This window comes from Vipera berus (genome assembly GCF_964194415.1).
Source record: "Vipera berus genome assembly, chromosome: 3".
Classification (NCBI taxonomy): domain Eukaryota; kingdom Metazoa; phylum Chordata; class Lepidosauria; order Squamata; family Viperidae; genus Vipera; species Vipera berus.
Window position 1 is genome coordinate 3,318,340 of NC_138204.1, and position 71,744 is coordinate 3,390,083.

Consider the following 71,744-nt stretch of genomic DNA (forward strand, 5'->3'; position numbering starts at 1 on the left):
CACTTCTGACTGAATGGTGGAGGGTGGAAGGGTTTACCTTTCTTGCAGTCCTCTGGTCGTTAGCACTCTCTCCGAGGGTCGTTGAGGCAACTTGGAGGTTTATCTGTGTCCTCAGGGTCACCTGAGTGGTGCAAATCAGTATGGAGCCTTCTTGGAACTGCGGAAAGGACCGTGTTGTAAACGGGAGATAAGTGGGTGTCGTAACTAAACCTCCAAGTGGCCTCAATGACTCTCAGAAAGAGTACAAACGACCAGATGATTGCTAGGAGTATAAACCCTTCCGTCCTCCACCATTCAGTCAGAACTGAAGAGGCTTCTTGGATGAGAAGTGAAAAGTCGTCAAGGGAAAAAAAACAACAACAAAGTCCAGTTCCCTTTTGAAAAAAAGCACCTTTGGGGCAATCATCGCCGGGATGACAAGGAATCTTCACAGACACACACACACACAAAGCGCTTCAGTTCAAGATCCTTTGGTGGAATTTGTAAATGTTCCTTTTGGGTATTTCGTTTCAGAGCTGATTTTCTTATGTGGAGTCGAGCGAAAGTAGATCTTGCAATCTTGGGTCATTCCAAATCAGATAGGAAAACTTGGCCAGTGTTATCTGCTTTTGAGACAGATCCTTTTGATCTTTCCAATGCGTCAGCTGTTCCAACAGTAGAACAGATTGTCTTAGGACACAGGTCTGCAACCCGCGGCTCCGGAGCCGCATGCGGCTCTTTCAGCCGTCTCATGCGGCTCCCAGTCCTCTGCCATGTGCAGTCAAAAAAAAAAAGTGGGACTAAAAAGTTCAACCAATCAATTCAAATATGCAGGGTAGGTGCATATCTCGCCTTGGCTCCACTCTTCAGTCAAACCCTGTTCTGTGTATGCTTGCATGTATGTGCATGCGCATATATTTTTTGCGGCTCCCAGTTTTTCATTTTGTGAGGGAACCGGTTCCGAGTGGCTCTTTCACTGTTTCAGGTTGCTGACCCCTGTCTTAGGATGTTGCAACTTCCTCTGGAGTTTTCTAAGCAGAGAGGCTGGACAGAATTTGGCATGGATTCAGCAGTTGAAAGTTGTCCTGCAGTTTCTTATAATGACCACATTAACCCCTTTAAAAAAAAAAGACTGTGCTTCTCTGTGGTGTTTAAGAAATTTAATAAATTAAAAAAAAAAGGCCACATTACAGACCAAAGCTTTCAAGAACAAAATAACAGTTAAAATCCATAGTTTAAACGAGCATGGATATAAATACCGTAATTAGACACAGCTTAAACACCTTCCCGCATTGCTTTCTCCTGGGTAATCTGGGCTTCAGTTATTTTATTTATTATTTCATTTTTCTTAAGACAAGAAGAAAAGAGATTCAGACAAAATAAAAGGAAGAGCTGGCATCCCACTTGTATTACTTTTGGCTTCAAAAAGTGGCACTTTGGAGACAGTGTTCCTTGCTCCCTATCTACCACTTCCACTGAATGCCTGAAAGCAGGCAGTTTGGTAAATAAGTGTGAAGAGCCAAAAATAAGCAAACTTAACGTGAAGAAACGAGTAGTCCATGTAACTTTTTAATATGGGTTAAAAAAACCACGCTTTTCTCAACTTTCAGCATGTGGCTTGAATGCTAGACATTACAGCTTAGTTGCTCGTAGTCGCCTCTACTTGACTCAGAGAAGGGATGCTCCCTTTTGCTTAAAGGGAGCGTTCGGTTTCCAGTCTGAGCAAGCCGTCTTTCGAGGTGTGTGTGTGTGTGTGTCGTCTTCAGAGCGTACGAAACTTGGGTCCTGCCGTCACTATAATGTCAGCGTAAGGAGCCGACTGGGCCACCTCAATCGCTCGTTGTTTCTGTAAAACCAGCAAGCTGTAGAAGTTCTCGGCCACTTCTTTCTTGTTCTGGTTCATGCAGAGGGAGAGAAAGCTGAACGACTTTGCTCCTTCCTCTTCGAAGTGCTGCGGGGGAGAACAAAAGAAAGAGGTAACCTAAGACAGACGCGTTAGGAGCGGAGGCTAATTCTGTATCTGAAGCGGACGACAAGCAGCTTTATGAGAGAAGCGGTGTCCTTTTTTTTGCAGCTCATACAGATCAAGAACTGTTGATAGGAAAATGAATAGAGTCTAAGATGGTAGAACGAATCTGCAGAATTGGAAACAAGGTCCTGTGTTGTCAAGCACGTAGCCACGAGGGACAATCCTCTCGCAGCTAAATCCGCTCGTATCCTCTTGTCCTTCCGGAAGAGCCTAAAGACCTGGCTCTGCCTATTGATTTTGAGGCCAAGGGGGGGGGGGCGCGTTCCAGTCTGGAGGGGGCTAGTAGATCAGATGATCCATCTTCATCCTGTTTATGCGTTGGTCCACTCCGCTATCCATTTGAATGTTCTAATTTGTAATGCTTCATGTTTTAATATTTTTGTCCTAATTGCATTAAGTATTGTATTAGGATGCTTCTTATAGACCAGGGCTTTTCAACCAGTGGTACGGGTACCACCTGTGGTACATTGGCACCTGGCAGGTGGTACGCGACCATCCTAGAAAAGTAGTAGCGGGGGAGGGGAATGAGCTGAACTGGTGGCAGCACCGCACAAGCCGGAGCGAGAGACGGCTGGAGCTGCAGGGCTGTCACGGCTGAGCGGAAGCGCCAGGATCCAGCTGGAGCTCGGCGCTGATCCCGGCGCTTCTGCAGATCCCAGAAGAAGCGCCGATCAGCTGGAATGTTGCAGCATCTCCAGGGTCTTGAGATTTACATTCAGATGCTTGGCAACTGGTTCATATTTATGACGGTCACAGTGTCCCAGGGTCATGTGAAGTGACCAAAACCTGCTGCAACCACCCAGCAGACGGGGGGGGGGGGATAAAAAACAAACAACCCCCACCGCCGCTGCCAATCCTCAACAGAAATGCTCACAATGAAAACCTCAGACAGGAGGAAGAGCGCCGCTGGGGCAGGCAGGTGTCTTGCTTGGCTGTGGCTTGGGGGGGGCACTTTTTTCAGTGCCACTGTAACTTCAAAGTCACTAAGCGAACTGTTGTAAGTCGAGGACTACCTGTACTTCATCACTTTTCCCCCTTTTTGGGGGGTCATCTAGGTTTTAACACCTTGCTAGGCGACTGGTGGTACTCGGATGTTGCCATATCCTAAAAGTGCTACAATGGGTGGAAAGGTTGAAAAGCCCTGTGATATACAGGCCGTGCTCAACTTATGACCACAACTGAGCCCAAAATTTCTGTTGCTAAGCAAGACGGATGTTAAGTGACTTTTGTCCCATCTTATGACTTTTCTTGCCACACTTGTTAAGTGAATCACTGCAGTAGTTACGTTGGTAACATGGTTAGGTTGACTTTGCTCGTCACAAGGTTGCAAAACGTGACCCCAGGACACTGCAACTATATTACAATCGCCCTTAGACTTATATACCGCTTCACAGTACTTTACGGGCCTCTCTAAATAGTTCGAGTCAGCATATTGCTCCCAACAATCTGGGCCTTCATTTTACTGACCTTGGAAGGATGACTGGGTGAGTCAAGCCTGAGCCGGTCAAGGATCGAACTCTTGGCAGTGGGCAGAGTTAAGAGTTCTAACCCAGAGGTTACCAACCCTTCCTGGTTGGCGGACCGGAGGAAAAGGGAAGGGGAAGCATTATACGCACATGTGCATGCACATGGGGCCATGAGCATGCACGTGACGTGAACGAGGCTAGTGCTTGCGTGATACTCGCTAGCCCTGCCCCGTTCTTATGCAGTGCTCTTTCTGCGCCCTGAAGCACAGTCCGCCTGTTTTCATGCACTGAGGTGGGGCGGCATCCCATTTTTGCACCCTGTGGCATTGCAGTGACGTTTTTGCGCCCTGAGGTGCGGCATTGCCCTGTTTTTGTGTCTCATGGCATGGTGGCAGCCCATTTTTGCACCGTGCGCTGTCCTGCTTTCATGCTTCGTGGTGCTAGCACAAGTGTGTGTGCGCGCGTGCACACTGGCCAGCCTGTCCCATGGCCTGGTGGCCAGCAGCCTACAGCCCACTACTGGCCCACGGCCCACAGGTTGGGGACCCCTGTTCTAATCATTGTGCCAGCACAGCTCTGTCATAACTATCATGAATACAAGCAGTTGCCAAGTGTCTAAATTCAGATTGCATGACCATGTAGATGCTGCAACGGTCATTAAGTGTGAAAAACGGTCACAACTCACTTTTTTGGTGCCGTTGTAACTTTGAACGGTCCCTAAATGAACTGTTGTTAAGAACTATCTGTACTTTCTGCTGTCTAATTGGCAGGAGTGGATCGCAAGTCAGATGGAACCTGCTTTGCGAGGAGGCAGAAGTGGAAAGAATTGGGGGTGACAAAATGGCTTTATCCAATCTGAAGCAAACAAGACCCACAGATTATGTAAATGTGGTGTTTATTATAACGAACTCTAGGCAAAAAGCTATGTGCCACTAGGGATGTTAATGAAGTAGAGCCTAATTCCACTTATCCCCGGCTCAAACCAACCACAACAGATGTGCTGTTTCACATCCTCCGCTAAGAAAAGTTAAGTTGTCCATACTTGTACCATCTTTTTCCCTCTTATTCTGACACTGGGAACAAATGCAAGAGAGTATGATAGGGGACATCAAAGCTCAGGCTGGTATACAGGTTGTCCTCAACTTGCAATCATTCCTTTAGTGACCAAAGTTACAACGGCACCAAGAAAAGTGTCGTATAACCATTTTCCACACTTATGACTCCTGCAGCATCCTTAGGGTCACTTGATCACAATTCGGGCAACTGACTCCTATTTCTGACGGCTGCAGTGTCCCGAATTCACGTGATCCCCTTTTGCGACCTTTTGACAAAGTCAATGGGGAAGCCAGATTCTCTTAACAACCGCATTGCTACCTTAACAACTGCAGTGGATTCACTGAACAACGGTGGGCAACAAAGTTCGTAAAATGGGGGGAAAACTGACTTAACCACCGTTCCTGCTTAGCAACAGAAATTTTGGACTCCGTTGTTGAGGGTTAAATGTAGTTTTTCTACCAATCTGAGGATCATTTCAGCTGAATATTGAGGAAAGGATAGTGCAAGTCAGCTGGCATCAGCATAAACGGTTCCTTTTGCAGTCTCGATTTTCCGTTCAGAAAAAGTAGGATAAGGGTAAGTCAGCAGCAGTTTAGGAATAAAGAGCAGGCTAGAATTACGGCCTGGTAAAAACGATAAAGACCTTAACATGATGTTGGATTATATTTCTAAAACATGCTATCTGCCACTTCATGAGGAGCTTTGGTTTGAGCCTGGGGCACAGCAAAGAGGATAATTTTACAGAAATAGAATGACAAATATCCTCTTGATTATTTCAAGGAACAAATTCTGGATGTGCATCTGTTTTTGAAAAGTCTTTGCGGCTTAAAATATGAAGATGAAGCAATGTGTTTTTATTAGATGGTTCTAGATTTAATCATATGCTTAGATTTGAATTTATTTTTTATTAATATGTTCATGGATTTTATATGGGTCTCTCTCTCACTGTTTCTGCCTTTCCCCCAATTCACATTTGTTTTAATCACTATAGTATATTTACAGTTTTTCCATTGTTTTACGCGTGTGTGTATTCCTTCTATTTATGTTGTTTTCTATATTTTATTATTAACAATAATGATTAAAACTAGACAGAAAGGTTTATTATACTCTATTATATCTTACCCGGAAAGTATTTAATAGTTTTAGCGTTCTCTTAGTTCTTCTTTGTTCTTCGTTATCCAAATTACTTGTCTGAGGTCCCTATACCACAGATTAAAACAATCACTTAGTTATAAAATTCATCTGAACGATAATAAAAGGAAGCATAAAAAAATAAAATAAAAGCATAGACAGATGTCATTACAAACCTTGTGACTGTCTTCTAGTCAGCATTCTCTCTAGGAAATTTCACTATGAACTTTTGTTCTACATAGCTGATTTGGCAAACAGGGCTACATAATTAAATTCCCCATACTTTTAATAAAATTGATTAACTGTATCAGTATAAATGTCCACACAACATAAAAGTATCAGAGACGTTATTTAATTTTTTGAAACTACATCTGGTTATCCTTAAAGGGCTTTTTTTTAAAAAAATGAAATAGCTTACAACACAATGAGCAAAGGATAATGCAAATCACATTCAAATCAAAAACACAAATTAAATTTTATTATTCTATTGATATTACCAGCTGAGCAAAAAAAAAACAACAACACACAACCCAAAAAATCCTAACAAAGCATCCCTCTGTTGCCACTCTGCTCTTGCACCATTTGCAACCTGCATGGTGCCTCTCGGCCACCCTCCCTATGCATACTTCTCCCTGACCCACACGAATAGAATTGAACTGGAAGGGACCTTGGAGGTCTTCTAGTCCAGCCCCTTGCTCAAGCAGGAGAACATACACCGTCTCAGACAAGTGACTGTCCAGTCTCTTAAAAACTTCCAGTGATGGAGCACCCACGATTTCTGGTGGCAAGCTGTTCCACTGGCTAATTGTCCTCACTGTTAGGAAGTTTCTATTTAATTCCAGGTTGTTTGTCTCTTTGATTAGTTTCCAACCATTGTTTCTCGTCCTTCCCTCTGGTGCTCTGGTGAACAACCTGACCCCCTCCTCTTCTTTGGGGCAGCCCCTCAGATACTGGAGCACTGCTATCGTGTCTCCCCTATTTCTTCTTTTCTTCAGACTAGCCAAACCCAAGTCCCGCAGCCGTTCTTCTTATGTTTTAGTCTCCAGGCCTTGGATCATCTTAGTTGCTCTTCTCTGAACTTTTTCCAGTCTCTCAACATCTTTTTTGTAGTATGGTGACCAAAATTGGCTGCAGTATCCCAGGTGTGGTCTTACTAGGTGTCTCTTATGCACCAGTATGCACCCTCCTCCACCTGCACCCGTCACCTTACCCTGGTCTATGCAGTACCTTTCACACACACACTGGCACTTTTGCACAAATCTCCTGCACCGCTCTTGTGCACTCCCACACACCCTCCCCATCCTCCCCCCTTCCTCCCCCATCTAGCAGCAGTCACCTGCCTGTGGGGCCAGGGTCTTGTAATTTCCTGCCAGCTTCCCCGCTGACTTTGGTTGTGCGAAGCGATCGCTGCCTAATGACAGTTGTTGTTGTTAGTTGCGAAGTCGTGTCCGACCCATCGTGACCCTATGGACAATGTTCCTCCAGGCCTTCCTGTCCTCTACCATCTTCTGGAGTCCATTTAAGCTCACGCCTACTGCTTCAGTGACTCCATCCAGCCACCTCATTCTCTGTCGTCCCCTTCTTCTTCTCTTGCCCTCCATCTTTCCCAGCATGAGGCTCTTCTCCAGTGAGTCCTTCCTTCTCATTAGGTGGCCAAAGTATTTGAGTTTCCACTTCAGGATCTGGCCTTCTAAAGAGCAGTCAGGGTTGATCTCTTCTAGGACTGACCGGTTTGATCACCTTGCAGTCCAAGGGACTTGCAGGAGTCTTCTCCAGCACCACAGTTCAAAGGCCTCAATTCTTTGGCGCTCAGCCTTTCTTATGGTCCAACTTTCACTGCCATACATTGCAACTGGGAAGACCATAGCCTTGACTATACGCACTTTTGCTGGCAGGGTGACATCTCTGCTTTTTAATGTGCTGTCTAGATTTGCCATGGCTTTCCTCCCCAGGAGCAAGCGTCTTTTAATTTCTTGGCTGCAGTCCCCGTCTGCGGTGATCTTGGGAGTCCAGGAAAATAAAATCTGTCACTATCTCCATTTCTTCCCCATCTATTTGCCAGGAATTGAGAGGGCCGGATGCCATGATCTTGGTTTTCTTAATGTTCAGTTTCAAGCCAACTTTTGCACTCTCCTTCTTCACCCACAACAAAAGGCTCTAATGACAGTGGGATTCAGTTAATGATGGTCACTGGGATTGCAAGTACTGCCATTGCTAAAGTAAGTGATGGAAAGAGGGGATAGGGAGAGGTAGGTGGGCGGGGGGAAGACTTAGCCCAGTGATTGGAGATCTTCCCCGCTGCTGTCTCCTTTCGAGTTTCTGGGGAAGCCGGCAGGGAAAGTTGCAAATGGTGATCTTGTGATCCTAGGGGCGCTTGGCAATTTGGTTGTGAAAATGGGTTGCCAAACGCACAGACCATGGTCATGTGACTGCGGGGATGCTGGGATAGCCAGAGATTCAAGGAGCGTTCTTAACCATTCATTTAGTGGTATCTTTTAACTTCCAATGGCCACTGAATGAACGGTTGTAAATCGAGGACTAGCTGGAAGTGAAATATTTTTCCCCCCCACATTCGGATAAGAGTAGTATAAGTAGGTTACCCTTCCCCCTGGGCCCATTGTCCAGATTCAGATTGTCCCACAAGGGTTACACAGTCACTATTCTCCAGGGAAGAGTTAGATCAGACATGTCCCCGCGAAGCCATCCTGGCAACAGTGAGGGAACGGCCCCCACTGCCTTGGCCCTGGCCCAGAGACCCTCTTCCTGCCAGAGACCCTCAGATCTGTCCCACTCCTGCCCGGGCCCCCATAGGCACCTTTGATGCGAATGATGTAGAGCTGGCCACGCCCACCCAGTAGGCCACACCCACCCTAGCCACGCCCACCCTGGCCATACCCACCGGGTCACTTGAGGGCAACCTCAATGCTGATGCGGCCCTCAATGAAATTGAGTTTGACACCCCTGGGTTAGATGATTGTAAACATTACATTTTCCAAGGCGGCTTGCTCCTTCTCGGATTCTTGTCCTACTGAAGATGGCAAAAGGTCATCGGACAAAGCGAATACTTCATTAACCGATTCCTGGAATTAAAAGAAGAGGGGGGGGGGGGGGAAAGTGGATCTGTGCCAGCTCTGTTCTGCTCCTGTGTTTATTATTCTGCAGAAAATGAATTGTTAAGATGGAGTCTGTATTTCTCTGCTGAATGTTATACTTCACAAAAAAAAGATGAGAAAATAATGGAAGGGGCAAGTGGAAAACACGACATCCTACTGCAAACAACTCTGTGTTTTGGGCAGTTCTTAATTAGTTTAGTTTAGTTTAGTTTATTAATATTTCTGTACCGCCCTTCTCCCGAAGGACTCAGGGCGGTGTACAGGGCAAGAGTAAAACATAAAGTTACAAAAATTAAAAAGTTATTAAATACATGCCCATAAAAAACAATAAATACATTAATAAAACTCCCAATAAAATGATAATAAAAACCCCAGCAATCCCACCCTCAGGCCAGGCCGGCTTGTTCGAACAGGTATTAGAAACACAAAATATTACAACTCCTTTTTTTCTCCAAGACCCTTCACACCCCTAAAAATCCTCCTTCAGTATACCGAGTGTGGAACTGAAGTTATGAAATCCCCATTCAACTGGATAGCTTATCACCTCACTGGATAAGCTGAGATCAAATTTTATCTTTTACTCCAACCCCAGGACTAACATCGTGGGGGGAAAAACAAACACGGGGCTAGAAGAGCCATGTAATCATTCCTGCAGGCAAATCAGATATAAATCCTATTTATTTGGGGCATTTGTGAATGAAATTATATAGTCCATAATATTTATGAACTGCCTCTTTACCAAATTTACATTTTAACTGCGGCTCATCGTTTGCTGTAAATGTTAAGGTTGCAAGTCATCGTGAATTATGCTTTGATATGGGAAAAGCTATAAATGGATACTTTAATAAGTAAATATAAGTAAGTGATCGTTTAAGTGACAGCACCCAGATGAGCTTGTGATCTCTAAAAGTTAAGCAGGGAAGGATTTGGCTAATGTTTGTAAAAAATACTAATCAAATAGGAACATCAGGACTTGGAAAGTTTGAAAGTCAAAAATATATCTGTCTTACTCCTGTTCAAGAGCGTGATGGAATTTTAGACATCTGGGATGTTAAATATTAACATTTTAGAAGGTTTAGGAGGAGGAAGCTGTAATTTGTCAACTTTGTAAGAAGCCCAATTTACCCATTTTGATGAAAATACACCTATTGCCTGAACATTAAAACTTAATTTGTTCTGAAAGTACTTACCATAGTTTTAAAAACTGTATTATCATCCCTTTTGTTTCTGCCGCTTCGTAACACAGATTCTGTTTGGGGATAATTTGTGTCCTGCGGTATATTTAAACTTTCTGCTATTGATACTTCTATATTGATAATAAAAGAAAGAAGTTAAATTCTTCCCCAATGTACTTACCAATCCATTGCCATTAGTGATAATCATTTGCATATAATCTCAGCTTATACTATTTAAGTTCTGAAATTTCCAATGTGTCCAAATTGCAGTTCACCATATTCTAGTCAAACATTTAAGATTTTTTTTTCCACGAAGCAATGAGGTACCACTTATGAAGTCTTAATTCCCATCCATCATCTTTACTAGATAGAGAAAAGGAGGTAAAACAAATGCACTAAAAATGTAAAGAAAAATGTGAATGATTTAAATTTTACAAGTAATGCAATGTTACCCATAGGCTAGCGACCCCCCCCCTTAATCCTGGTACCACTTCAAGTTACTTTTTGTAAAAAAAAATTCTTCAGTCTTTTATTTCAAAATTATCCTCAGTTGTAATCTTCTTTAGGTAAACATGCCCCCCCTAGCTACTTTGGGATATTTTATTCACATTGGCTTTGCAGATTTGATTATATGTCTGTATTCCTTTAGATGCTCTGAAAACTGATCTAAATTGAAGAAAAGGCTGATAGATCCTATTTTTTAAAATATAAGCTTTATTTGGTCTTAAAAAGGGACATAATTCTTTGAATTAAAATAACGATGTAACCCTTGCTACAGGTAGTCCTTTGATTTAAGACAGATCGCTTAGTGACTGTTTGAAGTTACGATCTACATGAAAAATAGAACATGACCCAAAATCTGAAATTCTGATGTTTGGCTCCCCCTCCTCAAAGTCATGTGACCGCACTTTGGGAGCTTGGCAACACAGCCGCATTTATGACTGCTTGCAATATCCTGTGCTCACTTGACAGCATTTCATGAGTTTTGTGGAAAACTTCCAGGGACGCGGTGGCTCAGTGGGTTAGGACGCTGAGCTTGTCGATCAGAAGGTCGGCAGTTTGGCGGGTCGAATCCCGAGTGCCGCGTAGCAGAGTGAGCGCCTGTTACTCGTCCCAGCTTCTGCCAACCTAGCAGTTCGAAAGCACGTAAAAATGCAAGTAGAAAAATAGGGACCACTCCGGTGGGAAGGTAACGGCGTTCCGTGCGCCTTTGGCGTCTAGTCATGCCGGCCACATGACCACGGAGACGTCCTCGGACAAGCGCTGGCTCTTCGGCTATGAAACGGAGATGAGCACCGGCCCCTAGAGTTGGAAACGACTAGCATGCATGTGCGGGGGAACCTTTACCTTTACCTTTATAGCGCTTACTTCCAGTTTTTGGCAAAACCGAGTCCATACCAAACAATGGGCTTGCACTTATGACTGCCATGCTTGCGTAACAACGGCAAAAATGGTCATGTAACCAGCCCATTTATCTAGCATTATAGCAACAGCACTTAGCAATAGCACAAGACTTATGTACTGATTCATAGTGCTTTACAGCCCACTCTAAGCAGTTTACAGAGTCAGCCTCTTGCCCCCAACAATCAGGCTCCTCATTTTACCGACCTCGGAAGGACGGAAGGCTGAGTTAACCTTCAGTCAGCCAGGATTGAACTCCAGGCTGTGGGCAATTAGTCTGCAATACTGCAGGTAGATAGATGATAGATAGATAGATAGATAGATAGATAGACAGACAGACAGATAGACAGACAGAGACGTAGATAAAAGGTAAAGGTTCCCCCGCACATGCGTGCTAGTCGTTTCCGACTCTAGGGGCCGGTGCTCATCTCCGTCTCAAAGCCGAGGACGTCTCCGTGGTCATGTGGCCGGCATGACTAGACGCCAAAGGCGCACGGAACGCTGTTACCTTCCCACCGGAGTGGTCCCTATTTTTCTACTTGCATTTTTACGTGCTTTCGAACTGCTAGGTTGGCAGAAGCTGGGACGAGTAACAGGCGCTCACTCTGCTACACGGCACTCAGGATTCGACCCGCCAAACTGCCGACCTTCTGATCGACAAGCTCAGCGTCCTAACCCACTGAGCCACCGCGTCCCACTGAGACATATATAGCACTTATCAATAGCATTTAGACTTATATACCGCTTCACAGTGCTTTATAGCCCTCTCTGAGCAGTTTTACAGAGTCAGCCTCCTGCCCCCAATAATCTGGGTCCTCATTTTACCAACCTCAGAAGGACGGAAGGCCGAGTCAACCTTCAGTCAGCCTAGGATCGAACTCCAGGCTATGGGCAATTAGTCTGCAATACTGCAGATAGATAGATAGTTAGATAGATAGATGGAGATAGATAGATAAGATAGGTAGAGGTAGATAGATAGACAGACACAGACAGATAGCACTTAGCACTTAGACTTATCTACCGCTTCACACTGCTTTACAACCCTCTCTAAGCGGTTTACAAAGTCGGCCTCTTTCCCCCAACAATCTGGGTCCTCATTTTACCGACCTCGGAAGGACGGAAAGCTGAGTCCACCTTGAGCCTTGTCAGAACCAAACATAAATCGTAATTATGATTTATGACCATAATGGGCAGGCTTCATTACAGTCATAACTCGAGAACTACCATGGATATATTTGAGGACTTTCTGCTCTAGAGATTTACCTTTTGGCTTTGGGAAATTGCAGTTCATAGAAGTGTGAGGAGAGCAGAGGTGAGAATGCAGATGGAAGCCTTATATTCTAGAGGCTGTATCTGGAGTGGGGAGATTTCGGTTCAAGTCTTGCTACAGTGATCGAGGTCACTGGATGATTTGGGGCAAGTGTTTCTCCCTCAGCCCAATCAATCACAGAGTTTGTTGCGAGTATAAAATTGAAAGGAACACTGGTAAACTACCTTAAGACCACAAAGAAAAGGTAAGCAATTACAGGCAGTCCTCGAATTACAACCATTCATTTGTTTTCCACACGACTGTTGCAGCATCCCCCATGGCCACATAATCAAAATTCAAACGCTTGGCAACTGTCTCACATTTATGACAATTTCAGTGCCCTGGGGTCACCTTTTGAGACCTCCTGATAAGTACAATCAATGGGGAAGCCAGATTCACTTAACAACCATGTTACTAACTTAACAACTGCTTAGCAACGGAAATTTGGGGTTCAGTTGTGGTCATAAGTCGAGGACTACCTGTAATGATATTAAAGGGTTACAGGGGAAAAAAAAATCTAAAGTCCTGCCTTGGGCAGTTGGTTGTTTGCTTCTTTCTTCAGTCTCTTGTTGCCATTTTTTTCTTCCATTCTTGAGACATTTAGCAAACAGCTGCGAAAAACCAGAAACTAACATGAGGTAATTTGATAAGTCTTAACATTGCTTGAGCTATTTGTTCCTACAGAAAGCTTTCTACGGCTACTCAGCAGCGTTTAATTCATAATTAAATATATTGTCTAGGTATATGGCTGCCAAGTTATTTCAAATGTGAGCCTTCACGTGAACTGTAATGTATTTTTAGCATGGCCAAGAAGCGCTTTATTGCTCTACAAAGGGATCCCTCTATCAGCCGGATCAATTTAGAAACAGTTTGCTCCAGGAATCTATCAATTAGGTTGCTGCTAGCAAACAGAGGCTCCCAACCTTTTGGGCACCAGGGACCGGTTCCGCAGAGAGAGGTTTTTCCGCGGACCGGAGGGTGTGTGTTTTTTGTGCTGCCTGCATCTCGTGGATGGGGCTTTGCTTGTTCGTGCTGATCGGTTGCTGGTATGCCATGGCCCGGTACCGGTTCATGGACCGAGATTGGGGACCCCTGTGCTAGACTATAACCATTGACTGTGCTGGAAAAAGCATGTGAAGTGCCAAGACTGTACTAAAACAGGAAGGAAAAAAAAATATCCAATCACCTCCTGGCACGTGAACATGATATAATTTGGAAAAAGGACTATACAGGTTGCCTTTGACAGTTCATTCAGTGATCAGTTGAAGTTACATCGGCGTTGAAAAAAAATGACCATTTCCCAAACATATGGCCTTTGCGGCATCCCCATGGTCAGGTGATAAAAGTTCAGAACTTGGCAACTGACTCATATTTATGACGGTTACAGTGTCCCGGGGTCACATTTTGCGACCTTCTGACAAGCAAAGTCAATGGGGAGTTCAGATTCACTTAGCAGCGGTGTTACTAACTTAACAACGGTGGCAAGAAAGGTCGTAAAATGGGGTAAAAAAAATCACAAGAACTGCCTCGCCTAGCAGCAGAAATTTTGGACTCAATTTTGGTTGTAAGTTGAGGACTACCTATATTTTAATTGCACAGAGTACCCTATACTGCCTTGAACCCCTGAAGGCAGGATATATATATATATAACAGACATATTTGATATATATGAAGTTAAACCAGGAAGAAAGTCTGAAACATAGACCACCTACCTCAAGGGTCTTCAAACTTGGCCCTTCTATGACTTGTGGACTTCAACTTCCAGAATTCCTCAGCCAGGCATTCTGGGAGTTGAAGTCCACAAGTCATAAAAGGGCCAAGTTTGAAGACCCCTGACCTACCTGAATTACGATGGAGGGGTCAGATGGTTGGATATTTCATGTTTACATTTACTGATGTATTCACATGTTGTGAGGCTTTAACTGCTCTCCCAGCAAAGGACAATCACCAGTCCTGATCATTAAACACTAACTGCCACTGTTAGTATTCATCAATTACATCGGGGTCTCCCAACGTGCAGATTTCAACTGGTTGGGGAATTCTGGGACTTGAAGTCCACAAGTCTTAAAATTGCCATGTTTGGAGGCCTCTGAATTAGACATCCATTTCTTAGCAGAGGCCCAATATTTGGCAGTACTTCAAGGACATTAAAATGGCGGCGTAAAAGATTAAAGGCCTGCGTCATTTTTCCACAGTATCTAATTAAATGCCCAGGAAATCCTGTAAGTAGCCCTTAAGAATTCACTTTTAATGTTGACGCCCTGTAACTGAAGAGTTTGATGTAGCAGTTAAGGGAGGGGTGTCAAACTGCCGGCCCGCGGGCCAGATGCATCACGCAAAACCGTGCCCAACCCATTGCTGGCAATGGGAAAAAAGTCACGATACGTCGCAACACATCACGTGACGTCGCAATTTTGACAACCGTGACTTAAGGCATCAGGCTAAAAACTGGGTGACCGAGTTCTAGTCCTGCCTTAGACATAAAGCCAGCTGGGTGATCTTGCTCCAGTCCCTTTCTCTCCGCCCTAGGAAGGAGGCAATGGCAAACTATTTTTAAAAAACTTTTCCAAAAAAACCCTGCAGGAACTAGTCCAAGCATCCACCAGGAGTCAAAAACTGTGTTGAAGGCACAAAAGAACTCCCCGCTCACCCAAAGTAGCAAACACAGCCACCATTATGAGAAACTCTTCACTTGGTCTTCACCTGCCCTTCACCCAACATTTAAATCTATGAAACCATCTAGGATGGGGAAGGCTCACACTGTTGTGATTCAGGGTCAGCCTGTGGGTTCGGCAGTTGGGTCGGATGATTCAGAGGAGGAGGAGGAGGAGGGGTTTGGAGAGCCTGCAGAGGACAGTTCTGAGGCTGCGCAGAGCCCTCAGCCAGGCCCCTCCCATCTGGTTACTACGCAGACCCAGCTGTGTGAGCCTGACAGGGTGGATGAAGATGACCCACAGCTGGCCCTGTTCAAGGATGCCCGATGCAGGAGGCAGTCAATCAGGAGTAAACAGAGGAAGGCAATGGGGCACCTCGGAAGGAGGCAGAGAGAAGCCACGCCTTGAACTGTTTATCCCAGTGGAGCCCAGTGGTCCCTTGAAAGATTTATGTTTCCCGTGACACCAGTTGTGACTCTGGTTGGTGCCATTGGATTTGTGGACCTAAAAGAATTAGATAACTTGGAAGACCCCAATGACTGCAGAATTGGCCATGATAAACTTTTTCGAAGGACAGAGCAGCGGAGGATTTGGCCACCTAGTAGTTCAGACTTTGATGATGTACTATATTATTTTATCCCTGCCTTGGACTGTTCTCTATTGCCATTCACATATCGGCCCCAAAGGATTCAGAGTTCCCTGGGTACTGGCCACAGTGAGAGGGTGGCCTGAACTTACATCTGCTGCCCCTAGAGGTGAGAGCTCTAGGGGACATGCTGTACCCAGGATGGATATTTCGGACTATTCCCCCCTGGTATAGGCTTTCCAACTGTCGTGAGAGGGCGGTGGTTGGCCTATCTTGGGGGACACCCAGCTGAGTGGCAGTGGCTGGGTGGAGGCTCGGGACATCTACTTGCTCTCTGTTTGGTTCCTCCTTAAATCAATTGATTATGGACTGCCTATATCTGGACTGCTTTATGCCTTGTTTGAGGTACTCCTCTACAGACTTGCTCGCCCTCAGGGGTGCTCCCCCCTCCTGGAGGCGGCCCGCCTTTCCGGCCGAGTATAATCTCGAGGAAGGTCCCATTTATTGGGATCCTGAGAGATGGCCGGGCACGGTTACGGACCTCCGACGTAGACCCAACAGGAGGTCTTTGATTTGTTTTTTGTCAAAATTTTTTTGGGGGTTAGGGAGGAGGGAGGGTTCTTTTCTTGGTTGTTTGGACGAGGGGGGCAGTCCATCTACCGTTGTTCAGGCTAGTGCTGAGGCTGATCGCGATGGGGAGGAGCGGGGGTTGGCTGCTTCTGGGGCTCCAGGGCCAGTCGTGGGATTGCCTATTCCCACGACGATAGGGAATGGCAGCAGGTGTAGGAACAGAGGGCCGTATCGGTCTCAGGGAAGGCCTCTCCGCTGCTTACAAGCGGTGAGGCACTCCGACCCTCTGGTTCCGCCCCGAGGTCCCGGGAGTGAGGATGTGCAGCCTCCTGAGCTCCGGCTGGTGTATTTGAATGCCAGGTCGGTCGTTAATAAGGCTCCTCTCGTTCGAGACTTGGTCGAGGGTGAGCAGGCTGACCTGGCTTGCATCTCGGAGACCTGGTTGGGCCCAGAGGGCGGTGTTCCTCTGGTTGATCTTTGCCCACCAGGTTTCCGGGTGCTGCACCGGCCTCGGGCTCAGGGTAGGGGTGGGGGAGTGGCTGTTGTTGTGAGGGAGACCTTGTGTCCGCGGGAGGCCACCGTTCCCCAGACAGTCGGGTGTGAGTCTCTCTTTTTGAGATGCGGCCCTGGTGCGCAGTTGGGCTTGCTGCTGGTGTACCTTTCGCCTAGTCACGCAGCAGCAGCCCTGCCTGAGCTGCTTGATGTCCTCTCGGGGCTGGTGGTTGAGTTCCCGAAACTTATAGTTTTGGGGGACTTCAACCTACCATCGCTGGGAGGATCATCTGAGTTAGCTCGGGAGTTCATGGCTTCCATGGCGGCCATGGACCTGACGCAAGTAATTACGGGACCGACTCATGAAGGAGGCCACACCCTTGACCTTGTTTTCTTGTCTGGACGGTGGTTAGATGATCTTGGTGGGGGCTCTCCAATTATTATGCCCCTGTCATGGACCGATCATCATCTCCTGCGGCTGGTCTTCCGTTTTGCCACCCCCCGCCGTGGGTGTTTGGAACCACTCAAATGGTACCGCCCCAGACGCTTAATGGATCCCCAAAGGTTCCAGGCGGCGCTGGGGTCCCCACCTGCCTCCCTCACTCACAGCTCGGCCGAGACCCTAGTGGAGGCCTGGGAAAGGACGGCCACTGAGGCCCTTGACCGAGTTGTACCCTTGCGGCCCCTGACCCGGTGCAGATCCCGTCGGGCTCCATGGTTTTCTGCGGAGCTCCGGGAGATGAAGCGTCGGAGACGGGGCCTAGAGAGCGGTTGGAGGTCCACCCGATCTGAACCCGACCGATTGCGACTAAGAGCCTATATTAGGTCTTATCTCGCTGCAATTAGGGAGGCGAGGTCTAACCACTTCGCCACCCTTATTGCGTCCGCAGATAATCGCCCGGCCGCCCTGTTTAGGGTGACTCGCTCCCTCCTAAATCAGGAGGTGAGGGAGGATCCCTTGCAGGGACGTGCCGAGGAGTTTAACCAACATCTGTCGGACAAAATCGCTCGGATTCGGACCGGTTTGGACTCTGACTGGGCAGAGTCTGACGATCAGGACACGGGTGGTCTTGTCGATACCATCTGGGAGGAGTTTGATTCTGTAACTCCGGAGGAAGTGGACAGGATCATGGGGAGGCTGAGCGCCACCACATGTTTACTGGACCCGTGCCCTTCCTGGCTGGTTTATGCAGCCCGGGAGAGGACACGCAGCTGGTTCCAGGCAGTTATATCGGCCTCTTTGAGTGAGGGTATCTTCCCCGCCGTCTTGAAGGAGGCGGTGGTGAGGCCTCTCCTCAAGAAGCCTGTCCTGGACCCGGCTGTATTGAACAACTTTCGTCCTGTCTCCAACCTCCGCTTTCTTGCGAAGGTTGTTGAGAGTGTGGTGGCGCATCAGCTCCCTTTGGTCCTGGATGAAGCGGATTATCTAGACCCGTACCAATCGGGTTTCAGGCCCGGGTACAGCACGGAGACGGCATTGGTCGCGCTGGTGAATGATCTCTGGAGGGCTCGGGACAGGGGGCATTCCTCTGTCCTAGTCCTATTAGACCTCTCGGCGGCTTTCGATACCATCGACCATGGTATCTTGCTGCGGCGTCTCAGGGGATTGGGAGTGGGAGGCACAGTTTTACAGTGGTTCTCCTCCTATCTCTTGGGACGTTCGCAGTCGGTGTTGGCAGGGGGGCAGAGGTCGACCGCGAGGTCTCTCATTTGTGGAGTTCCTCAGGGGTCGGTCCTCTCGCCTCTCCTGTTCAACATCTACATGAAGCCGCTGGGTGAGATCATTCGTGGCTTTGGAGTTGGGTATCATCAGTACGCTGATGATACCCAACTTTTCTTTTCGACCCCAAACCACCCCAGTGATGCCCTCAACGTGATGTCCCGTTGCCTGGAGGCGGTTCGGGTCTGGATGGGGAGGAACAGACTCCAACTCAACCCCGACAAGACTGAGTGGCTTTGCATACCTTCGTCCCGGGTTTATTCGGACATTCCACCTCTAGTTATGGGGGGTGAACTATTACCCCCCGTAGATAGGGCTCGCAACTTGGGGGTCCTCCTAGATTCACGGCTCACTTTGGAAGACCATATAGGAGCCGTGACTAGGGGGGCCTTCGCACAGGTTCGCCTGGTGCGTCAGTTGCGGCCCTATCTTAGCCGGGACGATTTATGCACGGTCACTCATGCGCTCGTGTCCTCTCGTCTGGACTACTGCAACGCTCTCTACATGGGGCTGCCCTTGAGGACTACTCGGAAGCTCCAACTGGTACAGAATGCAGCCGCGAGAGTGGTGTTGGGAGCCTCCCGATACTCCCACGTTACGCCTCTGCTCCGTGAGCTGCATTGGTTGCCAGTTGTCTTCCGGGTGAGATTCAAGGTACTGGTAACGGTATTTAAAGCACTCCATGGCATGGGGCCGGAGTACCTCAGGGAACATCTGCTGCCGGCATCAAGCTCCCTGCGCCCTGTGCGTTCCCACAGAGAGGGCCTCCTCAGGGTGCCACCGATCAGAGAATGCCGATTGGTGGCCCCCAGGGGGAGATCCTTCTCTGTGGGCGCTCCGGAGCTGTGGAATCAGCTACCGGTTGAGCTCCGGATGGCGCCCGATCTTCGCTCCTTTCGTCGCGATCTCAAGACATTTCTGTTTGTACAAGCCGGCCTAGCCTGAGGGGGAGTGTTGGGGTTATTTTATTTTTCGTTTTTTAACTTTTCTGGGGGTTTTTAGTGTTGTATTTATATTGTTTTTAACTAGGGCAATTTGTTTAATCTTATTTTAATGTTTGTATTCGCTATTTTATTCTGCCCTGTGAACCGCCCTGAGTCCTCAGGGAGAAGGGCGGTATATAAATGTTATTAAAAAAAAAAAAAAAAAAAAAAAAAAAAAAAAAAAAAAAAGGGGAATGTGTGGGAGGGCTGGTTTGCTGAAGGCAACCGTTTGAATAGCTCCTGTTTCATGGTTCGTGTTTTGGTTTTGCTCTGTTTTGTGTCAATAAATTTGGCAGGCTTAGTTCCAGCCTCTTGCCTTTTTGTAAAGGGGTTGTCCCTGCCTTTTCTGCAGGGCCGGTAGTAGGCTGGTACAGAACATACACGTGCTTAGTTTGTGTTATATAGCAATATATGAAAATAGCATTATGAAGCCGTAAATTGTTACCCTCTGGAGATCTTCACTAAAGAAAGGTTGGGTGGGTCTGGTCAGGAGTTTGTCTACACTACCCAACTCTTGTAAAATCATCAGCTTCCTTGTCGGAGGTGCAATATGCAAGGCCGTTAGCGTATCCTTGTAATTTGTAAGCTGCTTTTGCATGGTAGCTTTGCTGAGCTGCTTCACTGCGTCAACAAGTAACTTCCTTTTCCTTTTACTTCTTTGTTTCTTTAGGAGAGCTAGATGCAAGACACATTCACAAGTGACATGTTACACACCAACCAGGGAGTGCTAAGCAGGTAATAATCACGTCAGCGGTGGGATTCCAATAGGTAAACCACCGGTTCTCTGTGTGGATGCCGCTTCCGGAAGTCTGTTCTGGGCCTGGGCAACAAAAAATTAGCTCCCGGTTCTGCCGAACTGGTGCAAACCGGCTGAATCCCACCACTGAATCACATCCTAATAATCCATAGTTATGTTTGCAGGGCTAATAAAATATCAGTATTGCAAAGAACTTTCCTCTTTGGTTTTTATATACATATACATACATACATATATTTTTTGTTCAGGACAAGGTTAAAATACAAAACTAAAAAAAACACACTAAAACCCCCCACAAACAAACAACCCAAAAGACAAAGAACCCCCCCCCACACACACACACACAAAACAACAACAAAAAACATTACTACATTAGTTCCCATCCCTTGCGGAACAGGTCCTCCCAAAATTTTTTAAACTACTAGCAAATCTATTAGCAAATTATTAACCGGTCTTTTATATGTCTTCTATTAGCGACGAAGTAGCGAACAGGAAGAATAGAGAATTCTCCACGTTAATGCAGCATTGATTATAATACGATAAATATAAATTGATCAGGTGAGAGTCTTGTGGTTATGTTATCCAAGTGGCTTTTAAGGTGGTGGATCCTGAGGAAGTGAACACAATCCCCTGCTACTTATAGATTAAAGCAGCCAGGAAGGGGATGAGGAACTGGATCCAAACTGTGCTCAAGCTAGACCAGGGGTGTCAAACTGCGGGCCGGATGCACCATAGCGAAACCGCACCCACCCCATTGCTGGCAAAGGCAAAAAAGTTGCGACATGACACGTCACGTGACGTTGCGAGTTTGACACACCTTGACCTAGAGAAAAGGTGTTGACTTACCCCTCAGAATCCAACAAAACTGGATAACTACAGGTAGTCCTTGACGTATGACCGCCAGTGAGACTGAAATTTGTTTCTAAGTGAGATAGTTAAGTGAGTTTTGCCCCCATCTTGCCACAGCTGTTAAGTGAATCACTGCAGTTCAGATGGTACCATTGAAATCAGTGTAGAGGAGTATGTACTTACAATGATTCGTTTAGTGACCATTCAAAGTGACAACGGCAGTGAAAAGAGCGATATATGACCGTTTTTGAGACGACTATTGCGGCATCCCCACGGTCATGTGATCAACATTCACCTGCTTGGCAACTGGCTCATATTTATGACGGTTGCATCGGGCGATCCCCTTTTGCAACCTTCTGCCCAGCCAAGTCAATGGGGAAACCAGATTCACTGAACAGCCGCTTAACAACTGCAGCGATTCATGCAACATTCGTGGCAAGAAAGGTCATAAAATAAGGCAAAACTCACTTAACAATTGCCTTGCGTAGCAAGGAAAAGTTTGGGCTAAATTGTGGTCATAAGTTGAGGAGTAACTGTAGATGAATTCCTGTAGGAGGAATTCAACAGCCATTACATAAACACCAACTTAGCTCTTAAAGAGAAGAGCGAGTAGGAAAGAAACTCAAGATTGCTCGGCTTTATTTCTCTTTGGTATAAGGGGTTACGGTTAGGGTTGGTGAAGGAGGGACAATCTCTGTTAGAACAGAACAGAATAGAATAACAGAGTTGGAAGGGACCTTGGAGGCCTTCTAGTCCAACCCCCTGCTCAGGCAGCAACCCCTATACCATTTCAGGTTTTCACGGTTCTGATATGCGTATTTCCAGTAAGTCTCGTGTTCTTCAGCTGGCTTCCTTTAAGAGCTGAAAACTGGAGAATTAGAATTTAGATTTATTATTGTAATTCATTATATTTTATTTTGACCTGTGTTTTGTATGTAAGTTCTGTAAGCTGCATAGAATTTGGTTTTAGGCAGCAGGCAAATGCTGTGAATAAATAAACGAATGAATGAATGTAATGTAAGGACAATCCTTTTTAGAAAATGAGGAAGACTAAGAGGTGACCACTTCTACAGTGAAATGCTTTTCTGGATTTGTCATCACTTCTATATTGCATTTTTCTTCAAGACAGAAAGAAATAATTCTAACCTGAATCAACAATAGGATAAAGAACAAAGCCATCTTCCTCATTGCACAACAATGTTGTTTCATTAAGTTGGTGATTTCGTGTTTCATGTTTCGATGCAGCCTGGTCCAGATCAAAAGTAGGTCCTGCTGATTCAGACAAGCACAGAGTTAGGAGTATGATTCAGGTCACTGAGTCCAATTTCTGTTCAGCAAGAAAATTCAATGGAGCTCACTTTCAGGTTTAGCTTGTTCGGGACGTAATAACCTAAATGTCTTGCAGAGATATTTTCTTGATTTAAGACTAAAAGAATGGAATCAATTATACCTATCATTTTTTTTCTTGTCTCTCTCTATCTTCTTCTTCATCATCATCTATATCTATCACCTACTGATTTTTTTGTTTTGTCAATCATTTTGCCTATCTACCTACCTACCTATCTATCTAATCTATGAATTCATATCTATCTATCTATCTATCTATCTATCTATCTATCTATCTATCTATCTATCTATCTATCACTAGCTATCATCTAGCTATCAACATCAATCTATGAATTAATTTTTATCTATCTATCTATCTATCTATCTATCTATCTATCTATCTATCTATCTATCTATCTATCTATCATCAATGAATTCATTTCTATCTGTCTGTCTGTCTATTATCTTTTTTTGTTCTGTCTGTCAATCATGTTTTCTGTCTGTCTATCTCATTTTCTCTCTCCCATCTCTATCATTTTTTTCCTCTCCTCTGTCTCTCTTTTTCTCTCTCTTCTCTCACAAGAAATGATTCTGGGCCATGCACAATAATTTTCTTATGGCCGTGTGGCTAAGAGCGTGTCCTTTTTCACAGCAGTGGCCATGCTGTGGAGATCCCTGTGGAAATTTGTGTCACTTCACATACAAATGTTGAGTCTTCAAACCTGAGTGATTTAAGTTGGCTTCAGTATTATTAAAATATTGCTGCCTTATGTTTTTCAGACATCCTGTTGCTCTGTGTTTTGATTCTGGATTTCATCTGTTTTATTGCAAATCAATTTTAAAGCCTTAGGATGGAAAAGAGGCTTACAGTAGAAGCAAATCTTTTGCTAATAAATTCGACAATTTTGTACTAGTTTTTTTCACTGAAGAAACTCAAAGGAACTTTTAAGAAAAAAACAACAACAACCTTGCATGCATCTGTTGAATTAGAGCCAATCAAGAAATATCACTGCATCTATTCAGGGCTGAATTAAAGTCTTTAACTTTATTTATGGTTTTATGATGGTCGTGCTTTACTTAATTATTGTTGATACGAATAGCTAATTTTCTTATTGCTAAGAAAAAAAATGTTATACAGAAATTGCCAGAGAAAGTTAGGCTTTTTTTTTTTGCTTTTCACTTATTCTAATCTTATTTACTATCAAGTTTATTTTTTCCTCATAGTAATTTATAAGTAAAAATAACAACTTACACATACAAACAAGCTGATTCTATGAGAGCTAATGCCATAATAAACACACTTAACATTAAAATACAATAAACTACAGCGCTGCATTTGCAGATACAAACTAATTCAGTTATCTGCCTAGAAGTTTAATTTCTAGAAGCATTATTCACACTAGTAAAACAGTTTAAAGTAAAACAGCTACAAAACTTACCTTTTCTGTTATCAGCTGGATCTTTATTGGGTAAAGGAAGTTCCTCTTCCATGTCAAATATTGCAAGGAGGCCACTCTGGTCAGTTCCAAGAACATCATCTTCAGAAAATAATTATAGTACATAAAATAAAAACTATTTTTATGTACATAATTACGTATTTTATACAGGTAGTCCTAGACTTACAACCATCATGGGATTAACATTTAAGACTTTCCCAGCCGGATTCTGACAAGCAAAGTCAATGGGGGAAGCCAGATTTGCTTAATGACCACATGATTCAGTTAACAACTGCAGTGATTTGCTTAACAACCATGGCGCAAAAGGACGTAAAATGGAGTTCGACTCACTTAGCAACTGCCTTGCTTAGCAACAGAAATGTTGGGCTCAATTGTGGTCGTAAGTCGAGGACTATGTAGAAAAATGCAAAAGCTTTACTAGAACATAACAAACTTACTAAACTTTTGGGGTAGCTTATGCACATCTGAGAAAATCTATTGGTCAGCGAGTTAGACTGGATTTTGTTCATACTTACCAATCATATCTCTTCCAGCTCCTTCATCTCCAAATCCATCATACTCTAGTGCAGTTTTGTCTCCAGTTAAATTCAAAGAACTGTGATCAGCCAGGTGACTATTGGAACTATTTATTAAACTGTCACTGAAAAAGCTACCGTGCCTTGGAATTTCAATTTCATCATCTGTGAGAAATACATATGAATGACTCAGCTATGTTTATATATCTCAGACATGCAATACGTTGCATAGAGTTAAAATCAGTTGCTTATAAAAACTGAACCCAGAACGCAACTTTTGAAAATGAAATCACACACCCTTTGTATTTTGATTTATGAGGAAAGAAAACTTGCAGCCTCACTCACCAAAATTGCCACCACTGAGAACATTCTGCCCATAAAATTCTCTCAATGTGATGTCCTCAGTTTTGCTCTGGTGCAGTGTAAAATGTTGGGCAACCTCAATGGCCCTATTAGAAAAGGGAAAAAAAATGAACCGAAAAAAGGATTTTAGGAAATGCTACATAACTGGACCATAACTTCCTAATTCAGAAAACGTATCCATACAATAATATATCCTAATTAAATTGCATTCCCACTGCCCTTCACTTATTACTCCATAATAGGATTAAGAAATGTTTAGTAGCACAGATTTAATAACAAGGGCTGCTTCAGTTACTACATTCATCTTTCTTTATCCCAAAAATATAGTTCGAGAATTGAAAGCTAGCAATATACAGGTAGTCCTCAACTTATGACCATAATTAATAATAATAATGATAAAGTTGGAAGGGATCTTGTAGGTTATCTAATCCAACACCCTGCTCAGGCAGGAAACCCTATACCATTTCAGACAAATGGCTCTTCTTAAAAACTTCCAGTGTTGGAGCATTCACCGCTTCTGGAGGCAGGTTGTTCCACTGGTTAGTTGTTCTGTCAGAAAATTTCTCCTTAGTTCTGTGTTGCTTCTCTCCTTGATTAGTTTCCATCTGTTGCTTCTTGTCCTGCCTTCAGATGCTTTGGAGAACAGCTTGACTCCCTCTTCTTTGGGGCAGCCCCTGAGATACTGGAACACTGCTATCATGTCCCCCCTCATCCTTCTCTTCATTAAACTAGAGAAACCCAATTCCAGCAACCGATCCTTGTATGTTTTAGTCTCCAGTCCCCTGATCATCTTTGTTGCTCTTCTCTGCACTCTTTCCAGAGTCTCAACATCTTTTCTACATGGTGGTGACCAAAACTGGATGCCATATTCCAAGTGTGGCCTTACCAAGGCCTTGTAAAGTGGTATTAACACTTCACGCGATCTTGATTCTGTCCGTCTGTTGATGCAGCTTAGCACTGTGCTGGCTTTTTTGGCGTCTGCCAAAACTGGGCCCAACATATCTGTTGCTAAGTGAGACATTTGTTAAATGAGTTTTGCCCCATTTAACCATCTTTTCTGCCATAGTTGTTAAGAGAATCACTGTAGCTGTTAAGTTAGTAACACAGTTGTTAAATAAATATGGCTTCCCCATTGATCTTGTTTGTCAGAAGGTTGCAAAAAATGATCAAACGACTCTGGGGCAGGGCAACCTTCATAAGTACATGCCACTTGCCAAGTGCCTGAATTTTGATCACTTAAGGGGATGCTTCAATAGCCATAAGTGTTAAAAACGGTCATAAGTCACTTTTTTCCAGTGCTGTTGTAACTTCACACGATCACTAAATGAACTGTTGTAAGTCGAAGACTATCTGTCTATCGTTATTGTAAAAAACATTACTCTGGACTATGAAAAAGTTTAAGAAAACCCAATTAATCCCCATGAAGGAAATCTAGTGCTCTGTGCTGTTCTGACCTATAGTAAATCTAGCCTGAGTAAGTGGATTGAAAACAGAGAAGTGATCCCTTGCAATCAAGTCATAACTATATAGAAAATAGAGTTGTTTGATATTCAAGATGCTGAGAGGGAGGGAAATGGGAGCAGAATGGAAAATGGCAGTGAGAAAAGCTGTATTAAAGTGACAGATGAACTATAACTAGACAGAACTGTGGATTTGCCAGGCAAGGAGAGACAGTATGAATGAACCTTTATTGTCAAAGTACAACCATGTGTACATTGAGATTGGCTGAGCCTCCCTTTGTGCCCCCACCCCCAACTTACAGTGACAACAAACCCTCCATCTTATTACATCATGTGAGCTAATGGCACAACGCACTGGCCTCGCAAGTCAATTACGCACAAAGTTTATAAAAATTATTTCCCGTTCAAAAGCCTAACAGCCCACGGATAGAAGCTGTTTTTCAGCCTGTTGGTGTGGCTGGCTACACTCCTGTGTCTCCTACCCGACGGTAGGAGAGTAAAGAGATACCGTCCAGGGTGTGAGTCGTCCCTGAGGATTTTCCTCACTCTTCCAAGGCAGCGGGGCCTGGTGAGGTCATCCAGTGGTGTCAGGGAACAGCCCACCATGTCTTGTGCTGTGCTCACCACCCTCTGTAATACTTTCCTATCCGCGGCTGTCAGACCAGCATACCAAACCACAATACAGTACAAGAGGACGCTCCCTATAATAGACTGGTAAAAGAGGGTCATTAGCTGTTGTTCTACCCTGTTCTTCCGCAAGACCCTAAGAAAGCCGAATCTCTGTTGGGCCTTTCTGGCCACCTGGGTTGTGTTGACTTTCCAGGTAAGATCTTCACAGAGGTAGAAATTTAAAGGAGGAAATTCTCTCCACACAGTCCTCCCCGATGTAAAGTGGGACAGTAGTTCAAATTCATCGTCATAAAAAAATAAAATAAAATGTATAATGGGAAATGAACTATAGAGCAGTACAGGTTGCCCTTGACATACGATCACATTCAAGCCCCAAATGTTTGTTGCTGAGACAGTGAAGTGAATTTTGCCCTATTTGACACACTTTCTTGCCACAGTTGTTAAGTGAATCACTGCAGTAGTTAAGTAACAATGTTGTTAAGTGAATCTGGCTTCACAAGATGACCAAAAGGTGATCACATAGCTCCAGGATACTGCAACGGTCATAACTATGAGTCAGTTGCCAAATATCTGAATTTTGATCACAGGGCAATGGGAATGCTGCCATGATCGTAAGTGTGAAAAACAAGTCATAAGTGACTTTTTTCAATGCTGTTGTAACTTTGAATGGACACGAAATGACTAACTGTAAGTCAAGGACTACCTGTAGCAGAGAAAGAGGCCTGTGATTTTGTTCCTCCACATGTACAGGTAATCCTTGACTTATAACAGATCATTCAGTGACCATTCAAAGTTACAATGGCACTGTGAAAAGGGACTTATGACCATTTTTCACACAACAGTTGTAGCATCCCCATGGTCACATGATCAAAATTCAGAAGCTTAGCAACTGGTTCATAATCATAATAGTAAAGTTGGAAGGGACCTTGGAGGTCTTCTAGTCCAACCCCCTGCTCAGGCAGGAAACCCTATACCATTTCAGACAAATGGCAGTCCAGTCTCTTCTTTAAAAACTTCCAATTGGAGCATTCACAGCTTCTGGAGGCAGGTGGTTCCACTGCTTAATTCTTCTCACTGTTAGGAAGTTTCTCCTTAGTTCTAGGTTGCTTCTCTCCTTGACTAGTTTCCATCCGTTGCTTCTTGTCCTGCCTTCAGGCGCTTTGGAGAATAGCTTGACTCCCTCTTCTTTGCGGCAGCCCCTGAGATATTGGAACAGTGCTATCATGTCACCCCTCACCCTTCTCTTCGTTAAACTAGAGATACCCAATTCCTACAACCGTTCGTTATATGTTTTAGCCTCCAGTCCCCCAATCATCTTTGTTGCTCTTCTCTGCACTCTTTCTAGAGTCTCAACGTCTTTTTTACATCGTGGTGACCAAAACTGGATGCCACATTCCAAGTGTGGCCTTACCAAGGCCTTGTAAAATCGTATTAACACGTCACATGATCTTGATTCTGTCCCTCTTGTTAATGCAGCCTAGCACTGTGCTGGCTTTTTTGCACACGACTGGCTCCTGTTTAAGTGATTGTCCACTAGGACTCCAAGATCGCTCTCACAGTTACTACTATCCAGCAAGGTACCCCTTATACTATACCTGTACATTTTTATGTCATATTTATGACGGATGCAGTGTCCTGGGATCATCTGATCTTCCGAAAAGCAAAGTCCATGGGGAAGCCAGGTTCACTTAACAACCATGTTATTAACTTAACTGCAGTAATTCACTTAACAACTGGGGCAAGTAAAGTCGTAAAATGGGGCAAAACTAACTTAACAAATGTTTCACTTAGCAACATAAATTTTGCGCTCAATTGTGGTCATAACATGAGGACTACTTGCAATGTAGAAGCATGCATATTTTCTACTATAAAGTTTTGAGTAATTCACCGTCTGTGAGAAAAGGGGTTTCAGAGGGAATTCACTCCCTTTTCACTTGTTCTGTACTTAGCAAGAAACAAACGTAGGAAAATATTTACTTCGTGTCTGGAAGTTGGGTGTCAAAATCATGAAACTCTTCAGGCAATGTGATGGCATCATAATTTGCCTCAGAATTTCCTTTAGGAAGGTCAACAAGCCCTGAAGAAAAATGCATAACGTAAGATTAACTCTGGGATGATGTAGCTTTATACATCCTGCAAGATAAAAATGGACAGGTATTTGAGGGCATCCAGCAAATGCACTCACATTTTTTAAACCTTCACCTAGTACAAGGTCCCTTCCAGCTCTATTCTATTCAAAAGAAGACATTAATTAGATGGCAGAATAGTGTGCAGAGAAGAGCAACAAAGATGATCAGGGGCCTGGAGGCTAAAACATATAAGGAATGGTTGCTGGAATTGGGTATGTCTGGGTTAACAAAGAGAAGGATGAGGGGGGACAGGATAGCAGCGTTCTGATATCTCAGGGGCTGCCCCAAAGAGAGGGGGGGGGTCAATCTATTCTCCAAAGTGCCCGAAGGCAGGACAAGAAGCAACGGATGGAAACTAATCAAGGAGAGAAGCAACCTGGAACTGAGGAGAAATTTCTTGCCAGTGAGAACAATTAATCAGTGGAACTGCTTGCCTCCAGAAGTTGTGGGTGTTCCAACAGTGGAGGTTTTTAAAGAAGAGACTGAACAGCCATTTGTCTGAAATGGTATAGGTATAGGGTTTCCTGCCTGAGCAAGGGGGTTCGACTAGAAGACCTTCAAAGTCCCTTCCAACTCTTCTATTATTATTATTATTATTATTATTATTATTATTATTATTATTATTATTATTATTATCATCATCATCATCATCATCATCATCATCATCATCATCATCTCTATTACTTGATTTGTCAAATGAATAATGATACAATTACAAAAATATTCTGCTACTAGTGCAATTAAGGACATGACTATTCAGAAATAAGCCCTATTGTAATCTTTGGAATTTACTTCTACTCTGATTTTTAGAATTGCAATCTCTACATCAGACATGTCAAACACAAGGCCCGGGGGCCGGATCCGGCCCGCGAAGTGGTTTCATGCGGCCCGCGAAGCCATCCTGGAAAGTGAGGGAACGGCCCCCACTGCCTTGGCCCTGGCCCAGAGACCCTCCTTCTGCCAGAGACCCTCAGATCTGTCCCACTCCTGCCCAGGTCCCCATAGGCACCCTTGATGCCAACGATGTAGAGCTGGCCACGCCCACCCAGTAGGCCATACGCACTCTAGCCACACCCACCCAGCTGGCCACGCCCTCCTGGCCACACCCACCCAGCCCCCTGAGGGCAACCGCAATGCTGATGCGGCCCTCAATGAAATTGAGTTTGACACCCCTGCTCTACATGATCCAACACTTGTCTGAAATGGTATAGGATCTCTTGCTTGAGCAGGGGGTTGGAGTAGAAGACCTCCAAGGTCCCTTTCAGCCTTATTCTGATTCTGATCTTGAGGCTGCCTTCCAAGTATTATCTCACCAATCCTGAATCCCTGCAAACCACTTCGTTTTCAAAAATTAAACCCCTTTCTTCAGGCTACAATTAATAAGCTGATTATTAATAATAAGTAGGGGAAAGTCATACCTGGTTGAAAAGTTGATTGCATTTTAAGTAGGGCTTCACTGCAATCTGTCAAAAGATACTTGGTTTTTCTGTGATAGATCTTCACCACTCCTAACAAAAGGTGTCCCGAGGTACGAAGAGCAATTTTAAACTGGGGGGGAAAAGTTGGTATTATCTAGTATTAGTGCGAAATAGAATTAAGAATATTTCTCCTTGTTCTCATTCTTCTTAAAACAAGCCTAAGAGAGTAGCTGATGTCTCCAAATAGGAAAACACGGCATCACTTTCAGGAAATACTGGGTTAATCTTGTGCTTAGGCATGAAAACTAGCTGGGTGACTTTGGGCCAGTCACCAGAAGACAGTGAATTCTAGTCTTGCCTTAGGCATGAAAGCCAGGTGGGTTGACTTTAGTTTTAGGCCAATTAGTCTCTCTCAGCCCACTTCACAGGGTTGTTGTTGTGGGGAAAACAGGAGGAGGAGGAAGCAGTATTAGGAATGTTTGCTGCCTCGAATTATTTGTAAAGTAATAAAGGCAGGATAAAAATTAAATAATTAAAAATGGCTCCATTTGCAGAGGTTGAAGGGGGTAATTTAGACCGAGTCCAAGCTCTTGTTTGGCACAAGAACCCAATTTAACACATCCCTAACAGTTGGCTGGCTGGTCTGTGTCTTGATACTGTATATATCCAGTGAAAATATGCTCAATATCACTTGGGACAATTGGTTCTATCACTGAATTGCTCCTATTGTTAGGAAGCGTTTTGAGCTAGAATCTGCCTTCCTGTAACTTAAAAACGTCATTCTGTATCTTACATACTGAGGTGATATGAGATCTTGACTTTCTGTGGTGTAACAATCCTTTTTAGTTTTTGTTTTGCAAGACTAAACATATCAAGGTCTTGGTGTAGAACTTAATTTACAATGCCACACCCAATGCTAAATAAAAATAGGGGACATTATTTTTGAGTGTCATACCTTAGGAGAGAGTATCTTTTCAATGGTAGCTTCTAAATTGCATTCAAATATATGAGCCTTTGTGACTTTCTTATCCCAGTGAGCAGCCAACCATATCTTGGACAAAGGCCCACGCTTATTCATAAGCAGCTGCATGTAGAACATTTTGCCAGAAATGTGTTCCTTAACTTGGCAAGCTAGAGGGAAGAAAATATTTTAAATGTTGAATACATCATTTTTTTGTAAAAATTCAAAGCTAAAAAACAAAAACAAAACAGCAATCTTAATTTGAAATAAATGATTTGCAAAAATGGGAACCCTTTAATTTGCAGTTCCATGTTTTCAGGCTTCCAAGTAGTTTTAAACAAATGTATTACTTTTGTACAATCTAAGTAACTGCTTAAAATATTATTGGCTACTTGTGATTAGGATATATACAGTATCTGTATATGTTATAATGAATTTATCTTCATGCAACGTTTATGTACTAAAACAGTTTCCAAATCAAATAACATTATTGAAATACATAATTTTGACAAAGTGAATATATTGAAACAATGTTGTTTTCCTTGCTTCTGTTGCAAAAATAAGAAAAGTGTTGCTTTCTCAATGAATTTTAGTTTATTTGAAAGATGTACGTCCAATTTTATTCATGTGGCAGTGAGGAGTAAGGAAGGAACTACAATAATCAAACATATTAGGGCATGCAAACATTTTTTACAAACCACAAAGAAAATACACACAAGAATGAAATACGAGATAGAACTTCGGGGGAAGTTTTTTTTTTGAAAAGGGACACATGTAAGAATGGTTTGGGATGCAAGTCTATGGAGATTCTCAGTCATCCATGTCATGGTTGTCCCAAAGATGCTTTTTCACGAGGCAACTGGACTTTTTCTTTGAAGATATTTCACTTCTCATTCAAGAAGCTTCTTCAGCTATGACCGGATGGTGGGGGAATGGAAGGATTTATACTCCTTGCAGATAGCTGGTCATTTGCATTCTTTTAGAAAGTCGTTGATGCTACCTGGGATGCAAGCAAACCTTTCATGAGAGGTTACTTTATACAACACATACATGGATTTTAAAAAAAGGTACCTATTTGGGGTGAGATTAAAAAAAGAAAAAAAGAGTTAAAGAAGTTTCTAGAGAAGATTTCTCAACATATTAAATTTCTACAGGACTTTTCTACAGGAAAAGTTGGAGCTTGGTTGATAGTTGTTTAAGATGGTTGAATCAAGGGATGATCTCAGAATAGGAGCACCATTACATCTTTCAAAGACCAGGTCTGTTAACAGGTTATTCCTTAGTCTGTGGTCGTAGTTAATAATTCAAATAGATTTGCATAAAAACCACCAGAACGTCAAGTAAGATATGAGTTTCTGGTGAGGCTTCAAGGCAGAGTCTAGATATCCCCAGCACTGCAGTGGACAACTGGTGAATTCTGGCTAGCAAATTCTCTCTGGAAATAGGATATATCATGAGATTGCCCACTTCTACTCTGGACAGTTGCTTCTTGTGAATTGTTTAGTCACCAAGTCATGTCCAACTCTTTGGAACCCCTTGGACCACAACATGCCAGGCCTCTGTCCTCCAGTGTCTCCCGGAATTTACCCAAATCCACGTTCATTGCGTTGTTGACACCATCTAACCATCTCATCCTCTGCTGTCCCCTTCTCCTTTTGCCTTCCATCTTTCCCAACATCAGCAGTCTTTTCCAAGGAGTCCTCTCTTCTCATTTGGCGGCCAAAGTATTTGAGCTTCAGTTTCAATATCTTTCAACAGTCAGGGTTGAATTCCTTTTGGATTGACTGATTTGATCTCCTTGCAGTCCAAGGGACTCTCAAAGAGTCTTCTCCAGAACCACAATTCAGAAGCATCAGTTCTTCAGTGCTCAGCCTTCCTTACGTTCCAACTCTCAGTCATACAGCACTACTGGGAAAACCATAACTTTGACTACACCGACCTTTGTCGGCAAGGTGACGTCTCTGCTTTTTAATATGCTGTCTAGATTTGCCATAGTTTTCCTGCCAAGAAGCAAACCTTTTTTAATTTCATGGCTGCAGTCCCTGTCTGCAATGATCTTGGAGCACAAGAAAATAAAATCTGTCACTGCTTCCATTTCTTCCCCTTCAATTTACCAGAAAGTGATGGGACCAGAAGCCATCTTCTTTTAATGTTGAGTTTCAAGCCAACTTTTGTACTCTCCTCTTTCACCCTTATCAAGAGCCTTTAGTGTCTCTTCACTTTCTGCCATTAGAATGTTATTGTTTGCATATCTGAGGTTGTTATTTTTCCTGACAATCTCAATTCCAGTTTGTGATTCATTCTGCCTGGCATTTTGCATGATGTAGTCTACATACTGGCATAAGTTAAATTAGAAGGGCGACAATTTACCACCTTGTCATACTCCTTTCCCTATTTTGAGCCAATCAGTTGCTCCATGTCCAATTGCTTCTTGACCCGCATGCAGGTGTCTCAGGAGACAGGTAAGGTGGATTAGCACTCCCATCCCTTTAAGAACTTGCCACAATTTGTTGTGATCCACACAATCAAAAGCTTTAGCATAGTCAATGAAACAGGGATAGATGTTTTTCTGGAAGTCTCTTGCTTTCTCCATAATCCAGCAAATGTTGTCAATTTGATCTCTAGTTCCTCTGACTCTTCAAACCCAGCTGGTAGTTCTTGGTTCACGTACTACTGAAGCCTAACTTGTAGGATTTTGAGTGCAACCTTGATAGCATGTGAAATGAGCACAATTGTACGGTAGTTTGAACATTCTTCAGCATTGCCCTTTTTGGGATTGGAACTGCTCTTCCAATCCTGTGGTCACTGTTGAGCTTTCCAAATTTGCCGGTGTATTGAGTGCAGCACTTTAACAGCATTATCATTTAGGATTTTAAATAGCTCAGCTGGAATACCATCACCTAGCTTTGTTGTTGGTAATGCTTCCTAAGGTTCAGTTGATTTTGCACTGCAGGTTATCTGGCTTGAAGTCAGCGATCACATCACTGTGATTATCAGGGAAAACAAGACCATTCTCATATAGTTCTTCTGTGTATTCTTGCCACTTCTTAATCTCTTCTATTTCTGTTAGGTCCTACTTTGTCCTTTATCATGCCCATCTTTGCACGAAATGTTCCGTTGGTAACGCCAATTTTCTTGAAGAGATCTTTAGTCTTTCCCATTCTATTACTGTTTCTTTGCACTACCATTTAAGGCCTTCTTATATCTCCTTGCTATTCTCTGGAAATCTGCAGTTGGACGTATATTTCCCTTTCTTCCTTGTCTTTTGCTTTCCTTCTTTCTTCAGCTATTTGTAAAGCATCAGCAACCAATTGGTAGATTTTTATGGTTTTTAAAATGACTTTGTATGTCTTTTAATTTCTAATTGGGAACTTTGGGAGAATCTGGAGGCTAAATCATACAAGGAATGATTGCAGGAACTGGGACTGGCTAAAGAACAGAAAGAATAGGGGTGACATGATAGCAGTCTTCCGCTATCTAAAGGGCTGCCATAAAGTAGAGGGGGTCAACCTATTCTCCAAAGCATCTTAAAGCAGGACAGAAAGCAATGGGTAGAAGAATAAGAGAGTAACAGAGTTGGAAGGGACCTTGAAGGTCTTCTAGTCTAACCCCCAGTTCAAGCAGGATTTCCTACACCATTTCAAACAAATGGTTGTCCGGTCTCTTTTTGAAAACCTCCATTGTTGGAGCCCCCACAACTTCTGGAGGCAAGCTTTTCAATGGATTGTTTCAATTGTCAGGAAATTGCTTCTTAGTTCCAAGTTGCTTCTCTCATCGATAAATTTCCATCCGTTGCTTCTTTTTCTGCCTTCAGATGCTTCGGAGAATAGGTCAGTTCCCTCTTCTTTTAAGGCTGCCCTTCAAATGGAACAAGACTGGATGGATGAAATAAGGTCTCCTGCTATGGTCAAGGGGCTGGACTAGAAGACCTTCAAGCTCTCTCCTAGCCCTAGGATTCTACGATTCTAACTAAAGAACATTCTTGATGTGTAACATGGTGACAAATGGTTGCTTATTTGTTGGAGATTTTCAAGGATTGGATCACCCTTTGTCTAGGTCAGGTTAGGCAACCTTGACTCTTTTATAACTCGGGGACTTCAACTCCCAGAATTCCTGAACCAGCATGGCTGGCTCAGGAATTCTGGGAGCTGAAGTCCACGAGTCATAAAAGAGCCAAGGTTGCCTACCCCTGGTTCTAGGATGGAATAAAGATTCCTGCTTTGGGCAAGAGGTTGGACTAGAAGACCTCGGAGGTCCCGTCTCAGCCCTAGGATTACTTATTAAATTGATGCCACCCATCTCACTGTCAGCAACTCTCTGGATGGTTTTATAAACCCACCCCCAGTATAAATCAATCTCTGTGACGGATGCACTAAAAAGGGGGGCGATTTGTGAGAAAAACATGAGAAAATAGAATAAGATTTACCGAAAAATTAAAACACGGGATGTCTGTTGGTCGGGGGAGAGGAAACCGGCAAGATCACCTTCCCCCATGGACATCCTAACCCATCATCCCCAGGTAGGAGACACAGATAGGCAGCCCGAGGTTTAACTTTTTCCCTCCTTCCCTTATTTGCCAATTGGGAAGGAGTTTTTTCCCCCCCTCTCTCTCGGCCATAGAAACCGGATTAATGAAGGAAGCAAAGGCATTTGCTGAGGTGATTCGTTTCGAAATCCTGTCCTTCCGGGGTAAGAAGGCAGAGAGAGAGAGAGCTCCCATGTGCAAAAAAAAAGAAGAGGATTTAATTTAGTTTAACTTAGTTTATCCTAAGCATGCAAATTCTCCTCAGGGGCCTAGAAAACAGTTCTCACCTCCGGAGTGTTCCCGCCCAAAAACAGCAAACAAAGCACGCATGCGTGGTTTTTAAAGGGCACAGTGCGCCTGCGCGCGCGGGATTAACTTTCTCCCTTCTCGCGCGCTAGACTGGGAGCCGCGTCCCCGACGCGCAGGCGCGGATGTTTAAGTTGAGGCGGGACGAGCAAGAGGGAAGGAGGAGCCAGGGCGCAGGGTGGGATGTTCGAGCGAGTAGGCGGGGCTTATATGACGTCATCCAACTCCAAGTGGAATGGAATAGAATAGAATAGAAAATAGAATAGAATGGAAATTGGAATAGAATAGAAATTGGAATAGAATAGAACAGAAGGAATGAAGAATAGAATAAAATAGAATAGAAATGTAGAATAGGATAGGATAGGATAGAACAGAAATACAGAATAGAATAGAATAGAAATATGGAATTGAATGGAATAGAATAGAAAATATGGAATGGAATGGAATAGAATAGAATAGAATAGAGTACAGTAGAGTAGAATAGAATAGAAAATATGGAATGGAATGGAATGAAATAGAATAGAATAGAATAGAATAGAAATATGGAATTGAATGGAATAGAATAGAATAGAAAATATGGAATGGAATAGAATAGAATAGAATAGAATAGAATAGAATAGAATAGAATAGAATAGAATAGAATAGAATAGAATAGAGCTGGAAGGGGCCGACTCAGCCTTCCATCCTTCCGAGGTCGGTAAAATGAGGACCCAGATTGTTGGGGGCAAGAGGCTGACTCTGTAAACCGCTTAGAGAGGGCTGTAAAGCACTGTGAAGCGGTATATAAGTCTAAGGACTTTTGCTATCTCTCTCTTTCTCCCCTCTCCCTCCCTTCCTCTCTCTCTTTCTCTCTGTCTCTCTCTCATATCTTTTTTTTTAAATTCCCATTTATATCCCGCCCTTCTCCGAAGACTCAGGGCGGCTTACAATCTAAGAAGCACAAATCAACGTGCTTAGCAATAGCCTTCATATCTATCTAATCATCACCTATTCTATATCTGGTGGCGCAGTGCTTAGAATACAATATTGCAGACTAACTCTGCCAACTGCCAGGAGTTCGATCCTGACCAGCTCTAGGTTGACTCGGCCTCCCATCCTTCTGAGGTCGGTAAAATGGGGATCCAGATTGTGGTGGGCAATAGGCTGGTTCTGTAAACCGCTCAGAGAGGGCTGTAAAGCCCGTGAAGTGATATCTAAGGGCTATTGCTATTCTCACTTGACCCCAGCCCAGGGCTCCCTTCTCCAGCCAGCTGGCCAGCCGGTCAGCCCATCCCTGACCTCGTTCCTCATTCTTCCCAGTGATTTTTACTGCTGTTTCTGACGGGTTGCGATCAATTGACTCATGGCAATCTCCGTGCTGGGCATCAGGCTTGGCAGTCTGGATTTGATTCTGCAGACGGGAACGAGGTCAGGCCAGTTCAGCCGAGTGGAAAGGCAGCGGTTTCCAAGCTGCATCAGCAGACGAGAAGAGAAAGCCCGCAGCAGCTCGGCGCCTCCGCCGGGGAAAGTCAGATGCTCAGCCGGATGACGTTTTCCTGGCAGATGTGGAGGACTGACATCGCCCGGAGGATGCTCTAGGACTATAATTACCAGTGTGCAGAATCCAGATGGCGGCTAGAGGGAAGCAGGGGGACGGGGCTGAGCTGCCAGCTCGGGGTCATCTCAACTTGGTCAGCCCTGCCAGGAGCTCCTTGGCTGGTTTTTTGTTTTAAAGAGCAGCTCAGCAGAGGGAAAAAGCAACAGCAGTAACAGGAGGAGTCTGCGAAGCATGCCGGAGCAGATTGCATGGATAGAAATAACTGGGAGAAGCCGGTCCCCTCAGGCAACCAAGTCCCAAACCACAAAGGGCTTTTAAAAGGACAAACAGCAGCCTGAATTGCACTCAAAAACACACCTGTGCCCTGCTTGGGGGGGGGCAACATCTTTTCAAGATTCCATTCCAGATTCCTTCCTTTTCAAGATTCCATCCAAGATTCCAAGAAAGCATCCTTTTCAAGATTCCTTCTGTTGAAAGAAAGAAAAAAAAATCCTCATCAGGGTCCAGTCCAAGCCGGGAAGAAACAAAATGGAGACTGCTTTCGAAAGAAGATGGTAGTTTATTGAAGAGCAGAGCCAGACAGGAAGGTGGCTCTGGAAAAAGTGACCACATGGAGCTGGGTTTTTATACCTTCCTGAGCTTTTGTTTGGAGTTGTTCCTGTGTTGTGAACTTTGACCTGAGTCTGAGTCTGCCTTTCTGGTATTCGGATGGTGGTGGGTTAATCCTATTATGTCCCAAAGGTCATATCCTGCTTCCCTGGGGCTGATGACTATGTCCTGTGTTCCCACAATCCCCCCCTTTGTGCCATATAAGTGTGGATGACACACTTTTACTGGCACAAGATTAAACATTTCCCTAAACTTACCCAGGCTGCATTGGCCAAGCTGGTTGAGAATGATGGGCTGCATAATGCAGCACATCTAGAGCGAATTTGGCAAACATCTTCTGGTTAATTGCGAAGGCTTAAGGTGTGCTGAGTCATCTCTTCAAATCAAGTGAATGTAGTTTGGATAGATTCCCTACACCTGTGCAAGATATTCATTAGATGAAGTGAAATAGAGATGCTGTACAGAAATTGGTCAGCCTGTGAGACTTAATTTTTTTTGGAGGGCCCCTTTATTCTGAATTAAATAAACCTTTCCTTTCCTTTCCAACCTTCCTTCCTTCACCTTTTTTGAATTACAGCCATCATTTAAAAAGATCTGAGCCTGTGTGTTAGGAATTGTCAGACATACACAGACAAACACACACACACACACACACACACACACACACACAGACAATTTGCTATTTGCAGGTTCACACGTTTAAAATTGCAGTTTACCTAGCTCAAATTGGCAAGTAATTTTATTTTGTAAATAAGATATTTGGATGCCAGTCCTGATATGTGTCCATATGCATATACATGCATATAAGAGAAAACCAATTCTTCTGCCTCCTGTTTGCAAAATGAAGAGCAACTTGCTGAACAAACGAATCATGGCTGCAGAAACTATTATGTGCATCCAGATATGCTCGTTCCTTCTCACAGGATTTGACATTTGTTTTTCTTTGCAGGGACTAAATGTTTCTCTCCCATGGGAACTTGTTGTTGTGTGGAACCATAACTGGCTGGCTGGGGAATTCTGGGAGTCAAAGTCCACCCATCTTCAAGCGGGCACAGGGCATAGCTGACTGGGGGATTCTGGGAACTGAAGTCCACCCATCTTCAAGGGGGCACAGAGCATAGCTGACTGGGGGATTCTGGGAGCTGAATTTCACCCATCTTCAAGTAGCCATGGTGCATGGTGGCTAGGGAATTCTGGGAAAGGAAGTCCACGCATCTTCAAGCGGGCACAGAGCATAGCTGACTGGGGGATTCTGGGAACTGAAGTCCACCCATCTTCAAGGGGGCACAGAGCATAGCTGACTGGGGGATTCTGGGAGTTGAAGGCCACCCATCTTCAAGGGGGCACAGATTATACTGATGGGAATTCTGGGAAAGGAAGTCCACCCATCTTCAAGCGGGCACAGAGCATAGCTGACTGGGGGATTCGGGGAGCTGAATTTCACCCATCTTCAAGTAGCCACGGTGCATGGTGGCTAGGGAATTCTGGGAAAGGAAGTCCACCCATCTTCAAGCGGGCACAGAGCATAGCTGACTGGGGGATTCTGGGAGCTGAATTTCACCCATCTTCAAGTAGCCACGGTGCATGGTGGCTAGGGAATTCTGGGAAAGGAAGTCCACCCATCTTCAAGGGGGCACAGGGCCTAGCTTACTGGAGAAATCTGGGAATTGAAATCCACCCATCTTCAAGAGGCCAAGCTGCATGGCTGGCTGGGGGATTCTGGGAGTTGAAGTCCACCCCTTCTTCAAGCTCCCGAGGGTGAGAAAAACTGGAACAGATATTTGTCTGGTTGAAGTTCATCGTAAGAGGTCAAGGTGCTGCCACCGAGTTCCATACCATGGGAGAGAATTTCTCCGGCTCGCCCGTATTTTGTGGGACCTTCTAGGTGGAAGGGCACCCCCCATGTCTTCTGAACTCGAGCGGGCTCTGGCCCCGAATCCATTCCTGCTGGGATTGGCACTCTCCCAGTCTACACAGACCAGTTTCAGCTCCCACAGTGTGGTGTGCAGTTTCTTTAGCTTCTCCAGGAGTTGCTGGTCCTGCAGCTGCATTTCCTGCTGAAAAAGGGAGCAAAGGAGAGAGTGGGCGCATTCACACAGCACTCTTAACCCTGCTAGCCAATCAGTCTATTGCCTTGGGTCACACAATACATGGGTCCCTACATTAATGAAATGGATCGTCCTCAGCCAAGGTTATCACTCTGTGAACTCTTAATGCGTCTGGCAGCCCTGTAAGCGAGCGAGTTCAGCATGTGTGAATGCAGCTAAAGCAGGGGTCTTCAAACTTGGCCCTTTGATGACTTGTGGACTTCAGCTCCCAGAATTCCTCAGCCAAGCACACTGGCTGAGGAATTCTGGGAGTTGAAGTCCACAAGCAGGGGTCTTCAAACTTGGCCCTTTGATGACTTGTGGACTTCAACTCCCAGAATTCCTCAGCCAAGCACACTGGCTGAGGAATTCTGGGAGTTGAAGTCCACAAGCAGGGGTCTTCAAACTTGGCCCTTTGATGACTTGTGGACTTCAGCTCCCAGAATTCCTCAGCCAAGCACACTGGCTGAGGAATTCTGGGAGTTGAAGTCCACAAGCAGGGGTCTTCAAACTTGGCCCTTTGATGACTTGTGGACTTCAGCTCCCAGAATTCCTCAGCCAGGCACGCGTGCCTGGCTGAGGAATTCTGGGAATTGAAGTCCACAAGTCAACAAAGGGCCAAGTTTGAAGACCCCTGAGCTAAAGAATGTTAGGAATTGCCTTTGTTTGGCTACAGAATAGGTGGGCTTCTATACAGGCAGTCCTCGACGTACGACTGCGAGCAAGACCAAAATTTCCGTTGCTAAGTGAGACGGTTGCTAAGCGAGTTTGGCTCCATTTCACAACCTTCCTTGGCCCAATTGTTAAGTGAATTCCTAGAGTTAGTAACTTGGGTGGTTCAATAAATCTGACTTCTCCCATGGACTTTGCTTGTCAGAACATCGCCAAAGCGGATCATGTCGCTGCCGGGTCACTGCGACCATCATCAATAGGAGTCAGTTGCCAAGCACCTGAATTTTGATCAAGTGACCATGTGGGGGGGGAATGCTGCAAAGGTTGCAAGTGCGAAAAACGGTCATAAGTCAGTTAAATGTTGTCCCTTTGACTCCTTGGATTGGTTTGTAAGTAGATTAAGCAGCTTCATGGGTTCTGGCCCCTTTCCTGGGAGGGACGCTGCCAAAGCTTCCAAGAGGAATTGAGGGCTACATCAGGAGGGGGTGCAGGCAGCAGGAACCCCGCAGGTTGCGTGTCTGTGCAAGGACACCCTCTCCCCCCCCCACCTCTTCAAAGCCCCCATGCAGCTGAGTGATCCTGGAAACCGCCCCCCTTCTCAGAAGAGAAATTGCAGCAATCAGCCGTGTGGTGCTGATGTTGCTATGCCGCTGAATGGGAAGGAAAAGAAATGGAAAGGAATGGGGGTTACAGCACGAAAAATGCCCATTCCTTTTCAGAGAATTTTCAGAGCCGGTTAAAATGGAAGAAGAGAGGAACGGAAGGAAGGAAGGAAGGATGGAAAGAAGGAAGGAAGGAAGGAAGGAAGGAAGGAAGGAAGGAAGGAAGGAAGGAAGGAAGGAAGGAAGGAAAGAATGAGGTGGGTGGGTGGGAGAGAGGGAGGAGAAATTGGATGGATGGATAGAAAGAAGGAGAATGGGGAAGGAAAGAAGGAAAGAAGGGAGGGAAGGAGGGAGGGAGGAAAAATTGGGAGGAAGCAGAATGGAGAAGGAAGGAAGGAAGGAGAATGAGGAGGGAAGGAAGGTAGGAAGGAAGGAAGGATAGATAGAAGAAAGTCACTTTGGGGTGAAAGTCAGGAATAACTTCCATAGAATAGAATAGAATAGAATAGAATAGAATAGAATAGAATAGAATAGAATAGAATAGAATAGAATAATAAAGAATAGAATAGAATAGAATAGAATAGAATAGAATAGAATAGAATAGAATAGAATAGAATAGAATAGAATAGAATAGAATAGAATAGAATAGAAAATATGGAATGGAATGGAATGGAATGGAATGAGAATAGAGTAGAATAGAATAGAGGAATGGAATGGAATGGTATGGAGCAGAATGGAATGGAATAGAATAGAATAGAATAGAATAGAATAGAATAGAATAGAATAGAATAGAATAGAATAGAATAGAATAGAATAGAATAGAATAGAATAATAAAGAATAGAATAGAACAGAATAGAATAGAATAGAATAGAATAGAATAGAATAGAATAGAATAGAATAGAATAGAATAATAAAGAATAGAATAGAATAGAATAGAATAGAATAGAATAGAATAGAATAGAATAGAATAGAATAGAATAGAATAGAATAGAATAGAATAGAATAGAATAGAATAGAATAGAATAGAATAGAATAGAATAGAATAGAATAGGACAGGACAGGACAGGACAGGACAAGAATAAAACATAATGGAATAGAATATATTGTAGAGTAGAATAGAATAGAATAACATAGATTGTAGAATAGAATAGAATAGAATAGAATAGAATAGAATAGAATAGAATAGAATAGAATAGAATAGAATAGAATAGAATAGAATAGAATAGAATAGAATAGAATAGAATAGAATAATAATGGAATAGAATAGAATAGAACAGATTGTAGAATAGAATAGGATAGGATAGAACAGAACAGAACAGAATAGAATAGAATAACATTAGAATGGAATGGAATAGAACAGAACAGAACAGAACAGAATTGAATAGAAAATACAGAATAGAATAGAATAGAATAGAATAGAATAGAAATAAAAAATAGAATAGAAAAATAGAATAGAATAGAATAGAATAGAATAGAATAGAATAGAATAGAATAGAATAGAATAGAATAGAATAGAATAGAATAGGAGCTGGAAGGGACCTTAGAGGTCTTCTAGTCCAGCCCCCTGCTCAAGCAGGAGAACCTATACCGTCTCAGACAAGTGACTGTCTAGTCTCTTCTTAAAAACCTCCTGTGATGGAGCGCCCAGGATGTCTGGGGGCAGGTTGTTCTGGTGGCCGGGAGGAAGGCAAGGAAGGGAGAGAGGGGGGAAGGAAGGAAGGAAAAGGAAGGGAGGGAGGGAAGGGAGGAAAGGAAGGACGGCGGGAGACAGGCAGGAAGAAAGGAAGGAAGGAAGGAAGGAAAGGAGGAGGAGGAAGGGAGGGAGAAAAGAGATCCTTATGCTATCTCGAACCCTTCCTTACAGTTCTAGATCAGGGATCCATCCCTTAGAGAGAAAACCACCCTTGCCAGGAGCAAGAAAGGGTGCTGGGAAAAAGAAGGGAGATGGAGTCACCCCTTGAGGGTGAGCATGTCCTCCTTGAACCCCGCCAGCGTTGGAGAGCTCGAGAGGGCCAGACGTTCCCCCAGGTGAGGCCTTCCCCATCCTGCCACCTGTGGAGCAGCTGCGCCTGCCGATCGCTGCCCGTGGCTCTGGGCTGCCAGGGACAGCGGCCCGGCTGGCTGGCTGGGAAGGACAAGGGTTTCTTTCTAACCCCCCCCCCCCGCTCCCCACCACCACCATCATCTCCGTGTGCCGCACATTGGCCGCCTGGGGAGACCCGGTGCGGAAGACTTACCAGTTCGCTCCGCAGCCACGCCAGGGCGCTTTCAATCCTCAGCTCGGCCTCTCCAGCCAGCTGTGCGCCGCCCCGGGGCAGCATCCCTCCTCTTCCCCTCCAGCTGTGTGCGTGTCAGGTAGGCCTTGCAAATGTGCCAGCCGATGCCCGTTCTTCCACCACTGCTCCCCCACTGCTCCTCCTGTTGCTGATCCCAACCCTTTGCAAGCAGCTACGCAACTATTTCCTCCGGCAGGCTGCCGCCGTGTAGAAGAGGCGGCAGAAGGGCACCTGACTCTGCCTCTGTGCCAGGCTGGGTGGGAGGGTAGCTGTGGGCGGGGTGGGGGGGAAACCTCTCCCCTTCTGCCTATCCTCAGCTCCCTGAGCCTGGCCTTTGCTCCCCCCCAAAAAAAGGCAGGGTCTTTGCTTTGAGTTGTGTGAAGCTGTGTAGCTGCTCCTGCCTTGCCTGCATGAGACGCCGCCAGCGTAACAGAATCGCAGAGTTGGAAGGGACCATGGAGGCCTTCTAGTCCAACCCTCCTGCTCAAGTCATTCTGGACAAGTGGCTGTCCAGTCTTTTGTTGAAAGCCACCCCCACCCCCACCCCCAACTTCTGGAGGCAGGTTGTTCCACTGATTAATTGTTCCCATTGCCGGGAGCTTTCTCCTTAGTTCTAGCTGGGTTCTCTTCTTTTGGAACAGAACAGATTAACAGAGTTGGAAGGGACCTTGGAGGTCTTCTAGTCCAACCCCCTGCTCAAGCATACACCCTACATCAGTCTGGGCAAATGGCTGTCCAGTCTCTTCTACTTCTCTTCCACTCTCTACTGTGTTGCCGTAGAATAGAATAGAATAGAATAGAATAGAATAGAATAGAATAGAATAGAATAGAATAGAATAGAATAGAATAGAATAGAATAGAATAGAATAGAATAGAAAAAATGGAATGGAATGGAATGGAATAGAATAGAAAATATAAGGATAGAATAGAATTAGAATAGAATTAGAATTAGAATTAGAATAGAATAAAATAGAATAGAAAAGAAAAGAAAATATAAGAATAGAATAGGAATAGAATAGAATAGAACAGATTGTAGAATAGAACAGACTGTAGAATAGAATAGAATAGAATAGAATAGAATAGAATAGAATAGAATAGAAAATATAAGAATAGAATAGGAATAGAATGGAAAAGAAAAGAAAATATAAGAATAGAATAGAATAGAATAGAATAGAATAGAATAGAATAGAATAGAATAGAATAGAACAGAATAGAATAGAAAAGAAAATATAAGAATAGAATAGGAATAGAATAGAATAGAATAGAATAGAATAGAATAGAATAGAATAGAATAGAATAGAATAGAATAGAATAGAATAGAATAGAAAATATAAGAATAGAATAGGAATAGAATAGAATAGAAAAGAAAAGAAAATATAAGAATAGAATAGAATAGAATAGAATAGAATAGAATAGAATAGAATAGAATAGAATAGAATAGAATAGAATAGAATAGAAAATATAAGAATAGAATAGAATAGAATATGGAATGGAATGGAATAGAGTAGAGTAGAAGTATAGAATACAACACAACACAACACAATACAATAATACCTTAAAATAAGATTTCTTTGCATTCAGCTCTCAAAAGGTAATCACATTCAATACACACTGCGTAAACATGACAAATATATAAATAAGTAAATAAAATTGTGCACCTACCGAATATAATAATATAGCCTATAATACAATATCAAGAACATAACAGTGGAGCGTCTGTTCGTTCAATCTGCCTCTGCTGCGAGGCAGCTTCAGTAATCAGCTCTTACCAAGGTTCGGTCAGATGTGAGATGAGCTTTCATCTTCCCTTTTTCTAAGCGTCTTCCGCCATGTTTCGGTGACTTCAGCTGAGAAATGAGCCAAAGCCTTTGTCAGCTCTGCACATAGGAGAAAACATTCAAGAGGGATCATGTCAACTTCTCTGATCTTCACTGACTCTCACAAGGCTGCTAAATATTTATCAGGAGAGTCATCCGTTCCAGGCAGAACATTCCCCAGAATTCTCTGGAATCCACTGATGGTTCCTTGGAGAAAACTAATAAGATCCTCTTATTAGCACCAAGGACCCCACAGTCCTCCTCCTCCTCCTCCTCCTCGCACTGATGATGCTACCTAGTTGGGTCATGAAATGTCTGCAAGAAAACCACCAAGCTCAGAGAGCACCAGGGATCCCACAGTCCTCCTCCTCCTCCTCCTCCTCCTCCTCCTCCTCCTCCTAGCACTGAAGATGCTACCTAGTTGGGTCATGAAATGCCTGCAAGAAAACCACGAAGCTCAGAGAGCACCAGGGTTCCCACAGTCCTCCTCCTCCTCCTCCTCCTCCTCCTCCTCCTCCTAGCACTGATGATGCTACCTAGTTGGGTCATGAAACGTCTGCAAGAAAACCACCAAGCTCAGAGAGCACCAGGGACTCCACAGTTCTCCTCCTCCTCCTCCTCCTCCTCCTCCTCCTCCTCCTCCTCCTCCTCCTCCTCATCCCAGCACTAATGATGCTACCTAGTTGGGTCATGAAACGTCTGCAAGAAAACCATGAAGCTCAGAGAGCACCAGGGATCCCACAGTCCTCCTCCTCCTCTTCCTCCTCCTCCTCCTCCACAGTTCAACCCTGAGCTACAGAGTTCCTCTTCTAAAGGTAGACAGAATCCTGCCAGACTGAAGGTATGGCTTTCCAATCCTGAGATATAGCCTAGGCCAGGGGTGGGGAACCTTGGCCCTTTTATGACTTGTGGACTTCAGCACCCTGAGCCACCCATGACTGGTGTCAAGTTTCCAGCTCAGGAATTCTGGGAGTTGAAGTCCACAAGTCATAAATGAGCCAAGGTTCCCCACCCCTGGCCTAGGAGATTCTAGGGCGTGGCTGTTCTATGTCTCCGATTCATTGAAGAACAGCAAGGTTGTGCAAAACTATTTTCCCCCTGGGATGTACTGAAGGTAAGAGACTGGCTGGTTGCCTTCATAATAATGGCTGTAATTACAATTACATTTTACCTGTCAAGCTATGCTGTAGCCTTCTGCTCCTGGCTACGAGCCTGGAGGAGTTGGACTCTAATGTTTGTATTTCATACCACACGCCAAACCAGATGGAGTCAAGTTGAAAAAGGATTTTGTGTGTGTGTGTGTGTGACAATGTAAAGAGTGTTCAGGACCTTGGAGAGCTCACAAAAGTCCTGGGTTTTTCCAGCATTCTCTCAGGAAAGGACCCAACAACCCTTCAGACATGCTTATACCAGCAGGCCTACAGACACCAGGGGACAGTTGAACTGGTGGCTCCATGACTACTAATATCTCTTTGCCTTCTAGTTTTGTTTTATTTCTTACTTATTTATTTAGTTTCTTTATTAGTTTTAGATTACTGCTAAAGTAGCCTATCTAACAGTCCTCTCTCTTCCTATTTTCCCAGCAACGGCCCCGTGAGGTGAGGTGGACTCAGAGGGAGGGACTGGCTCAAAGTCACCCAGTTGGCTTTCGTGGCTAAGGTGGACCAAACACCAGGAGATGGTGAGTTCTAGTCCTGCTTTGGGCATGAAAGCTGGCTAAGTGACCTTGGGCCAATCACCAAAAGATAAGAAGTTCTAGTCCCATCTGAGGCATGAAAGATAGCTGGGTGACTTTGGACCAATCATCAGAAGACAGTGAGTTCTAGTCCTGCCATAGGCATGAAAGAACAGGTGCAGGACTTGGGTTTGGCTAGTCCAGGGGTAGGCAACCTTGGCTCTTTTATGACTCGTGGACTTCAACTCCCAGAATTCCTGAGCCAGCCATGCTGAGGGGAAAGGGAGAGGTTTCCAAGCTGAGCCATGCTGGCTCAGGAATTCTAGGAGTTGAAGTCCACGAGTCACAAAGGGGCCATAGTTCCCCCATGCTGGCTCAGGAATTCTGGGAGTTGAGGTCCATGAGTTATGAGGGGGCCATAGTTCCCCCATGCTGGCTCAGGAATTCTGGGAGTTGAAGTCCACGAGTCATGAAGGTGCCATAGTTCCCCATGCTGGCTCAGGAATTCTGGGAGTTGAAGTCCATGAGTCATAAAAGAGCCAAGATTGCCTACCCCTGGGCTAGTCTAAAGAAAAGAAGAAACAGGCACAACACGATAGCAGTATTCTAGTATTTGAGGGGCTGCCCCAAAAAAGAGGGGGCCAGGTTGTTCACCAAAGCTCCTGAAGGCAGGACATGAAGCAACGGATGGAAACTAATCAAGGAGAGAAGCAACCTGGAATTAAGGAGAAACTTCCTAACAGTGAGGACAATTCACCAGTGGAACAGCTTTCCTCCAGAAATCGTGGGCGCTCCATCACAGGAATTTTTAAAGAAGAGACTGGACAGTCACCTGTCTGAGATGGTGTAGATTCTCCTGCTTGAGCAGAGGGGCTGGACTAGAAGAGTAGAAGACCCTTCCAGCTCTATTCTATTCATCATCATCAAGATAGGTGGGTGACTTTGGGCCAATCCCCAGGAGACAGTGAGTTCTAGTCCTGCCTTAGGCACAAAAGTGGGCTGGGTGACTTTGGGGCCAGTCCTTCTTCCTCCGCCCAGCCCAGTACTTGTAACTTTGACCATGCTGGCTGGGGAATTCTAGGAGCTGAAGTCCGGCAGAAACACCGGCCCAACCCATCAAACATGGTGGTTGTTATGGGGAAAAGAAGGGGAGGCTGGAGTGTGAAGTATCTTCACTGCCTTGAGTCACTTGCAACATCATGAAGGTCTCAATAAAAAAACAAACAGGTACAATTAAAATGTAACAAACCAACCAATCCACAAGGAGGTTCTGCGCCTCATCTGAACACCGTTACAACAAAGTAACCGAGCAGCCAGCCAATAAACAAATTGTCCCCACAAGACGGAAAGTCTATTTATTTATTGGCTGGCTGGCTGGTTGGTTGGTTACATTTTCGTACCAAGAAGGAAGATTCTGATGCTGTTGACCCCATGGGAGAGAGACTGTGCTCTGAACCATCTGTAGCGGCCATCGCACCGTTCCCCCCTCCCCTTTCCCCAGACCTCTCAAGAGGCCTGACAATTGTCACACTCGATAAGCCCACCCCCTCCGCCCTCCTCGTCCGCCTCCGGGTTACGATGAGTACGGACCCTCAAGGGGACTTCCCAGCCATCTCGTCTCCGTCATGGGCTGGCGTCCAGCCAGACGGTAGCTGATGTTTTGGGTTGTGTGTGCGTGTGTGTGTGTGTGGGAAAGTGGTCCCTTTCCCTTGCTTCTGCTTGGGGTGGGGAGTGGAGGTGGTGGTGGGGTGGGGCGGAGGCGATCCGCCTTCGCCTGCGGCAACCCTCACCCCGGCGGAGGTAAGGGGTGCCGCTTCCCTCCCTCCTTCCCTCCCTGACTTCTTTCTTTGCCAAGGCGAGTCCCGGAAGGCTGGCCCACGCCGCCGCAACAGGCAACTCCCCCCCCCGGCCTTGCCAGGAAGAGCGACCCCCCCCCGGGGCTCCCGGGAGTGGGGGGGGGGAGGGAGGGAAAGGAAGACGCAGCTGTCAGTCGGAGCAGCAGGTGCTTCAGCTGGGTTTCCTAGCAGCCCCCAGGCGGCCCTTTTCCCCTCTTCCCGCCGGTCCTGACGCAAGACCGGGATCGCTAACGTGGAAGCAACGTGTGTGTGTGTGTGTGTGGACGGAGAGCGTGTAGGGCAGGGGTCTTCAAACTTGGCCCTTTTATGACTTGTGGACTTCAACTCCCAGAATTCCTCAGCCAGCTTTGCTGGCTGAGGAATTCTGGGAGTTGAAGTCCACAAGTCATAAAAGGGCCAAGTTTGAAGACCCCTGGTGTAGGGGGAAAAGCGGGATCCGTGGTGCTGAACGGACAGCGACCGCCAGCCACGCCTTGCGCGACCCGCAGTGCCGCCAGCCGCCGCCGGGGGGCGCCGCGGGGACTGCGGTGAGCCCGGCCTCGCCCCTCCCCAAACCAATCTTTCTCTTTCTCACCAGCAGCCCGTCTGCCCGCCGCTGCCCGGCTCGGCCTAGACCCCCCCCTCTCCCGGCAGATCCTCGCCTCGATGGTCTTGCGCCCAACGGAGCCTGGCCGGCCGGGAGGTGAAGACCCCACTGGAGGCGCCCGGCCAGGCAGCATGCGCCCCGAGGCAGGTGGGCCGGGCAAGGACAGGGAGCAAGGGAGCCGGGAGGGTGCGAGAGACCCCAGCCCGGTTGAAAGGCCGTGCTGGGGGGGCCACGTAGGAAGAAGGCAGCAGGCTGGGGCGGGGGGGGGGGGTTGGAAAGGCGACCACCCTCCCGATGGCTTGGGATGTTCGGGGAGAGACAGGCCGGGCTGGAATTCTGCAGAGTGTGTGGTGTGTGTGTGTGTGTGGTGGGGGGGAACTCTCTTCCCCATCATTCCCAGCCGGCAGCCTCCACCTGGAGGGGCTAGGTTAGCGGAGGTGGGGTGGGGTCTACAGTAAGGAGGACCGGAACGGTTTCACTGCGGAGAAGGGAAAGCGCTAGGATTTGCTCTCGGCTGCCGGCGGAGGACACCCCCCCCCGGCCACCTCCCGCTTCCCGCTTCTCCACCCTCGGGAAAAACCGCGTCGTTTCAAAGGTTTCCCTTCGGGCCGCTCCTCCGCCGCGCCTTCCCGGCTGCGGAGGCTGCGGAGGCTCCGGGCTCGTCCCGAGGAAGCCAAGGCACAAACCGGGGCTTCCCGGAGGCTGCAGAGTTAAGGGACACTCGGAGGAAAGAATTGGTGGGCTGGCTGTGTTTGTGTATGTGTGTCTGTGTGGGGGGGCGTTGGTGGGTTTGAGAAAGGGGGACGAGCAGGTCGAAGGCAGGCAGGGCTGTCCCCGATCCCAAGCTCGCAAGCCCGGAAGAGCTGGATTCACACAACAGGCTAGACAACAAGGGAGATCCGCGTTTAGTCGTTTTGAGGGTCTAGCCGGCTTCACCAACCAACTTAAGCCCCGTCCAGTCCAAGCCGAAGCTTATCAGGCTTCCTCCTCATGGGATTGGCGCCTAATCCTAGATTAGTTCATCCATCTACGATTCCAGCAGACCAGGGAGAGAGGGGGAAAGAGACACACTTGTGTACTGAAGGCAGATTTAATTGTGATTTCAAACTCCCTCTAAGTATTTAGAAGCAGTTTGGACTAGTAGTTGTGGCAGCAGGCTAGAAAGTGGGGGATAATTACCAGGTGATAGTGAGTTCTAGTCCTGCCTTAGGCATGAAAGCTGGCTGGGTGACTTTGGGCCAATCACCAGGAGATGGTGAGTTCTAGTCCTGCCTTAGGCACGAAAGCCAGCTGGGTGACTTTGGGCCAATCACCAGGAGAGGGTGAGTTCTAGTCCTGCCTTAGGCATCAAAGCTGTCTGGGTGACTGGGCCAGTCACCAGGAGATGGTGAGTTCTAGTCCTGCCTTAGGCATCAAAGCTGTCTGGGTGACTTTGGGCCCATCACCAGGAGATGGTGAGTTCTAGTCCTGCCTTATGCATGAAAGCTGTCTGGGTGACTTTGGGCCAGTCACCACGAGACGGTGAGTTCTAGTCCTGTCTTAGGCATGAAAGTTAGCTGGGTGACTTTGGGCCAATCACCGGGAGATGGTGAGTTCTAGTCCTGCCTTAGGCATCAAAGCTGTCTGGGTGACTTTGGGCCAATCACCAGGAGATGGTGAGTTCGAGTCCTGCCTTAGGCAAGAAAATTGGCTGAGTAACTCTGGGCCAGTCCCTCCCTCTCAGCCCAGCCCACCTCACAGGGTTGTTGTGGGGGGGAAAAGGAGGAGGAAGGTGTGTTGGAGACGTTCCCCACCTTGGGTTATTTATAAGAATAGTAACGGTAGGATAGAAATAAATAAATAAATAAAATTAAAATAGAATAAAATTACATCCATGGGGCTTTCTTTGCGCCCCTGGTCATGTTCACAGACTGTGCTTCGCCAGAAGCCTTCAACATTTGGAAAATGTTTTCTCAGCCTTAGTCAGCCTTACTTTCAGCTGTTTATAGCTTGTGCAGTTTGGATGGTTCAAAATTTCAGAATTTGGGGCAAAGCAAGAAAATGGCTTGATTCAGCAACCAAGGGGAAGATGTTGGGCAAACCCAGGTTGTTGGTAAACTTTTATGGTGTGTGAAAAATCAAATGCACAGGTACAGCATAGGGTGGTACCCCAGCTCAACAGCTGTAACTGTGAGAGCGATCTTGGAGTCCTAGTAGACAATCCACTCAATAGGAGCCAGCATTGTGCTGCAGCTGCCCAAAAAAAGCCAATGCAGTCTTAGGCTGTGCCAAAGGGATAAGATCAAGGTCATGTGAAGTGTTAGTATCAATTTATACTGCTTTGATAAGACCGTGCCTGGTATACTGTGTCTAATTTTGACCACCACAATACAAAAAAAGATGTTGAGACTTAGTCTAGAAAGAGTGCAGAGAAGAGCAACAAAGATGATTAGAGGTCTGGAGGCTAAAAGATAATAAAGAACGCTTGCAGGAATTGGGTAGGTCTACTCTAGTCTCATGAAGAGAAGGACTAGGAGGGGACATGATAGCAGCCTTCCAATATCTCAGGGGCTGCCCCAAAGAAGAGGGAGTCAAGCTATTCTCCAAAGCCCCTGAAGGCAGGAGAAGAAGCAACGGATGGAAACTCATCAAGGAGAGAAGCAACCTAGAACTAAGGAGAAACTTCCTGACAGTCAGGACAATTAACCAGTGGAACTACCTGCCTCCAGAAGCTGTGGGTGCTCCATCACTGGAGGCTTTTAAGAAGAGACTGGACCAGCCGTTTGTCTGAAATGGCATAGGGTCTCCTGCTTGAGCAGTGGGCTGGACTAGAAGACCTCCAAGGTCCCTTCCAACTCTTATTATGCATTCTGTATGGTTCTGCGTCTCTTGCAGCTGCCCCCAAACAGAGCCAGGTTAAGCTTGTAATGGGAACCCAGGTCTTGTCTATTTTTGTGTACCCCAGTAGTTCTCTTCTGCCTTCAGCCAGGATGCTTTCTTGAGGATATTTTTGGGGAGTTCGTGGTTTTTATAGCACAGGAGATGCGTGTCAGCATCAGCTTTTTGGCTGAGGTGTGTGGGACAGTCTCACCTCTTTAAGACCTGTTTACTCGTCCGTTTCCTTCATCCTATTTTGCTTCTCTGCTTTGTCTCATGATGAGTACAGATAGTCCTCAATTTAACAACCAGAGCTGAGCCCATCATTGCTGTTCTTTAGCAAGAGAGTTGTTAAATGAGTTTAATGATAACAATGATGATGATGATGATGATGATGATAATAATAATAATAATAATAATAATAATAATAATAATAATAATAATAATAATACCTGGTTGATACCTAGGATGCTGGCAGCAACCTGTGTCAACCATTAGTGCCGGTCAATCTGAGTGTTCAGTTGACTGTGTTTCATGTTTTATGAAAATAATAATAATAATAATAATAATAATAATAATAATAATAATAATAATACCTGGTTGATACCTAGCATGCTGGCAGCAACCTGTGTCAACCATTAGTGCCAGTCAATCTGAGTGTTCAGTTCACTGTGTTTCATGTTTTATGATAATAATAATAATAATAATAATAATAATAATAATAATAATAATAATAATACCTGGTTGATACCTAGCATGCTGGCAGCAACCTGTGTCAACCATTAGTGCCGGTCAATCTGAGTGTTCAGTTGACTGTGTTTCATGTTTTATGAATATAATAAATAATAATAATAATAATAATAATAATAATAATAATAATAATAATAATGATGATGATGATGATGATGATGATGTTGGAAGGGAGGTCATCTAGTCCAACCCCCTGCTCAGGCAGGAAACCCTCTACCATTTCAGACAAGTGGCTGTCCAGTCTCTTCTTAAAGGACTCCAGGGGTGGAGCTCCCACAGCTTCTGAAGCCGCTGATGGCTTGTTAGGAAGTTTCTCCTTTCAAGAAATGGAAAAAGAAATGCAGATTTATAGAATGATTTAACAAATCACTACAGACAAATTATGTTCTTGTCTATTCCGTGCATAAATCTAATACTTGGTGTGTATCATTTTTAGCCTATTTTTTTCCCCTGGCGAGATTTTATTTTGTGTTCAGAGTTGAATGTATCTAACGTTTCACAAATCTACCTGTATATGAATAGAAATAGAAATAATAGTAGAAATAGAAATAATAAGAATAATAGGAGTAATAGAAATAGAAAGGGATGGGATGGGATGGGATGGGATGGGATGGGATGGGATGGGATGGGATGGGGTGGGATAGAATAGAATAGAATAGAATAGAATAGAATAGAATAGAATAGAATAGAATAGAATAGAATAGAATAGAATAGAATAGAATAGAATAGAATAGAATAGAATAGAAAATATGGAATGAAATAATAGAATAGAATAGAATAGAATAGAATAGAATAGAATAGAATAGAATAGAATAGAATAGAATAGAATAGAAATGGACTGGACTGGACTGGACTAGAATAGAATAGAATAGAATAGAATAGAATAGAATAGAATAGAATAGAATAGAATAGAATAGAATAGAATAGAATAGAAATTAAATGGAATGGAATGGAATGGAATGGAATGGAATGGAATAGAATAGAATAGAAAAGAAATTAAATGGAATGGAATGGAATGGAATAGAATAGAAATTAAATGGAATAGAATAGAATAGAATAGAACAGAACAGAACAGAACAGAACAGAACAGATAGATTTTAGAATAGAATAGAATAGAATAGAATAGAATAGAATAGAATAGAATAGAATAGAATAGAATAGAATAGAATAGAATAGAATAGAATAGAATAGAATAGAATAGAAATAGGAATAGGAATAGGAATAGGAATAGGAATAGGAAGGGACCTTGGAGGTCTTCTAGTCCAGAATAGAATATATAAAATAGAATAGAATAGAATATGAAATAGAATAGAATAAATAGAATAGAATAGAATAGAATAGAATAGAGCTGAAAGGTACATTGGAGATCATCTAGTCCAACCCCCTCCCCAAGCAGGAGATCCTGCACCAAAGCTCCCCATCCTTTTGGGCACCAGGGACCAGTTCCATGGAGAAAGGTTTTTCCACGGACTGGAGGGTGCGTGATTTTGTGTGCTGCTTGCATCCTGCGGATGGGGCTTTGCTTGTTTGTGCGGACTGGTTGCTGGCATGCTTCTGGCCCGGTACGGGTCCGCGGCCCGGGGGTTGGGGACCCCTGGTTTATTGGACTTTTTATTTACTGTTTTTTATTTTGTGTCTGAAATCCAAAGGTCTGGGAGCCCCTTTCCTGACTAATGAATATGATTAAAAAGGCATACAGTATATTTTGCATGAAAGCTGATGCCTTTATAAAATTTGCTAGTTAGAAACAGGGCTACCCAGATCCTGATTTTTGGCTACCATAGACTAGGACGGCTCTCCTTCCTGCTCTTTGTTCACTTTACCTGGATCAGGTATTTATTGTTAATGTAAGAATGTTGATGTTTGAGATTTTTATGTTGTGTGTGTGTGTGTGTGGGTGTTCCCTTGTGCTCCCTGAGTTTGGTTGTTTCCTTGCAGACATTTCATTTCCCAATGAGGTAACCAGATCAGTGTTAGAAGGGAGTGGGGTTTGCAGAGAGGAGGAGGAGGAGGAGGAGGAGGAGGAGGAGGAGGAGGAGGAGGAGGAGGAGGAGAACTGTGGAGGGTTACAAGAGGGAGTCCACCTATTCTCCAAAGCGCCCGAAGGCAGGACAAGAAGCAACGGATGGAAACTAATCCAGGAGAGATGCAACCTAGAACTAAGGAGAAACTTCCTGACAGTGAGAACAATTAACCAGCGGAACAACCTGCCACCAGAAGTTGTGGCTGCTGCATTACTGGAGGTTTTTTAAAGAAAAGACTGGACAGCCACCTCTATGAAATGGTATAGAATCTCCTGCTTGAACCGGGGGCTGGACTAGAAGACCTCCAAGGTTCCCTTCCAGCTTTATTCTGATTAAGAGTGGTCAGGTGCTGGAGAGGGGTTAACCAGAAAGTACGTGAGATCCAGCTAGACCCCTGACTTGGGATGCCTAATGTAGCCCCCCCTCCCCCCAATTGCGAGAGCAGAACCATTGTAACTATGATAGGCAGCAAAGGTATAACTAACAGAGAATGTAAGAATTATTATTATTATTATTATTATTATTATTATTATTATTATTATTATTATTATTATTATTATTATTATTATTATTATTAATTTAATTTGTATACCGCCCTTCTCCCGAAGGACTCAGGGCGGTGAACAGGGCAATACATATTAAAAAACAAGATACAAAAATTAAAAGCGATTAAACAACAGTGCCCCTGAATAAATTAATACATATTAAAAAGTTAAGACCGATTTATAAAACCCAACCCCATCCCATCAGGCCAGGCCAGCTTGTTCAAAAAGGTAGAACATTTAATTTAATTGCCCCCAGAAATTGTGGGCACTCCATCACTGGAGGGTTTTAAGAGGAGACTGGACAGCCATTTGTCTGAAATGGTAGAGGGTCTCCTGCTTGGCCTGGGGGTTGGACTAGATGACCTCCAAGGTCTCTTCCAATTCTGGTATTCTGTTCTGTTCTCCAAAGCACCACTAAGCAGGACAAGAAACAATGGATGGAAACTTACCAAGGAGAGAGAACCAATCTTGGATTAAGGAGAAATTTCCTGACAGTGAGAATGACTAATCATTGGAACCACTTGCCTCCAGAAGTTGTGAAATTTTAAAGAAGAGATTAGACAACCATTTGTCTGAAATGGTATAGGCTTTCCTGCCTGAGCAGGGGGTTGGACTAGAAGACCTCCAAGGTCCCTTCCAGCCCTGTTATTCTATTCTATTCTGTTCTGTTCTGTTCTGTTCTGTTCTGTTCTGTTCTGTTCCGTTCTGTTCCATTCCGTTCCGTTCCAGTCTATTCTCTATTCTCTATTCTCTATTCTCTATTCTCTATTCTCTATTCTCTATTCTCTATTCTCTATTCTCTATTCTCTATTCTCTATTCTTCTCTATTCTCTATTCTCTATTCTCTATTCTCTATTCCATTCCGTTCTGTTCTGTTCTGTTCCATTCCAGTCTAGCCTAATCTAGTCTATTCTCTATTCTCTATTCTCTATTCTCTATTCTCTATTCCACTCCATTCCATTCCATTCCATTCCATTCCATTCCATTCCATTCCATTCCATTCCATTCCATTCCATTCCATTCCATTCATAAGATACAAACAAGTTATAGCCATAAGATGCTAAAGGAATAGGTTATAGGAAAGATGAGAAACAGAATAGTAAAACAGTCCTACTAGGTGGTTTGACATCCCAGGGCATAAAGGTGTGGTGCCGTTTAGTTGCTTAGCAGAGGGATGACACGGGGGGAAAATATTGTCCTTGGGTCTAGTTGTTTTGGGGTGCAATGCCCTATAAGAGTCATCTTGAGGGAAGAAGTTGAAACAGTTCAGATCCGCACGAAGGCCTGTGTCCTCATCCGTTTGATGCTTGTGTTTTCATGCACCTGCAGGTGACGCACTAAGGGGGATGACCAAGGAGACATCATCCCAATGGCATCCACTAGTCCTCTGGAACTGACACTCTTAGAGAGTCATCTGGGGTCCAGCCAGAGAGCGGGGCAAGGAAAACCTTCAGCACCACGGACAGCAGCCAAGCCAGGAATTGAGAATGCCTCTTATCAGAAGGAGGAGGAGGAAGACGAAGAGGAGGAGACTTCTTTCCAGAGAGGGCCAGGGAACCCCAAGGAACATCCAGCACCTCCCACCGATGACCTTTCCCCAAGGTCGGAGGACACCCCATTGTCAGACCCAACTGGGAACTCGGTGGACTACGGCTTCATTTTGGCCCTGGTGTTCCTGGTTGGGGGGATTTTGCTGGTGATTGTGGCTTACAGCATCCCGCGTGAGGCTCGGGTGAACCCGGACACAGTGTCCGCCCGGGAGATGGAGAGACTGGAGATGTACTACGCCCACCTCAGCTCCCATTTGGACAAGTGCATCATCGCTGGCTTGGTCATGTTGACTTTGGGCGGGATGCTCCTGTCCATCCTCTTGATGGTCTCCATGTACAAAGGGGAGCTGTATAGGAGGAGGACATTCCCAGGGTCCAGAGGCCCCCGAAAGACCTATGGGTCCATCAACCTGAGGATGAGGCAGCTCAACGGAGAAGGAGGGCAAACTTTGGTGGAGAACGAGGTCATTCAGATGACCGAAATGACCAGTGCCACGCAGAGCTGCTGAGAGCTCTCTGATCTGAGGGATTGGATACAGTCCTCTCTGTGGTTGTCTCTGAGCTGGGTGGTTTCCTTGCAGACATTTCATGACCCAACTAGGTTGACATCAACAGTGTTAGAAGGGAGTGGAGTGGAGAGGAGGAGGAGGAGGAGGAGGAGGAGGAGGTGGACTGTGGGGTCCTGGGTGCTCTCTGAATGTGGTGATTTTCTTGCAGACATTTCATGACCCAACTAGGTGATATCAACAGTGCTAGAAGGGAGTGGAGTGAAGAGGAGGAGGAAGAAGAGGAGGAGGAGAGGAAGAGGAAGAGATAGAGGAGGACTGTGGGGTCCTTGGTGCTCTCATGACCCAACTAGGGAACATCATCAGTGCTAGAAGGAATTGGGGATTACCTCTGAATGAAAGGTAATGAAAGGTAAGAGTGAGGGGTGACATGATAGCAGTCTTCCAATATCTCAGGGGTGGCCCCAAAGAAGAGGGAGTCAAGCTCTTCTCCAAAGCACCAGAAGGCAGGACAAGAAGCAACGGATGGAAACTCATCAAGGAGAGAAGCAACCTAGAACTAAGGAGAAACTTCCTGACAGTTAGAACAATTAACCAGTGGAACAACCTGCCTCCAGAAGCTGTGAATGCTCCAACACTGGAAGTTTTTAAGAGGAGACTGGACAGCCATTTGCCTGAAATGCTATAGGGTTTCCTGCCTAAGCAGGGGGTTGGACTAGATGACCTCCAAGGTACCTTCCAATATTATTATTATTATTATTATTATTATTATTATTATTATTATTATTATTATTATTATTATTATTATTATTATTATTATTATTATTATTATTATCCTCTAGAAAACCCCCACAATTGAGCTCAAAGAGCACCAAGGATCATCTCCTCCTCCTCCTCCTCCTCCCCTCTTCTAGGACTGATGATGCTATGTAGTCAGGTTATGAAACATCGGCTAGGAAACAGCCCAGCTCCGAGAGCACCAAGAACCTCTCATTTCAACCCGGAGCTACAAATATTCCCTTCAGTTATTCCTGTCCTTTTGAAGAAGCAACTGGAAGGGCAACGCTTCACGACATCTTTCCTTATTACAGGATTGTTGTGTAGGTCAAAACCGGGGATTTTTTTTTCATTCTTTCCTAAGATAAAAGGTGTGCACAGAAGCCGTTTCAGTCCAGTGATACTTCTCTGGCTAACACTCACAGGTTTTTCTTTTTTTTCTTTCCTTTTTTTTTTTAAAAAAAAAAGCCTGTTCTGGCAACACTTTGGGGGGAACCAAATATTTGATTTTTGAACTTCGCAGGGAATCAGGACTTCTCTCGGAAGCGGTGAGACTGAGAGAACCTTTGGGGTCTCCCATAAACATGGTCGATGTTATAAACCGGGACACTCACACACGTTTTAACTGCTCGACTGTTCTACTAGCAAAATGCCTAGACTGAAGACACAGAGCCCCACAATCCCTCTCTGGAGGTTGGCTGTGGTTTGAATGACCTCCCACCAAGAACAGTTAAAGTTGGTTTGATTTTCTGAACGAGGTGATTCTCTCTCTCTCTCCCTCTCTCTCTCTCCCCCTCTCTCTCTTTCTTCATCCCTCTTCCTCTCTCTCTCTCTCCCCGTCTCTGTTTTCCCCCCCCTCTCTCCCCTCCCCCCTCTCCCCTCTCTCTCTCCCTCTCCGTCCCTCTGTCTCTCCCTCCCTTTCTCCACTCTCCCTTCTGTCTCTCTCCCTCTCCCCCTTCTATCTCTCTCCCTCCCTCCCTTTATCCCTTCTCTCCCATCTCTCTCCCTCCCTCTCTCTCCCCCTTTCTCCTTTCTCTCCCATCTGTATCTTCCTCTCTCCCTCCCTCCCTCCCTTTCTCTCCCTCTCTCTCCCCCTCTCTCCCATCTCTCCCTCTCTCCCCTTTTCTCCTCCCTCCCTCTCTCCCTCCCTCTCCCTCCCTTTCTCCCTCTCTTTCTCCCCTCTCTCCCATGTCTCTCTCCCTCTCTCCCTTTTTCTCTGCCCTCCCTCTCTCCCTCCCTCTCCCTCCCTTTCTCCCTCTCTCCCCTATGTCTCTCTCCCTCTCTCCCTCCCTTTCTCCCCTCTCTCTCCCCCTCTTTCTCCCCTCTCTCCCGTCTCTCCCTCTCTCCCCTTTTCTCCTCCCTCCCTCTCTCCCTCCCTCTCCCTCCCTTTCTCCCTCTCTCCCTCTCTTTCTCCCCTCTCTCCCATGTCTCTCTCCCTCTCTCCCTTTTTCTCTGCCCTCCCTCTCTCCCTCCCTCTCCCTCCCTTTCTCCCTCTCTCCCCTATGTCTCTCTCCCTCTCTCCCTCCCTTTCTCCCCTCTCTCTCCCCCTCTCTTTCTCCCCTCTCTCCCGTCTCTCCCTCTCTCCCCTTTTCTCCTCCCTCCCTCTCTCCCTCCCTCTCCCTCCCTTTCTCCCTCTCCCCCTCTCTTTCTCCCCTCTCTCCCATGTCTCTCTCCCTCTCTCCCCCTTTTTCTCCTCCCTCCCTCTCTCCCTCCCTCTCCCTCCCTTTCTCCCTCTCTCCCCTGTGTCTCTCTCCCTCTCTCCCTCCCTTTCTCCCCTCTCTCCCCTGTGCTTCTCTCCCTCTCTGCCCCTCTTTTTCTCCTCCCTCCCTCTCTCTCTCCCTTCCCCCCTCTCCTTCTCCATCTCTCTCCTCCCTCCCCCCCTCTCTCTTTTCCTGCAATCTTGAGCAATAGCAACCTCTGCGCCACTTTGTGTATCGGCTGCTGACCCTCACAACCGCACCTCTCACAACCCTCGCGAGTGTGACCGGGTTTCTGCAGCTCTGCCACATTTGCCCAAGCGGTGTTCCCTTGTTTGTGAACGCCGAGCCTCGGAACACAACCTCGCCGATCAACTCATAAGCACACACAAAATCCACACCAGCAAAAAAAACGAAAAAAGAGGAAAAACCCACCACCTTACATTTCCATGACTTGGCTGCATCTTGGGTGACAAACACAATCCTGGTTTTCAAACCATTTTTTTTTCCCCTCCAGCCGTTTTGCCCTTCCTCTTTGCCTGGTTTCCTGATTTTGGAAGCCCATTGTCTGGATGAAATTACCGCTCGGGTTGCAAGCCATGAAACATTAATGCTAGCCCGCGCGCGGTTCGCCCTAGTCGGGGATGTGTCAGCAGGAAGTTTAAAAATGGAACTCGTGCAGAGGCGGCTAAAATGGAAAGGTGACCTCTGAATTTGCAGCCAAGCAGCCGCAATCCAGAAAAAAAAACCAGGAATCCTTTGATATTCTGGATTTCCAAGAACGGGGGGGGGGGGGGGAACTTGAGCTGCCTTGCCCGTCTCTTTTAAGAGGATGGCTCCCGATGCATCACCCTGTCCCACACATGCCTCTTGTTTATGATTACAAAATAAAAAGGGGGGGGGGAAGTGTCGTTTTAAAAATAAAGCGTAAGAAAACAATAAACTCTTTGTGCCAGATTTTGCTACCTTCATTGGGCCAAATCGCACGGTTTGCCTTTTCCGTTTGTCGTTCGTAAAGCACAGGTTGAGCGAATACAGAAAATATTATATTTATATTATTTATATTTATTTGATTTATATACCGCCCTTCGCCCGAAGGACTCAGGGCGGTGTACAGGGCAATAAATACCAAAGTACAAAATACAAAAATTAAAAACAAATTAAACAAGTATGCCCGATACCATAAATTAGTTAAAATCAATAATTAAAACCCCAAACCCATCAGACCAGGCCGGCTTGTTCAAAATGTTAAGCTTATCGAATAAAAGGAGAGGCCTCGACTTCCAACGCTTCGTTTGGTGACTGTTCACAGCTGCAACGGCGCCGAAAACAGAGAGCTGGGACTGATCCTCACACTTACGACCGTCACGGCAGCCTCACAGTCGAGGGACCGAAATTCAAGCGTTGGCAACCGGCAGGTGTTTACGACGGTTGCGGTGTCCCGCGGTCGTGTGGCTGCCGTTTTGTGGCTTTTTCAGCTGGCTTTGTTGCGGGAAGCCGAATTCAATTAACGACTGCGCTCAATTCACTTAGTAAATACAGAATAGAGCTGGAAGAGACCTTGGAGGTCTTCTAGTCCAGCCCCCTGCTCAAGCAGGAGAACCTACACCATCTCAGACAGGTGATTGTCTAGTCTTTTCTTAAAGATCTCCGGTGATGGAGCGCCCACGATTTCTGGTGGCAAGCTGTTCCACTGGTTAATTGTCCTCACTGTCAGGAAGTTTCTCCTCAATTCCAGGTTGCTTCTCTCTTTGATCGGTTTCCAACCGTTGTTTCTCGTCCTTCCCTCTGGTGCTTTGGTGAACAACCTGACCCCCTCTTCTTTGTGGCAGCCCCCCAAATACCAGAACGCTGCTATCATGTCTCCCCTATTTCTTCTTTTCTCTAGACTAGCCAAACCCAAGTTCCGCAGCCGTTCTTCGTGTGTTTTAGTCTCCAGTCCTTGGATCATCTTAGTTGCTCTTTCTCTGAATTTCTTCCAAGGTCTCGACGTCTTTTTTCTGATATGGTGACCAAAATTGGTTGAAGTATTCCAATTGTGGTCTTACTGGGGGTTTTAAGGCGGTACTAATACCTCTCGTGATCTTGATTCTATGCCGCTGTTTATGCAACCCAGGATTGTGTTAGCTTTTTTGGCTGCTGCTGCACACATCCGGCTCACGGTCAAGCAATCGTCCACTAGGACTCCAAGGTCCCTCTTACAGTTGCGGTTTTTAAGTTGGGTCTCGCCCAATCTGTACTTTTATGCCTTTGGTTTTTCCTGCCTAAGTGCAGGACTTTGCTTTTCTCCACATTGAAACTCATTTTGTTCCAGTTTGTCAAGATCCTTTTGGATCCTGAGCTTGTCTTCTGAGGTGTTGGCTACTCCTGCCAGTTTGGTGTCATCTGCAAATTTGACGAGTTCCCCTTCTATTCCCTCATCTCAAGTCATTTATGAAGATGTTGAAGAGTCCTGGGCCTAAGACGGAGCCTTGTGGCACCCCACTGCTTATACTTCTCTCCATGTTGCTCTGCTTTATGGCTTAACTTGACCGCCAATGGCGCAACAAACCATGTTTAAGCATAACACGGGAGATCAATTTTTCCTTGAGCTTAGACGTCTCTCTGAGTCAAGATTCCTCAACCTTGGCAATGTTCAGGGAGAAAGACTTCATTTCCCAGAGTTCCACAGTCAGCCTGGCCATCGCTGAGAATTCTGCAGTTGTGTTTCTTAACAACTTCCGCTTTCAAGACAAGGGTCACCTGTAGATGGTGGTTAAACAAGCAAACCAGCATGGATGCACGTGAAGCCAATTTTAATCCAGCTTAGCGGCGGATCGAATTAGGCAACAAACAGGGAACCTGGATTATATCATTTCTTACGTTTGAAAGGAACCATTTACGCTTGGGGGAAAAAAATGGATTTTCTTGCTGCCGTCCCTCCCACAAAGAAAATGCTGGTAAGGATCTACGTTTGTATCAAAGGGAAAAAAATGTGACAGCATAAAAGCAAGCCAGGATACATCACAGTCTGTTTAATTAGCCCTGAAATCTCAAAGAAAGGAAACCTCAGTTGCACAAGCCAATTCTGGGAGGAAAGTTTTTTTTTGTTATACTTGAGTGTCCATGAAATTGGACAGGGTAACATCTGTGGGGACGCCATTATGCAATCGATGCAATTTAAATCACTTTCCTAATGGCCCAATGCTAGGAGACTCTGAGTTCTAGTCTTACCTTAACCACGAAAACCAGCTGGGTGACTTTGGGTCAATCACCAGGAGACGGTGAGTTCTAGTCCTGCCTTAGGCATGAAAGTCTGCTGGGTGACTGTGGGCCAATCACCAGGAGACGGTGAGTTCTAATCCCGCCCTAGGCATGAAAGCCAGCTGGGTGACTTTGAGCCAATCACCAGGAGACGGTGAGTTCTAGTCCTGCCTTAGGGATGAAAGACAACTGGGTGACTTTGGGCCAATCACCAGGAGACGGTGAGTTCTAGTCCTGCCTTAGGCATGAAAGCCAGCTGGGTGACTGTGGGTCAATCACCAGGAGACAGTGAGTTCTAGTCCTGCCTTAAGCATGAAAGCCGGCTGGGTGACTGTGGGCCAATCACCAGGAGATGGTGAGTTGTAATCCCGCCCTAGGCATGAAAGCCAGCTGGGTGACTTTGGGCCAATCACCAGGAGACGGTGAGTTGTAATCCCGCCCTAGGCATGAAAGCCAGCTGGGTGACTTTGAGCCAATCACCAGGAGACAGTGAGTTCTAGTCCTGCCTTAGGCATGAAAGCCGGCTGGGTGAATGTGGGCCAATCACCAGGAGATGGTGAGTTCTAGTCCTGCCTTAGGCATGAAAGCCGGCTGGGTGACTTTGGGTCAATTGCCAGGAGACGGTGAGTTCTAGTCCCACTAAATGAATGGTTGCAAGTACCTGTAGTCACTTTCCATAATGATTGGGTTGAGAAGGATTGAGAAGAAAGAGCTGGCCCTGATCTTTTGGGCCAATCTGTCCTGTCCTTCATATACCTGCCAGGTGAAACCAATCCCCATGCATGTGACAGATATTTTCCATGGTTCCTTTCCGATGACACACGGAAGCTGATTTTACAGATGACCTTGTTAGCAAAGCACGATCCAGCAGAAGGACAAAGGGGTGACGGCTTTGGACTTGGAAGCCACCTAGAAGAAGCTTATGCAATGCTCAGCCTGCAACCCCCGGAGCAGCCGATGACCTTGGTTCCCATGGGACAAAAGATTATTTCGACTAGCGAAGCACCTGGGCAAACCACCCACCCTTCCAATCTACATTTCAGCTAAAAATGAGTAGGAAAAACGGCTGCATTTGTAGAGTTGGGGCTTCATTGCTTTTCTCTGCACTCTTTCGAGAGTCTCAACATCTGTTTTACTGGAGGCAGGATTCCAGCTGTGGCCTTATTCAATAGAAGGGACCCGAGACACGGCCTTCTACAGTAGTGGCCAAAAATTGTGGAAACCTTTTGGGAAAAGTGTATTTTTGAGGTATGATGGCTAGTAACACCACTTTTTTTGGGGGGAGCAGTACCATAAAATTATACATCAGTGGAAAGATAATTTAATCAAGAATGTAATACAGCAAAGTTTGTTCAGTTATCTGTACTGTATTCTATGAAAAGTTACAGACAAATAACCAGAAAAAGGAAGCACAACTTGCTTAGGTTGATATCAGGTATCTTTCCTTCATCTGATTGTAGCCAATGAGGACGAGTGTTGAGAGAGCCAATCGGGTGTCATCTTGTTTTGGCAATGAGCCAATCAGATTACAGTGGGATTTGATGATTGATGTCATGTATTGAAGCCGAGAGGAGGACATTTGTCAGTGTGTTATGTGATCGCTATCAAGTCGGTTGTTTTTTTTTTGTGTTCTTTCATTTAGCGAACTCGTAAAACGCAATAAAATCAAAGTAATGGTGCAAAGAGTTGAACGGTCGCCCAGAAAGCCACGTAAAACAGTATTATTAAGCGAACAAGGCGACAGTTATAAAGAAATGGGAAGAAAAATGGGTGGGAACTTAACCAAAGGTGGCATTTCTACTACACACTTTCCCCAAAAAACGGTTTCCACAATTTTGGCCTCGACTGTAGCTGAGATGAGATGAACAGAGACAAGAGCAGGTAGACGGTCCCACCAACAGCCCCACCTGGAGGCCAGACATGGAATAACGGATGGAAACTGATCGAGAGATTCAACCTAGAAATAAGGAAAAATTTCCTATCGGCAGGGCTTTTTTCCTCATAGAACGCTCAGAACGGAGTTCCGGCACCTTTTTTGGATGGAACCTTGTAGGGTTGGCAAGGCGGGTTGTATGACATGTGTGAGTTCCGGCACCCTTTTCGTTTACAAAAAAAGCACTGCCTATCGGTGAGAACAATCAGCTAATGGAATAGAAGTTGCCTTCGGAGGTGGTGGGTACTTCATCCCTGGAAGCTTTCAAGAAGAGACTGGACTGCCATTTGTCAAAAATGGTGTAGGGTCTCCTGCTTGAGCAGGGGGTTGGACTAGAAGACCTCCAAGGTCCCCTTATTCTATTCTATTCTGTTCTGTTCTGTTCTATTCTATTCTACAATCTATTCTATTCTATTCTACAATCTGTCTATTCTATTCCATTCCATTCCATTCCATTCCATTCCATTCTATTCTATTCTACAATCATTCTATTCTATTCTATTCTATTCTATTCTATTCTATTCTATTCTATTCTATTCTATTCTATTCTATTCTATTCTATTCTATTCTATTCTACAATCTTTCTATTCTATTCTATTCTATTCTATTCTATTCTATTCTATTCTATTCTATTCTATTCTATTCTATTCTATTCTATTCTATTCTATTCTATTCTATTCTATTCTATTCTATTCTATTCTATTCTATTCTATTATTCTATTCTATTCTATTCACATGATAGCAGTATTCCAGTATTTGAGGGGCTGCCACAAAGATGAGGGGGTCAAGTTATTCTCCAAAGCACCAGAGGGCAGGACAAGAAGCAATGTTTGGAAACTAATCAAGGAGAGAAGCTAGAAACTAATTAAGGAGAAACCTCCTGACAGGGAGGACAATCAACCAGTGGAACAGCTTGCCACCAGAAATCGTGGGCGCTGCATCACTGGAGGCTTTCAAGAAGAGACTGGACAGTCACCTGTCTTGAGATGGTCTAGGTTCTCCTGCTTGAGCAGGGGGCTGGACTAGAAGACCTCCAGGGTCCCTTCCAGCTCTAGTCTTGAAACTTCCACTTTCACCCCCTCTGTATCTGCCCACCGTCTGCTGTGTGGCATCTTTGGCAAATGCGGCAGGTTCTCCCCTGTGGCGTGCACATCAATTGCTTTCATTGCGAGTAAGATTAAAAGCTCTTTGAAGAGACTTAGCTATTAGAGGGAAGAGACACAGTGGTAAAAAGCTCCATTTATTGACCCAGCACCCGGCTCAGCTCTGCATCACGAACGGGAACGTTGTTTACCAGCAGATTCTAATGAGTTTGGTATTAGGGAAATACCAAATTTTACCATATGATCTCTAAGGGAGACCCCAAGGATTATTGTGGTAGTCCTCAATTTACCACCACAATGGAGACTAAAACTTTTCATTGCTAAGCTAAGCCCTCCTTAGTCATGAAAGCCGACTGCTCAAGTATTTGAAGGATACTTAGAATAGAATAGAGCTGGGAGGGACCTTGGAGGTCTTCTAGTCCAGCCCTCTGCTCAAGCAGGAGAACCTAGACCAGGGGTGTCAAACTCAATTTAATTGAGGGCCACATCAGCATTGCGGTTGCCCTCAGGGGGGGCGGGTGGGTGTGGCCAGGGTGGGCATGGCCTACTGGGTGGGCGTGGCTAGAGTGCGTATGGCCTACTGGGTGGGCGTGGCCAGCTCTACATCGTTGGCATCAAGGGTGCCTATGGGGGCCTGGGCAGGAGTGGGACAGATCTGAGGGTCTCTGGCAGAAGGAGGGTCTCTGGGCCAGGGCCAAGGCAGTGGGGGCCGTTCCCTCACTGTTTCCAGGATGGCTTCGCGGGCCACATGAAACCACTTCGCGGGCCGGATCCGGCCCCCGGGCCTTGTGTTTGACATGTCTGACCTAGACCATCTCTGACAGTGATGGAGCGCCCACGATTTCTGGTGGCAGGCTGTTCCACTGGTTAATTGTCCTCACTGGCAGGAAGTTTCTCCTTAATTCCAGGTTGCTTCTCTCTTTAGCCAGTTTCCAACCGTTGTTTCTCGTCCTTCCCTCTGGTGCTTTGGAGAATAATTTGACCCCCCCTCTTCTTTGTGGCAGCCCCTCAGATCCTGGAATACTGCTATCACGTCTCCCCTATTTCTTCTTTTCTTTAGACTAAGCCAAACCCAAGTCCCTTTGTAAGGATCCATTTTCCAGATTTATTATATTTACTTAGTTGCTTATCCTTACAACAGTGGTCCAGGAAAAAGAGGAAAGCAACGTTTTTCTATTTCTATTTATCTTCCAGTCCTAGATGACTAGAAATTCTGTTTATGGATCCTATAAAACAAAATATTTGCAATGAATAAAGCAGAATAAAATACCCATGCTGTGTTTGCAATGAATAAACCAGTGCCACGAATAAACATGGACAACTTTTAAGATGCACGGACTTCAACTCCCAGAATCCCCCAGCCACCTCAGATAACTAGAAATCCTGGTTCTAGATGCGACATAAAAATGAAACATCGACATGTGCAATGAACTAAGGGAGTGTTCCCCAACCTAGGCAACTTTTAAGATCTGTGGATTTCAACTCCCAGAATTCCCCAGCCAGCGATGTCCACACATCTTTGTTTTTATATAGGATCTAGAACCAGGATTTCTAGTTATCTGAGCTGGCTGAGGAATTCTGGGAATTGAAGTCCGCACATCTTAAAGCAGCTAAGGTTAAAAAAAAAAACACCGCTCTCAAATGTTTGCTATTAGCAAGCAGGCTCTTGGTTGCATCTCCAGATTCGATCAATCAAGCAAATTAAACTTTCACAAAATAGATTTTAAAAAGTCAACCTGCTCAGGGATTCCTCTGGATTATTTTTCTCTCAGCAAACCTGGGTGCTCGCGAGAGGTGAATAACATTATTCCTCTGTGGGAATCATGGAGTTTGTAGTCCGGGCAAATTTGGAAGTCCACAGCCCTGAGGGGCAAGGTAGGACCCACCCACCCCACCCATAACCTGGCTGCGGAGGTTATGTCGATCTCCAAAGTCAAGATTATCTCAGACCCTACCCTTGCAATCCAGAAGATCCTCTGGAATCTTCTGGAGGCTTTCTGGGAAAGAACAAAACTCCTCACCAACTATAGATAGTCCTCAACTTAAAGAACAAGTTTAGTGGCCGTTCGAAGTTATTATGCCAGTGCTGAACAAAAAAGCAACTCATGACCATTTTTCACATTTATGGCCGTTGCAGCATCCCCATTTTGTCACATACAAAACCCAGACACTCGGCAAGTGGCTCGTGTTTACGACGTTTGTGTTGTGATTCCTCGCCAGCCAGTGGATCTGGCAGCTGAGTCTGAGGAATCAGACTGAGGAAGAGGAGGGGTCTGGAGTGACATCAGAGTCAGTGGAGCTCCGAGACTTACAGTCGGACGAGGTGCCCGGCCCCTCTACTCGCGCTCAGGCTGAGACACAGCTGTGCTGGGAGCCTGAGTTGGACAGCGATGAAGCACAGCTGGGACAAATCCCGGATGCACGAAAGCACCGGCAAGAGAAGCGAGTAGGGCAGAGGGATGCAATGGGGCGGCTCCAAAGGCAAAGGAGAAGGCGTTAGGAAGCCACGCCTTGGCTGACTTATAAAAAGGAAGGTGTAGGAGGTGCTGGTTGTGTAAGGCAGCCATTTGTGTTGAGGATGGAGTTTCTGTGGACTGTGTTTGTTTGCCTTTGACATTGACTCAGGTCTGTGAGAATAAAAGGGGTTGGTTTTTCCTTGCGGTTCTTGCCCATTTCTTGGAAGAGGGGTTTCTCCTTCTGAGCGTAACCAGGACTCATGTAGGCTGGGACACAAGCTTGCGGTATCCCAGGGTCATCCAATTTCCTCTTTTGCGACAAAAGTCAAGGGGGAAGCTACAGCCACTTCACAACCGTGTCACTAATTTTAACACAGCAAGGGATTCAGCTAACAACTGGGGCTAGAAAAACCATAAAACTCAGGTAACCGTCTCCCTTAGCAACAAACGTTAAATTCAGGGCTCAGCTGTGGTTGTTGAGGGCTGCCCGTGCACTCGGCGCACGTCACTCCACTAGGAAACAGGAGACAATTCCAAAACGGTGGGCAAGCAATTAGCAGAAATGAGAGAACCTCTCCAGGGATGCTGCAAACGGTTGCTAGGAAACGGGAATTAGCTGCTTTTGCCTCCAAAGGATTCTGGCGAGAAAGATGGAGAATTTGGGAGACCCAATGAGTCAGCTTCATACTGAAGGTGGTTGGCTAATTAAAACTTAATCCCACCTCCTGCCCCCCCTGCTCCCCCAATGTGTCCAGTTCCCTCCATTGCCATCTGGGATTACAGGTAATCCTCGACTTACGACAACTGAGCCCAAGATTTCTGTCGCTAAGCGAGACAAGTGGTCCAGCAAGCTTTGCCCCCTTTTATACGACTTATCTTGCCACAGTTGTTAAGCGAATCGCTGCAGTTCTTCAAGCCGGTAACATGGACTTTGCTCGTCCGAAGGTGGCAAAAGGGGATGGCATGACCCCGGGGCAGTGCGACCGTTGTAACTATGAGTCAAGTGTTTGAATTTTGATCATGGGACCACTGGGAGGCTGCAATGGTCGCTAAGTGTGAAAACGGCTGTAAGTCCCTTCGTTGTAACCTCGGTCCCTAAATGAACTCTTGTTAAGTCGCAAGGATTACCTGTATTGATTTCATTTCATGGTTTTTATCTGCTGTGTTTCTATGATGGATGATCTTTATGGTTTGTTTTTTTAATCCCTTTTAATGCTTTGATGCTGTAAGTCATCCAGAGGTGTCGGATAAGAGCCGGGCAGCAAATAAATTTCATAAATAAATTTGTTTTTTTGAGAGGCTGCAGATCGAGGTTCGTTGTTCATTTTATTAGTTTTTTTTTAAGGCAACAATTAACTGCAACCTGTAAATGGAGACATTGGCGAAGTGACAGGAAGCTTTTCCAGGTGGAATCGGGCACCAAGGTGGCAGCGTTACCTACCAGCAAAAACAGTTCGGTTGAGCCAGCTTTGGGGGTGTATACTTGTGTGGTTGTGTTGTGCTTGAAGATGGAGGGCAGGCGTGCAGGTTTATCCTCACTAAAGCAACTCTTTCACCAAACCTCCGTGTCAACTCCCCAAAGCAAGTTGGCACCTGGAAGCCTTGGGCCAAATATTGCCCATTAGCGGTTAAATCTCCAGATCAAGGTATTTGGGCACCTTCAAGTTCTCGTTCCAGTTTCTCCACACTCCATGAAGTTGTGGCAAAGGGAGGGGGGAATTGAGGGGGTTGGAAGTGAAGAAGAAGGGGCCCAGTTTGCTGGCCTACATCCCCGCCAAAGTTTTGGCAGCATGTAACAAAACTCCCTGTAACGGGAGGACCATTCATTTCCAGGATAAATCAGAAGCTGTAAATAGGAGACAGGAAGATTTTGGTGGCGGACCTACCCTTTTGTAGCTCTACCATGTTTCATTTCAAATTGGTTTGAGATTAAACCAGGTTAACAAGTCCTGATATACAGAATCTTCACCGGAGGGGCTACCTTGCTCACAGCTTTTGAAAAAGAGTTCTAGATTTTTAAACATAGCCGATCTTGGAGCACCCAACGGTGGGTCACCCAATTTACGTCCCGGATGGAGTGAACGTAAAATGCTGGAGGGGGGGAAAAAAGGGAGAAAGGCAGAGACTGTTTCTCTTTGGGTTTATAGGAAGGGGACCAAAACCGGTGGGCCAGGAGAGAAAATCACTGCATAAAAGGCCAACTCTGCCCCACGTCTGGATAAATGT

General features: G+C 45.2%; 3 protein-coding genes across 3 annotated transcripts in view; 1 reads left to right on the top strand and 2 right to left on the bottom strand.

Moving 5' to 3' along the window:
• Positions 1-1,741: 1,741 nt before the first annotated feature.
• RAD21L1 (RAD21 cohesin complex component like 1) lies at positions 1,742-31,667 on the bottom strand (the record flags this gene model as incomplete). Its single annotated transcript, XM_081322437.1, has 11 exons — positions 1,742-1,930; positions 5,653-5,730; positions 8,649-8,741; positions 20,110-20,339; positions 22,417-22,539; positions 24,036-24,134; positions 24,569-24,733; positions 24,914-25,017; positions 28,999-29,098; positions 30,569-30,698; positions 31,524-31,667. The coding sequence occupies 11 exons, from the start codon at positions 31,665-31,667 to the stop codon at positions 1,742-1,744; spliced, it is 1,455 nt and encodes a 484-aa protein (XP_081178563.1).
• Positions 31,668-57,622: 25,955 nt separating this feature from the next.
• Positions 57,623-58,312, top strand: TMEM74B (transmembrane protein 74B; the record flags this gene model as incomplete). Its single annotated transcript, XM_081325856.1, has 1 exon — positions 57,623-58,312. One exon carries the CDS (start codon positions 57,623-57,625, stop codon positions 58,310-58,312), a length of 690 nt encoding a protein of 229 aa, XP_081181982.1.
• Positions 58,313-70,819: 12,507 nt separating this feature from the next.
• Positions 70,820-71,744, bottom strand: part of PSMF1 (proteasome inhibitor subunit 1) — a 14,097-nt gene continuing 13,172 nt past the window's right edge. Inside the window, exon 7 of the mRNA XM_081325185.1 lies at positions 70,820-71,744. This exon is cut by the window's right edge and continues 97 nt beyond it. The gene's annotated coding sequence lies outside the window, so the exon portion shown is untranslated.